Consider the following 55,684-nt stretch of genomic DNA (forward strand, 5'->3'; position numbering starts at 1 on the left):
CACCAATTTATTCCCCATAAGCAACCATATTAACATAACATACCCACCAACTAACCAAACACATTTTCTTAAAGATTCCCAGTAATCTTTCAAGATAATCTATCTTTTCAGTAATCCAATATTCTCAGTAATCTAACATTCCTGAACCAAACGCCCCCTCAGTAACGTTTTTTTCACTATCATTAGCAAACTTTGGGGACCAAAATGTTACTAAAATATAGAGAGAAAGACTTTGTCCACCCTAAGGTTTCAATAAACTTTCTAGGTCCTGTAATTTAAAACACTTGATTTACCCCTCTTGAATTTGATAAACTTGAACGTAATCCGTTAATTGGGACAGTTTTGATTGTTTGTAGACTAAAATACCTCTTATTTTGATATTTTCTCAGTTTTAAAAGCTTAGATTCTATCCCTAATTGTCTATGTTTTCTTAATGTTTGTTACAATCAGAGGGGGTATATTCCAATACTTAAACTGCAGGACATGTACTATAGTATACCTAAACTAGAGGGATAAAAATTAACTCCTAAAATATAAGATTAAAGTTATTTAAGGTAAACCTGAGGGACGAAATTGTTATTATACCTACATTTAACTCATAGAAGAAAGAAAAAGTCAAACTATTCAAGAAAATTAACAATTTAGTCCCTAAAGTTTGGGTTAAAAAGTTAGTCTATAGAATATGTTAGTAACATTTTGGGCCCTGTTATTAGCAAACCTCACTACCTCAGGGACCAACACGTTACCTGGACAAAATTTTTAAACTAAAATGTAATCATAGACCAAACCTCAGGGCTAAACATATGTTTATCAGAATCTCCATTCACAAGTCATTCATGGGTAATAAATTAGACCGAGGTTTGCGAGAGAGCCAGATGGTGCATTTACAGCCATGAGAGAAACCAATAAAATATTAATGTAGAAAAGTGAAATGAGACCCCATTTCAAGTGGGAAGAAGTTGGTGGCGGTCAAATTGTGGTAGGTGAAGTCTGAGAGTACTTACAAGAAGACGTAGCTGAGTTTGAGACTGAGAAGTGAATATACATTTACACTGCATTACATTGGTGAGAAGTGGCTGTGGCTAGCTGGGAGTGATCATGGAGGTGGTGGAGAACAAGCAAGTGATATTCAAAGGGTATATAGAGAGAGCACCAAAGGAGACAGACATGGAACTCAAGGTTAACAAAATTCAACTCAAGGCACCAAAAGGTTCTACAGCTTTTCTGGTCAAGAATTTGTATCTTTCTTGTGACCCTTACATGAGAGCCCTCATGCGTCAGGGCTCTGGCGGTCATCATCCTCCTTATGTCCCTGGTCAGGTAATTAATATTTAATTATATCTTCAAAGTCTTTTTTTCTTTTTTTTAAATGAATTGTGCAATGAGCTTATTTAATTAGTTGATGATGATGATGAATAGGTGATTCAAGGATTTGGTGTGTCAAAGGTTGTGGATTCTGATAACCCCGATTTCAAGCCTGGAGATATAATTTCTGGGTTTACTGGGTGGGAAGAATACAGCTTGCTTAAGAATCCTGAGCAGCTGAGCAAAATTCAACCTGATGATCAAATCCCTCTCTCTTATCATTTGGGTCTTCTTGGTACGGTAGTTTCCTGGTTTTAATCTTGAGTGTTCTGTTACATTTCTTATGATTTTTACAATGCTCACTGAGAATTTTCTTGTGTTGCATATAACGATATTATGAAGCTGACAATTAGGGTATGTTTAGTTAGTGGATTGGATGGGAATGGGAATCAAAATGGCCATGGAATCGGATTACATTGTTTGCTTGTAATAAGGAATGTTAACGGAATGAAATAAAATTGGTGGGTTTGGAAGAAAATACCATATAATAAGATTCAATGTTGTATCTTTGAAGGAATCTCAAATACTACGTAGATATCAGATCAGCCTTACCATAAGACAATAAGATTCAGTGTTTTTTATCTTTGAACTAATAAGATTAGTGGTTATTCAATATGCTGTACCGTTGATATGGTATTGTAACCGTTATATCATAAACTTTCTCTATATCTTTAAACACTATTTGTTAGGTTCTCTTTCTTTGTTTTTATTCATCAAAGTCATTGAACTTTGTAACTGAAGTATAGACTAATTCTGATACAGGGATGCCTGGTTTTACTGCTTATGTTGGATTTTATGAGGTTTGCGCCCCTAAAAAAGGTGAATATGTTTTTGTCTCTGCGGCTGCTGGAGCTGTTGGGCAGCTTGTTGGGCAGCTTGCTAAGTTGCATGGCTGCTATGTAGTTGGAAGTGCCGGAAGTAGCCAAAAGGTAAGTCTCTTAGGTACATTTGGGCTACTATGAGTAAGTTACCATGAAAAATGGTCTGATGAAAAAGTCTCGTTGAGGTGTTTTAGGTTGATCTTTTAAAGAATAAGCTTGGCTTTGATGAAGCTTTTAACTATAAGGAAGAACTGGACCTGGATGCAGCTTTGAAAAGGTCAGTAAAAAGATTTTGTAAACACACAAAAGATGAAGAACTCATTCTTGTTGTCACAGCTGATGAGGTTCGATCAATTTAAGAAATTGTGCATTCTTTAGGGAACTATCTGTTGATATTCATAAGTGTGAGATGTCAAGTGTGTTAAATTCAGCTCACTGGTTTAAAAGTAATTTGGTTGGATACATTGTTGTGATTTTCAGCACTATTTAAATAGAAGAAACTGTGTTTTCATAACACAATGTTCTAAATTTTTTCCAAAAAAATCTTGCTGTAGTCCCTGAAATGTGATTTCAGAGTTATTATCTTTAAGCAAAAAGAGGAAGAAAGGAATGCGAATTATTGGTTTATTTTGGGTGCTTTGCATTGAAAGTCAAGTAGTTGACAGTTTCTTCTAGGAGAATAAGTTCAAGTAGCAGAGTGGCTTTCCTTTAATCTTTTCTATGTAATGTTTCACTGTTGATTTTTCTTGCTATAGTTCACCATCTCTGCATATCTATTTAGAAGTAGTTCAAACTACTGCCATTGCTATCCTGACATTTTTCCTTCCGAAATAAAAAAAAATATCTTGTTTTAAAGGGGCTTGAGAATGAAATTTCTCTTAGAAAAGATGTACAACACTGATCTTGGAAGCTCTGCCTTGAATTCATGATGTTTTATGCAAGACGCAAATGAATATTATTCTTTGGTTGTGTTGGATTCCACTGATTAATCAATATATTTCTTCAAAATTCCTCCCCATATTGTGCTTCATTCCTGTAAGAAATAACTGCATAGACGACTTACTGACATATTTTCCCCTGTAAAAAACAGGTGCTTTCCACAAGGCATTGACATCTACTTTGATAATGTGGGTGGGGAAACACTTGACACGGCATTGATTAACATGAGGGTCCATGGCCGAGTTGCAGTTTGTGGGATGGTGTCTCTGCATACCTACGGTGATCCTCAAGGGATTCACAACCTGTTCAATCTCGTACCGAAGCGCATTACTATGAAAGGATTCTTGCAGAGTGATTACTTGCACTTATATCACCAGTTCCTGGAACATGTTATCAGCAATTACAAGCAAGGCAAGATCGTTTACATCGAAGACATGAATGAAGGTTTGGAAAGTGCTCCAGCTGCTTTTGCTGGATTATTTTCTGGCAAAAATGTGGGGAAGCAGGTTGTGTGTGTGGCCAGGGAATGATATTTCTCAATTAACATGGCTTGTAGCCATGTTGCGACAATTTTATTTTCGTCGCCAAAATGCATGTTTCGGATAATATTTAGAGCTTTTAGCTATTCATTCTACGGAAAAATGTTACATGGAATCCTCACCTGCTTTCTTTATCTTGTCTTCAAATCTTTTTTCAAGTTACTTGGTTGGCAAGAGATTAATATGTTTCCCTTCATCAACCAATATGTACTTCTAGCGTCATTGAATCGGGGTATTATCAATTACGGGTCATTTCTTTCAAAACTGGATATACAAATACCCATACAAAAGGTAACATAACAGATCTTAATCCTTAGAATAATACAATTGTAATCTTAACCCATCAAAAAAAGTTCAATATAATAAATTAAAGGATAAAATTTTATAATTCTCTTGAGTTAAAAGGTACTTTGTTGTTCTACAAAGTTCATTAAATTGGATTCAATTATTTCACATCGCTGGCAAATGAACCTGGATTCAATTTATAAGCTTTGTGTTCATCCAAAAGATTACAGAACATAAATCTCCTTTTTTAAGTCATGAGATTTCACACTTAGTAGTTGCTTGTCATGTCAGCTTAATTGCACCAAGTCAAATGGGAAATAAGGATGAAACAGTTATACATTATGTTTAAAGGAAAGTTGAGGTGACTTATAATAACTGATTCACATTCTAAATGTGTCAAAATAGTTAATCCACTATCTTGAAAAAGATAGCAGATTAATGATTGTTAATGGTAGCTGCAGTGCTGGAATGAAGGAGAAGATGGAAGAAGAAGCAAAAGAGAAGATGGTGAGTAATAAGCAGATAGTTTTGAAAGAGTATGTAAAAGGGTACCCAAAAGAGAGTGATTTTGTGTTGAAATCTTGTTTGAGTAGCTGCAGCCTTCCAACCGGATGCAGTGAAGAAGCTGTTCTTGTGAAGAACCTCTACCTGGCTTGTGATCCTTACATGCGCCACCGCATGTTGATGAATGTTTTTCATCCTGGCACAATCATTCATTCCTTCACCCCTGGTTCTGTAAGTTTTGACTGTACGAGGAAGTTTTATTAAAAAGAAAAAGAATGATACATTTAATCAGAGGATGTAATAAGCCTTATCACTCAAACACATTCCATGTTACATATTTCAGTTTGATCAAAGTATGTTAAACCCTCTTTAGTTTCATAAAATTCTGTGAAGAGACTCAATCAGCCTTGTTTTTCCTTCTTCTGTTGGCTTGGTATTTCAGGTTCTTGTGGGGTATGGTGTGGCTAAGATCATGGAGTCCACACATCCAGACTTCAAGGAAGGTGAGTTTGTTTGGGGATTTACTGGATGGGAAGAATACTCTATCAACACAAAAAGCCTAACCAAAATCAGATACACTGATGTGCCTTTGTCATACCATGCAGGCATTCTAGGTATGTTTAACTTTCTGATGCAGACAACATTATAAAGGGATTATTATTTGATTGATTTGATTAATAGACTCAAGTGAGTTTTGCAATTATCGGTATTCGTGATGATCAATGAGTTTTGTTTCTTCAATTTCTTAGGTATTCTCAGAATCAATAGGCTATTGAATTTATCCCTCTTATACACTGCATCACTTTCCTTTTATACCAGCTTATGCACTCTTTTAAGTCATTGCAAAGTGGATGTTGTATCTGTTCCTGTTTATCAAGTGATTGATATCATTTTCTTTAATTTCTGAATCAACTTATTCTACCACCGTGTCCTTTTTTCATCTTGTTATAGGGATGCCAGGGATCACTGCTTATTCTGGTTTCTTCAATATATGTTCTCCTAAGAAAGGAGAAACTGTCTATGTTTCTTCAGCATCCAGAGGAGTAGGCCAGCTTGTTGGGCAATTTGCTAAGATGGCAGGCTGTTATGTAGTTGGAAGTGCTAGCACTAAAGAGAAGGTAATGAATGCCTCTAGTTAGGCTTGGCATCAATGCAATGAATCAGCACATCTTACTAGTTAACCTGACATGACCAAAAAACTTCAGGTTGATCTTGCAAAGAGCAAATTTGGATTCGATGACGCCTTCAACTACAAAGAGGAGCTTGATTTAGGCGCAACCTTAAAAAGGTTAGCAAAGTGCATGTTCAGTTTCCAAAATCTTAGTGCAAACTTATTGAATATGTAATATGCAGAAGAATTTGCAAATTGATAAAACCCAGCGGGCGAATTCTCCATCTCCAAGGAAAACCAGTTTGATTTCCTATCAGAAAAACTCCCAATTCCACTTTTAGGGCTTTGACTCTCACATAAAATTCTTGTTTCGACAATTCAAAAGTATGAGAGGGTTTTTTACTAATGGATTGATCTTCAAAATCAGTCTATTATGAATTGTTTTCTCTATCAAAGCCTCAGATTTCTAAATTCTCATAGGCCCCTCTCGGAAATCCTTCCAAAGCTTGTTAAATAATTTTTATGGATTCTGTCATTTCACCCATTCGTTCTAGCACTCATTCGAGTCTAAACGCTTGTAGCATTGCCACAATATTATTTGAACTGAAAGAATGATTGAAACTTTCTCATATACTCCTGTGTTTGTGTTCTGTGACATAGGTACTTCCTTGAAAGCATCGACATTTACGTCGATAATGTTAGGTGGTAAAATGCTCAATGAAGTACTTCTACACAAGAAGCCTCATGGCAGGATTGCAGCTTGTGGAATGATTTCCCAGTACAATCTTGCTAAGGAAGAAGGTTTACACAACATGTTCAGCCTCATCACAAAGCGCTTCGCGATGAAAGGCTTTCTGGAAACAGATTTCAGACACTTGTACCCAGAATACCTTGAGTTCATCATCAGATATTTGGAGGAAGGGAAGCTAGTTTATGTGGAAGACATAGCTGAAGGCCTTAAAAAGACTGCAGCTGCTCTAGTTGGGATTTTCTACGGCCACAATGTTGGTAAACAAATCATTTGTCTCTTGTGAGTCCAATTGATTTGTTCTTCCCCCAATACTCCAAGTTAAATCCAGAGGATCCTTCTTTTAGCAGAACAATCAACATTGTGTTTATGTGATAAACTATGATGTAGCTAGGTAGAAATAAAGCAGTTGTATGCCTCCATTTGTATTGAATCAGATGTTATGATGTAGCTAGGTCCTGTTCTTAGTGCCAAAATCTTTACAATATTGTATAAAACATCAACCATATTACAAACCAATACATTAATATTCTCAATAGTGGAGATTTTAAAAGAGTAACCCATCTGTGAATATTAATTCTAATTCTCAAAATATGTCTCTGTTTAAGATAAAATGACTCTAAAATTAGCTGAAATATGTTAAGACTTGGTAGTTTAGCATGGTCTTAAACTGTTCAAGTCTAATATAATATTTGGATAGTTTAACTAACATTATAGTTTAAAGATCATTTTTTTTTTTTATTTTTTTTTTATTTTTTATGTTTCATTAAAAATATAATTGGTAAATCACCTGATTTTAGGCATATACATATAATTTTTGAGATATTCTGAATATGTAAAGAGTAGATATTTATAATAAGTTCTTCCTTCTAAGGATATTATTATCTCTCATCATCAACGAATGAGAGTTTGAACTTAGATTATACGTCAGGATCCATTCAACTAAATAGATGTAATTAGGTGACCGCTAAAAGCAAATCTGCGGACTAGAAGAGCGTATTAACAAAGCTTTAATCTTTCAAAAGATTGAAGACTAAACAGGCAAAATGTGAAAAGAGATGGTGGAAATATAGGGCACCACTAATAAATGACAAGGAGTGAAAGTTGGTGGGGGAAAGTGTGAACAAAGATGCAGACGGTTGAAGACAAAAGATGTGTGTAACTTAAGTGAAGGGGCAAGTGAGAGAGAAGCCAGTCAACACGCTAACTAATCAATCAAACGCCATTAAAAGAGGAAAGACTTTGGCTGCTTACTAGTCTGTTTTCAAGTCAACAGAGTCAATTCTGATGAATAAACTAAACCAAAATAAAGACACTGTTGCAGTAACTGTTAATTAATTTCTTATATTTAGATTATTTTAGTGAAGTTTTTCTTTGGCTTGACTTGGAAAGGAGAGAAAAGTATTGACAGATGAAATGAACACGAAAGCAGGAAAGTTTCAATCTTTCTTATGATATTTCCTGGAAATTTCTGGGTTTCATATCATAATAAATTAAACCCATTTCCTCTGTGAAGATATAGTGGAGGCTCCTTAGATTCCTCAATACTTCTTGTAATCTTGTTATCAGGTGTGTTTTTGCCAATTTTCTCATCTGGGTATGTCTCAATTTAGCTTTTTATTGATTGTAGAAATGAGATAAATTTTTAAGAATCTGAATTTCAGTTGTGTTTTATGCTCCAATTCTGTGAAAAAATCTCCATTATTCTTTGTTTTGGGCATTTGGGGGCTTATTCTGAGGATTTTAAAAAAAAAAAAAATTAGATGGCTTTTTTGAGGAGGGTTTTGATTATTGGGGTAGTGATTTTGTTTTGTTGTAGTGTAAGCCTAGCCACTGTGACTGATATTCAGTGCTTGAAATCCATTAAGAAATCTCTTGAAGACCCTTCTAATTACTTGGGTTCTTCGTGGAATTTTAATAATAATACTGAAGGTTTCATTTGTAAGTTTGCTGGTGTGGAGTGTTGGCACCCTGATGAGAACAAAGTTCTTAATATCAGGCTTTCAGATATGGGTCTGAGAGGCCAATTTCCTCGCGACATCATAAATTGTTCAAGCTTGACAGGCTTAGATCTTTCCAACAACAACCTATCTGGGCCTATTCCTCCCGACATTTCAGCCAGACTCAAGTATGTGACGTCCCTTGATCTTTCATCGAACAACTTTTCTGGTGAAATCCCTACTGGTTTAGCGAATTGTACTTACTTGAATGTGCTTAAGCTCAATAACAATAGGTTTACTGGCAAAATTCCAATGGAACTTGGCCAGCTTAATCGGATCAAGGAATTTAGTGTTGCCAACAATCTATTGACAGGGCCAGTTCCTTTCTTTCAAAGTGATTCTATCACTGCTGAGGCCTATGCCAACAATCAGGGACTTTGTGGAAAGCTTTTGAGTCCCTGCCCTGGTGCTCCAAAGAAGTCTCGTGTTGGTATTATTATTGGGGCTGGCATTGGTGGAATAACTATTACAGCTGTTATCGTGGGCATCGTTCTGTATTACTTGTTGCATGGAGTGGTTAAGAAGGAAGATGATCCTGAGGGTAACAGATGGGCGAAAGGCATCGAAGGCGCCAAGGGGATCAAGGCAAGTCATTTGGTTCAATGTTCTGTTTGTTGTTATGCTGAATCTGCTATAGTATTGATACTTAATGAAACTGCCTATTTATAAACAAAGAATATTGTTGTTTTCAGGTTTCAATGTTTAAGAATTCAGTTTCAAAAATGAGGTTGAGTGATCTTATGAAGGCCACCGACAGCTTTAGCAATAAGAACATCATTGGAACAGGAAGAACAGGAACAATGTATCTTGGTTTGCTTCCTGATGGTTGTTCCCTTATGGTCAAGAGGTTGCAGGACTCTAGGCACCTGGAGAAAGAATTTGTGTCCGAGATGAATATACTTGGCAGCATTGAGCATCGAAACTTGGTTCCCCTTCTGGGTTTTTGCATGGCGAAGAAGGAAAGACTTCTGGTGTACAAGTACATGGAAAACGGGACACTTCACGAAAAACTACATATGGTGGAACCTGAGGTCAAAAGCTTGGAATGGCACTTGAGGCTCAAAGTTGCTATTGGAGCAGCTAGAGGTTTGGCATGGCTTCATCATAGCTGTAACCCCCGTATACTGCATAGAAACATAAGCTCTAAATGCATTCTCTTGGACAGGGAGTTTGAACCCAAGTTATCTGATTTTGGCCTTGCCAGGCTTATGAATCCAGTCGACACTCATTTGAGTACTTTTGTCAATGGGGAGTTTGGAGATTTAGGTTATGTAGCTCCTGAGTATCCTCGGACACTTGTAGCTACCCCGAAGGGTGATGTCTACAGTTTTGGGGTCGTTCTCCTGGAGTTGATTACAGGTGAGAAACCAACCCATTTGGCTAATGCTCCTGAGAGCTTCAAAGGAAGTTTAGCGGAGTGGATTGAACATCTATCGGATAACTCTGCTGTGGAAACTGCCATCGACAAGTCCTTGGTGGGAAACGGTTTTGATGGTGAACTCAACCAATTTCTCAGAGTTGCTTGTAACTGTGTGTTGCCAACTCCAAAGAAGAGACCTACCATGTTTGAAGTGTACCAGCTTCTGAGAGCTATAGGCGAGAAATATCAGTTCACAGCTGACGACGACATTATGCAGCTATCAAATACCGATGATGCTGAATTTCAGGATGAGCTTATTGTTGCTCCAGATGCAAAGTAGTTGGACACTAGGAGAGGTAATTTTTATACATGGTATGTATTATTTTTTGGCCTCAAGAGAAGGCAATTTGAAGATTAGTGGTGTTTTTGGTTGTAATTATATACAATTTTCTGCAGCTCAAGCATCTTTAATAGCCTGTTATGTTTAGATCATCAATTGTACATATTCAACATAACTATATGATGATACAATATTATCCTGATTGTTCTATTATTATTATTATTATTTTGAAAATTCACTTAAACTTCAAGTTTTTAGTATGATGGTAATGCGACTTACTCGAGAAGTGGCAGAGCCATGCAAACCCGAGTACGTGACCCTTAAACAGGTGCCCTGTATGGGGAATGTGTAAAACGTTATTTGCCAGAAAGTAGCGTCTCTAGTCTCTACTACACGCTTAAGCTTGCGGACATTAAGTTTGTTTATATAGTTACAGAATCAGCAGAGGATTTTCCCTACACATTGTTTTTCCAGATTCCTGAGTATTATTTCAAATATTGAATTCATCTATCAACCATCTTGCGTGGATTAAATAAATCTATATAGAGAAAAAAATAGAATTAAAACTTTCGGGAGGACTGAAAACTGGGAAATTCCACGTATAAAATTGATACAGCACTAAAATGTTCTACATGCAAGTACAAATCAGCCTGGTGATAAATGTCTTTTCTCTGGGGAAAATCTTAAGTTTCATCAAGGACAACTACAATGTCTATCTGAACTTCCAAATGCACATTGATCTGCCCCTTATGAAACCCAATATGGGATCGGAAATTTTACTAAAATAGCTTTAGCCTTTATTTCTACACAAGGAAATACAAATCAAACCTTAGTTGAGAAAGTTGGTCGAGTTAGGCAGCTAATCAGTATCTATAGGTAGAGGATATCCACGAAGGGATGTGGAATCGACACCTGACTCTCGCACCAACGCCACCCTCCCAGTCCGAGCCACCTTCATGAAAGAAAAAGTTTCTCTAAATAATTGCAAATATCTGAACAGTAGCATTCACCAACAACTTTGATAAGTGAGAGTATAAAAGTTATTACAAGCCAAGAAGCTATACAGTGTCGACAAGCTTATTTTTGACATCCGACAATACCCTAAACAACCACTAACACAAACAATTTTAATTGTTAAGGATTGGGCTTATGTCTCAAAACCAGCTCTATCCTCGCTGTTTTGAGCCAATCCAATTTGGTATTTGGGAACAGAAAAAAAAAAAAAAAGATTTCAGAAATGGGTGGCTCAACCAATGTCCAGCAAAATTCAGACCATTAAAAGACAATTCAACATCTGCTCCAATAACAGCAAAATTCATTTAATGAAACTTAGCAGAAAATTTTGAATCAGGGAACAGACCTCACAAATCCCATAGGTCTCCAATAACCTCTGCAATGCAATGATCTTATTCAAATCTCCTGTCAACTGTTATAGCAAATAGCTAAAGCTTTAGTAAAGCAAGGAAGAAAAAAAAATTAAAATGAGGGTTCGTATGGGTTAGCAATGACAATTAACAGGCAATCACTAGCATAGAAATAAATCAAGAGCTCTGGAATATCAGGTAATACTAGTCCCTCCATTTGGAGCTGCAGTCTAATAATTTTACATGAAGTTTATTAACATCTCTAATCGTAAAACATTAATGAATAGTAAATTTCAAAATAAGAAAAAGATTTAAATTCTAAAAATAAATTACTTCTTAATATAACAACTGGTCCTAATTCTCTTCTAAACCATTGAGCAAAGCAGTATAACACTCAGCCATCCATCTTGCCGGATTTCCATAGCCACTAACGTAAAAGCACCTCACTGAATGCCTTAGCCCTAATCTTAAAAGAAAACTCGACCAACTCAATTAATATTTTATCTTTACACTTATAAATGTACAGATGAAGCGCTACATTATATCAAACCGCTTACGGCCTTATCATTTTTCAGGGAAGTGAAACAATGTTTGGGCAATGGAAGAATTTTACCTCAAGGGTAATTGTGTGATCAGACACATCAACTGCTCTGGCCCGGAATATTTTAGCAATATCAAGGACATCCCTCCTGGCAGCAGTGTTCACAGCAATTTTTATCAACATCAACTCTCGCTCGGCAAATGGCAAGTTAGTGATATCCCGAACCTGAAGAAACAACCACCATTCTTGTTCAGCTGTTGCTCATTCAGATTATATATATAAAATAGGAAATATATTAACAGCTAAGTTGAGGGCTGATTTGCTAGCTGGAGATTTAGGCAGCCCTGGAAGAGCTCATAAAGAGGATTGATTTGGTAGCTCTTCCTCCAATCTACCATATTAACATAAGAATCCAAAAGTATGTCAAATATTCTTGTAGTGACAAGATCGAAGTAGAAATGTGAGATAGAATTATATTAGATATAATTATTACAATGATGCCAATTATTTACTTGCCTGTAGAGGATTTTATTTCGCTGTTGCAATTTTATTTAATGTGGGATGACGTATCTTTTATAGTCCAGAGCATGGACCTATGATTTCATTGGAAGATTGATAGCTAGACGGATTGGGGATCATGCAGGCTGCAGCCATCTTTCTGTGAGAAATAATTACTCTTAAAATTCGTAGGAGGATGACAATCATTTAACAAGAGAATCTTCAAGTATTTTCTCTAGTAAGACTTTGTGTGGTGGGTGAATGATCCTTTCATTCCTTATTTTTCTCCTTTCAGAAATATTAGGGAGGCTAAGAGTATTAAAATAATCAAAGTTTGCCAACAGATTCTAGCTCACGGCCAGAAAGTAAATACAAGCACCACGATACAAAAGAGAAAACCAGCACATTTTTTTGCCTCCCATTTGGTGAGTAATGTACAAGAAAGACACAGAAAGAACTGAAATTATTTCTTCTCTTTCCTACAGCAACAAAGTTGTGGCAAAAACTCTTTACAACTACTAAATTGTCCAAGTGTGCCACGACTCACCTTTCTTTAATTATTGAAATGTTTAGCTTCACATTTTTATATGGAAGTGTGGAATATCCACTATCTGTGGATTTTATGGTTGGAAAGAAATTAAAGCTTCTTTGATGAAGCTCATATGAAGATTGTTTATGGAATAAATCTCACCTTCTTGAAAAATAATGTTTGTGTTTGTGTCTTGGTATGATTTGAAATCAAATTTAAGGGAGCTGAAATCGAGGAATGTTAGCTCTACCATATGCTGAAAAGAATTAGAATGCTTTTAGAAGATGTAAATTGAGTAATCCTTGCCCCATGAAGATCTATTAACTTGTGCAATTGCTGAACCAACTGGCCAATTGACTCATCAGTTCCTGGAACTACAGTTGTGATGCGAGAGAGACCCTCCATTTCAGCTGGCCCTACGGCTAGACTCTAAAAGAGAAGTGACCAAAAAAATCACCTCATCAATAAGTCATGCAATTTGGAAGAAGAACAGTAGGAGCAAAAACCAATACAAACCCGACCTGAATGTTATAACCTCTTCGAGATATAACCCCGGTGACTATGTTGAGAACTCCAGGAGTGTTGTTGACAAGCATAGTTAAAGTGTGTGACCGAAATCCACTTGACTGTATTGTAAAAATAATAGAATTAGAAATGCAGCACAAATGCGGAGGAATCATGTAATGGTATACCATCGGTGAGTCATGTGAATGGTGCTTTTTGAGGCATAAAAAAATTAATTATTTATGTTCAATCAAGACTAAATAGGAAAAACCACAATCAATAGGGTCTTGACAGAAAGGCATCTTACATCTTCATCATAGAGCACACCCCAATGAGCATCAAGAATCTTCATAGGATAGTCATCATAAGGCTCTACAGGATATACATCACCCTTCAAATAAGAAATGAGAGTTTACAGAATGTTCAAGAAGATATAGCAATTATCTATGGTGAAAAAATAACATATAGATACCAAAAAGAAGAGTTCCGAACAATCATGGATATCCAATAGAGCTTGAAAGATGAAAAATATGAACATAAAAAAGATTCAGAAATATATACCCCCAAAGATGTACTTGTATTCCCATTCAGTGATCCATTATTTTTTGGTACAACAGCACCATTTGGCACAGCACTTTCGAGATCTGGATATGAAGCTGCAGAAAAGTTCCAGAATGGAGCTGTCTCGCCCATCTTTTCCCGTCTCAAAGCAATCTGTACATGGAGAGGATAAAAAATTACCATGGATAAAGGTATTATAATAAGATAAAACTTCAATTGATGGTCACGGTAACACCAAAATAATATTGTAAATTTTCAATTTTAGATATTATTAACAGCAATTGTGCCATTTCAATACCAATTCATCAGGTGTGATGTAGGCCAAATGATCCCAGACGCTACCATTTTTTCTTTTAGCGCGTGGTCTATACAGTGGAAGACAGAAAATTGTTTAGAAGTTGGAATCATATCGGATTTCATGGGTAAACAAAACCCGATTGGTTGATTTATGGTGTTCTTGCTCCTTACTTCAATATAAGAAACTCTATGTATGTGATTATGACTTTTCTTTTTAAGAAATTGTAAACTATAGTAAAGAAAATTAATAAGGTACAGTGAACTAAATATCTAAGAAGAAATCAAAAAACACCAGGGAAGGGGTAACAAATCTATGAAAAATGGAAAGAAATGTTTCGTCTATGTTAATCTTCCCTTCCCTGGACCAAAGGAAAACAAGCCATCAAAATTTAGAGCAAAACCTCTTCCCAATTGAGATATATAAAGAAAAAAATAAAGAGTCCTGAAATCCCTTTGAAACTCAAGAGGAGGAGATACAAAAAGGCCAACTCTATTCCACAATCTGCCACTGATATCAAGTCTTTTCTTCACAAAATGCATGAGTGTTATTTATTGATGTAGAAGAGCTTTGGTTGCAACAAGCATGTTCTCTGAAATTTAAACTAATAATGCACAGCTTGGGCAAATTTGTACAATTTTTTGGATAAATTCATTTGTACATCTCAGGAAAGGATACAACAATATGGATATTATACCTTTCCAGTTCTTGCAAGTTCTTTTATTCCAAACTTTCTCAAGTTTCTCTGAACAGCAACCATCTTTCCAGGATCTCCAGTGACCTGATACATACAAAAGGACAGAAACTGACTCTAAGAGAATGATCTGAACAGAAAAACTGTTGAAATATATATTAAACTGTTGAAATATATATTAAACTTTCTCATCAAGTACTTAAGTTTGTAGTGTTCATAGGTAATGGCATAAATGACTAAGCATTTAAAGGAATAAAAAAGCCATCCCACTGCCAATTCCTGTTTCTACATCTCTAAGATCAAAAACAGTTTCGAAGTAAGAGCAACAAATGTAGGATGATGACTGAAGCATACAACCAGTACAAGAATCTGAGAGAAGTTACCTCAATGGTCAGAGAGTGTTCAGAGGTATCAACAACTTTTGCTCTGAAGATGTCGACTAACCACATGATCTAAAAATTAAGGTTCCAAAAAGAATCAGGTGCTTGGATGAGGAAAAGATTTTTTTAAGCAAAGTAAAAGGAATTTTCCCACTATCCATGAGATAGAAAATGATCACCAACTTATAGAACAAAAGAAACTTTTCTGCAACTGAAAAAATTGAATATAACAGGGTAAGAAACATTTGGTACTCCTTACAATTCAAACCTACTAAGACAAAGCAACAAGCTGCATATGCAAGACACAGGCTCACCCAGGTGAGACTCACCCTAAAGCAAACAACAGATTATAGTAAGGTTTAAGAAAATCAACCCTTTGATGATTTTGAAGTTTCCAAAATGGGCATAATCCATTGGATCAATTAATTTATGATTTAAATTATTCTTCAGAAGAGTCAATAAACATACTGCATTATTACCTCAGGACGGGTAGTTGGATCAGAATTAAGTTTTATAAGCATTAGTTCACGTTCGACTTGTGGCTCCCTTGAGATATCTTCCACCTGATAAAAGTCGAAGTTATTGAGAAAAATGGGGATTAGCAAAATAAACAAAAATGAGCATACCAAAACAACATGTAATGTGTTAGAAAAGTAATTAAAAAAAAAAAAAAAAAAATTCAGAGCCAATGCAGGTAAAACTTTGGAAGTTTCCTTTTCTACCAAGTTTCACTAAAAAATAAGATGCATTGTGAGCAATGTTTAGATGAACACCATAAAGGAAATTCATGAAAAGAAAAGGGTTAGCTTCAACCTTTGTGACATTCACAAGTTTGTTAAGTTGTTCCACTACTTGTCGCAAAACCCTCTCTGTTCCAGAGACAACTATGGTAAAGAGAGCCTTGTCCTCATTCAAACCCACTGCAAGGGACTCAATATTGTAACCCCGCCTAGCAAACACCCCAGCAATCCTGTTTATTATTCCACTCTCATCACCAACAAACAATGAAATTTTGTGGCGTTTCACCCTGAATTGAATCAAATGCGTGTTAAAAACTGAATTCAGCATAAGAAACATGCACCTAGAATAGAGTAAGAAAAAGAGAAGCTATAAGAGATTCTCTCCACCAATTTCTTCCTCTTAGAAAAATAATAAAATCACTGAGACCAGAACTAAAATTCAAAATTATGATATTCACCAACAATATATTCTCTCACACTTACCAATCATGGACCAATATAATGTAACTAGGATGCCAAACTCCAATTTTTGCCGAGAAAATAGTCTCATAACTTTAATATAAAACTCAAATTCCAATGAATATCAATCCATTTATTATAACTACAACCCCAATCAGTGAGGGAAAAAAAAAAAAAAAATACTAAACCATTGTAGAAAAACTAAAAAAAATACTAGTTTTACGAAGAGAAATACAAAGAGGAGCATACATAGATAAATCCTGCCCTTAAAAATAGGGAAAGAGAGAGAGAGAGATAATTATGAAGATTAAGAACAGGATTTATCTTTGTATGCCGTGAGCCCCTCTTTGTATTTTTCTTTGTAAGATTAGTAGTTCTCAAAAACTAAAATATATGCACAAAATAATCCCAAAAAAAATAAAAATAAAAAAATAAAATCTTCACATAGATGAGTAAGACAATGAAATTAAAACAAAGAAAACGAAATAAACAAACACAAGTAAAAATAAATAAAAAATCCAAGAGTTGAGAAAACAAGAACAAACAAAAGAGAAGCTAAGCTAAGCTAAACCACCATTAGAGAAGACAACAAAACCAGAGGAAATGAAGAAAAGACTGGACTTTGAGCTTGAGGCAGTGGAGACGGCAGCAGGAGTGTGAGAGAGAGGGAGAGCACTGTGGGTGGCGCTGGCGGTGACCAAATGGAGCTTCTTTGAAGGGACTTGAAGTGCTACACTAGCTGCAGAGTTTGTCCTCGTTCTCACAAATGGCAAAAGCTCAGAGCTTCTCTTTGAAAACCCAGCTCCGGAATGCGGTTTGGGATAGGGGGCCAGAGCAGCCGCCATGAGTTTCTGGTTTTTGGTTTTCGAGAAAAGAATGAAGAAATAGAGTTCACTTAAGTTGTCAGAGTCACACCCAAGAGCAGAGCACAATTTGAGACGGCCAGTCTCAAGAAGATCAGGAAGGACAGAAAGAATTTGAAAGAGGAAAAGTTGTGTGTGTAATAATCGTGCCTGTTCTCCTCATACATTCCATGATATAGGCTTTTACATACACGTAGATGTAAGACAAAATAAGCATCTAAGACAAAATAGGTTATGTCAGCCCAAAGGCAAAAGACCATATAATGAACCCTAACAATATTACGCTACTATTAAGTAGCAATACTAACAGTGCACTCTATGAACCTATGGAACCATAACAGAAGATTTTTATAAACAATAATACTGGGTTTACAATCTAATTTCACAGCTTTCGACATAACAGTTTGTAATTGATCAGCTCGCAAACAAGGGCGGATCCAGGTCACTTTTGGCCCACCCTCAATTTTATTTTAAAAAATACTAATATATATAATTTTTGGATTTTGGCTCACTCTAACAAAAATATTAATGGACAAAAATATTAATATATAATCAGTTTTTATTCTGGTCTACCCTAATAAAAATTTTTAGATTCACTCCTGCTCGCAAATGAATAGGCAGGACCCACAACAAGTAAACATGACCCATATTTGTGAGCATATATATATATATATATATGGAATAAGTTTATAGAGAATATTATTATAATTTGTCACAATTCTACAACATGATCTTAACATATTATGTCAGAATTTATAATTAAATTTACACTTTAGTGTTGCCTCAAATAGAAAAGAAATATATATAAGGGTTAGTGTGGGATCTGTGATGAGTCAAGAACGTGGTCTCCATTGAAAGAGACGAGAGGAGGAGACAAAGGGAGAGCATGTGATGACTGATGAGAAATAAAGAAGGGGGGATTGAAGACCATAAAATAGGAAGGATTCCCAAATTCAAATGAGTAGGTTTTTGGAACTTTAATTTCTTTCATTAATTTCTTCAATAATATTTTATTTTTGAATTCCAAAACAGATTTTATTACTTTGGAGCTAATAGACGAAGAAGAAGACATTGATGGGTGATGGCAACTCTGGAACTATCCATGTGAGTTTTGGTATAAGCGGTAATTTTGCCAACAAATTCATTCATTGCGATTTTGAATTCTACTGTGTGGGATCATGCCACTTAATGAAATGTTTTTTTACATTATATTTACGTATGTTTAATAAAATTTAATCGTTTAATTCTACCGTATAACAACAGTACGCAGAAAACTTTCTTACTTCATTAGTTCATGAATTCATGAACGAGTTTAGTTATTATCGACTAACTAAACTATATATATATATATATATTATTTTATTATATCTAAGGGGGATTATTGTTACTAAGTCTATAATTTCAAAATATTTAATAATTTCAAAAATTAGTTAATATGGACGGGCGTCCATAAAGATGGACGCCCGTCCATAAACTTTGGACGGGCCTCTATTGTTTTTTTTTTTAAACAAAACAATTTGGACGTACTCCACTTCTTCTTCTTCATGGCCTTCCATGGAGCATAGTCCTTACTTTAAACAGAAAGCATCCAAAGCAATCCACCTTCTCAGCTAAGTTACCTAACTGAACTTGAAACTTTGGCTTATTTTCTTTAACCTGGGTCTGACTGCTTGACTCACTAACCTTCAAGTCTTCCTCCATCAGATCATCCTCCAAGGACAAATCTGCAGAGAACTCATCAGGAATCCTCTATTGGAAAAGTTTCTCCCTTTTTCAGCTTCTTGTGGTGGTCTTTCCTAGCTTTACCTTCTGCTGGGTACTTCACCATCAGACCAATATTCTGTTCTTTCTCTGCTTCAGTCTGTATTTCCCTATTCATTGAACCCAAGACTAGACTAAGGGCAAAGAGAACTACCTTTGCTCCCTTCATCCAACTTATAGGATGGAACTCGGACTCCTAACTAAACTCTCTTCCGATTGTCCCGATTTCACTGCCTTGGTTCTTAACTGCCAACTCCTTCTTAAGCGCTTTCGGGAAAGGAAGGAGGCATTGGAGAGAAGTGGGCATGGTGGCCAAGATTCGGTAGTCAAAGTCATACCAGTCTGAAGGCAGGAACGGAGTCAGAGTCAGCTCTGGAATGAGGGCATGCAGAGAAGTGGGCATGCAGAGAACGTGGCATGCTTAGTGCTGGACGTGACGAGCAGGAATACGGCTGTTCTGGTTAATGCTGGACGTGACGAGCAGGAATACGGCTGTTCTGGTTACACCTTTGCCAAGCCCGGCTTAAGGGGTAGGCAGGTGAGGCGCCTGACTAGGGCCTCCCAAAAATAGAGGCCCAAATTTTTTATAGTTTTTTTTTAATATATTAAAAAATAAAAATAGTGTATGATTTTTTATGCAAGCCAGGAAAAAAAAAAAGATCCAAATTTATTATAAACTTTTTACATATATTCTCACTCAAAGTTTGACGAAATAACAAGTTTGTACCTCTAATTTTATATATTCTAATTTACACCCCTAAATTAACACATTGAATTCCTTTTAACAATAAAAGACTAAAATAGTCATTTACATGTCTCAAATTACTCTACCTCAATTCCATCCCAAAATTCGACATTTACATAAATCATCTCCACCCTTCTTTCGTTGCCAGCCGTTTGGAGCTGATTCCGATAAATTTTCTCACCAAAATTGACTGGAATCATCACTTTATCATATCCTAAGTGTTTTTCCAACTTTGATAGCCCTCGATTTGGCTGATTTTTTACAAATCTCATAACCCAACTCCACCACACACGACAACCATTTTTCGGCCTTTTCAGCATGTACCCGACGTTATTGGCCTTCCCCGACATCACCATCACCATCACCATCACCATTTTCCTCCCCCCAACCCTCTCACCAAAATCCCTATCATACCTCATCTGTTTACTCCGTCAATCACCAGCCACCGATATGTTTTGGATTGCGACTTCTTAAGCCTTTTGTGGCCAATCCGGGCATTGAAAATTACCTATTTCACCACCCATCGCTTCTCCAACCTCTGCTCTCCAAAACCCCCCACCAATCTGACCCCGTTAGCCTGCCAATCGCTGTCCACTTCTCCTAGTGATTTTGCATCTCAAAAGGCAAGAAAATAAATTTGAAATAATTTTTTTAATATATGCTTATATTATTAGAAGGTCCTAAAGTAACTCTTGCTTAGGGTCACAAATGTTCTTGAGACGGCTCTGACCTTTGCCTGTTAACCTCTATTTTAGAACTTGTATTCTCTTGCCTGGTCGATATGATGGTGGGTTTGGAAATCAAGCGGAAAAGAAATGTATGGAAATGGCTGTTGTTTGGGTTGTTGGGATTTTTGTTTTTTGGTTGATCCTTTGACAGCCAGTTGTTGTAACTGGTCTATTAATCCTGTATTTGCCTTTTGATGCTATTGTGTGGGATGTTTATTATCTTCCTCAGCAATTTTTATGGGGTGAGAGAAGAAGGTAAAAGCAATATTAAAACCACCAAATGAAACCAATATTAAAAGCAAAACTGAAGGTAACCAACCGGGGTGAGAGAAGAGAAGGACCCAGCCATTGCCGACGTAGTCATGGATCTTCATCTATCCTTGGGTGGTTTCGACATCAAGGTTGGGACAGGTATCTCCAATTGTAAGGCCTGGCATTTTCAACTCACTCTGTAACTTCAGCTTTCCTTTGAAGTGATCTGTTAAAAAGAGTTGACGACATGTTCCCACCCAAAAGAAAAAAGAGTTAATTCAGTATGGATGGCCGTCCATATTTAATGGACGCCCGTCCATACTTAATGGACGGGCGTCCATTCCTCATGGACGGCCGTCCATACTTAAGGGACACCCATCCATAATTTATGGACGGGCGTCCATATATTTTTTGTTTTTATTTGTAAACCAAATTCTGGACAAGGGTCCATTCTATACGGACGAGCGTCCTTTATTTGCGGATGCTCGTCCAAAATTAAGGGACGGGTGTCCATTAACATATGAACGCCCGTCCAATATGTATGGACGACCGTTCATAACCTATGAACGGTCGTCCCTAATTTTTTTTAATATTTTTTATTTCATTTACCAATGGACGGGACGCCCGTCCGTGGTAAATGGACGGCCGTCCATATGTTATGGACGGCCGTTCATTAGAAAAAAATTATTAACGTAAAACGTGTTGAATGATCTGAGTCACCAAACACGTAAGCCGGTACAAAATTTCGGTGTAAAAACACCGGTGTCTATAGCATTGTTGATTAGAATATCCCTAAAGATGACTAAGGGCTTAATCATATAAAAGTTAAATTAATTAATTTCGGCCACATGAAAGCATATCCTTTTTTATGCGGGACATCAGTAGACATAAATAAAATAAAACCTCTCTATAGTGATACTCTATATAGGAATAAACTTTACATAGTCATAAAAAATTCTAGTCTCAATTTGGGATAGTTATAAATAAGAATAAACTCTAGAGTGTAATAAGTTATAATTTTTTTAATTCCCGTCTTAAGAAAAGTTGCCTCTACATAGTAATAATTATCTGTATATTACCAAAAAATATATGTTATATTACATTAAAGATTTAAGACAAAATAAAATATTTATCTAAAGTTGTTTAGAACAATGATTTATATTTTAGAGTTGTTACTACATCTTTTACCTTGCTAGAACGTAATAACTTGCTAGCATGAACATCTTCTTATTGAAACCAAGATATTTTTAGCTTCTCAAGCATGTTTAGAGCTCCATGGCATGAAACTTTTTGTATTTCCCTACTATCATCTTTAGGATTATTTCCTCTATCTTCTTGTCTAACTATACCAATGATTTCTTCTTTGATTAAAATATACACAATTTGTTGTTCACTTAGATGATCGAGAAAGATATTAATATCCATTCGATTAGTGTAGTGAAATTGTCGAATCTAATCACTTAATTTTGCAATGACTCTTTTATTTTCTTGTCAAATCTGATCACTCAATTTTATAATGACTCTTTTATTTTCCTCGTCCACTTCATTTGTAACTTGCAATTCATCGAAATCAGGGGTCCTAATTTTGCAATGCTTAAAACCATTGACAATTCTTTGTGGCTTCACATCAATTGACTATGCATTAACTGTATTTATAGTTCCATCAATGACACTTATCTTTGCTGGTTCCAAAACACAGTCTTCTATCTATTTTAAAAGTAGGCAATTGAAGCATTAAATTGAAATCTTAATACTACTCCTAATACTGTATTACTAAAACATGAATTAAAAAATAAGAAATCAAAACTATAATTTTTGTAACTACACCTCCATTAAGTTATAACCTCCTTATAGTAATAAAATTAGTTAATCCCATCATTATGATTATAGAGAGGTTTTACTGTAATAGAATTTGGACCACATCGAAAAACCGGGTTGCATAAATTAATCATTTAACCATAGTACATTGTCATATAATGTAGGCATACCCCAATTCAAATTGGGTGTATAATTCATGTGTTGTGCGTTATTGGATAAAAGAGGGATTCATTTTCGTCCACATGGTTTCGGTATACGAATAATTAAATATAAGTTAGTATTTCTATGGCTCTGTTTGAATGAACTATTCTATGCCTTGTTGAATCACTTTAATGTCTGATTAGCGTATAAAATACCATAATTATCAAGTATAAGTCAATTTGGGCATGTTTCATGTTTTGTGTATTCTTGGATGAAGAATGAATTTCATTTTCGTTCATGTGGTTTTAGTATACTAAAATTTAAATATAAAACCGATATTTTTATAAATTCTAATTGAATAAATTATTCTCATCTCCTTGAATCACTTCAATGGTTGAGTTAGGGCATGAAGTAACCTAACTATCAAGTGTAGGTCAATTTGTGTGTGATTCATGTTTTGTATATTATTGGATAAAATAGGGAATTCTTTTTCTAACACGTGGTTTCAGTATACGGTATAAGAACAATTAAATGTAAGTTAGTATTTTTGTAATAAACTCTATTCGAGTAAACTATTCTCATCTTCTTGAATTTCAATGGTTTGATTCATGTTTTGTGTAACTTAACTATCAAGTGTAAGTATTGGAAGGAGGTTGAGGAAAGCTTGAAACCAATTCCTACAATGATGAATATAAGCGCAATTTAAATTCCTAGGGAGTTATACATTTAGGTATTGATAAGATCATTTACTATTTCTTGAAGCTGGATCTCTCCCCTGGATCAACCATATAGCCAAGAGAAACCATGAATCAGAATAGAAGAGCTTGCCCCACCTATGAGTAAATATTTCATAATAGCTTCATTAGATCCTACGTCTTTCTTGGTATATTCATATATTAGGTAAGAGCATAAACTGAAAAATCATATTTTCGTCCACGTGATTTCGTTATATTAACAATTAAGGATATTTATTTGAAGTACTCGTATTTCGATCTTTTAACTCAATATATCGTTAATTGACTTAGACATTATATTGAAATTATGAAAATACTATTGTAAAGAATAATGAGAAATGTATTATAAAAACAATAAAATGTAATATGTTAATGGTTCTAATTTACATTACTATTGTTTGTGTACACATTTTTCATTTTTTTTGAAGGATATTTTCATAATTTTAATAGAGTAAACAACATTTTCCCACCCTAGGTTTGGTGAATCTGCAAGTTCCCACCTTTGGTTAATTCATATCCTTAAATTACTAGATAACTGTTTAATCTAAAAGTTAAAAGGGTAAAATGGTCATTTCAAAATAACCCTTCACTTCTCAAATTCACCCCAACGAAAAATTTTAAAATAACCCTTGATTTTCAAATTCACCCCATAAACAATTTCAGGCCATTTCGACCTATTCTCGGTGCAGTCGACCTCTCCCGACACCACCATTACGATCCCCTCAACCCCACATTAAAGCCCTTAACCTCCCTGCTTGATTGAACCCCCTCAATTACCGGCCGCTACTCTTAGTTTCAATCAGTGTTTCATCCAAATTATGGTAGGTCTTGCACTGGAAACCGCCCCCAACACCACCAATAGCATCACCAGCTTCCCCCCCATCAAGACCCCCAACATCGCCAACCGCAATTGGCCATCGATGGCTGCCGCCTCTCCCTTAGGTTTTTGCATTTTGTCGCACATTTCCAGCCAAATTCTGGCACCTCGCCGAGGTGCAATCAGGTGGAAAGTTGGGGATTTTGATGAGGAGGATAAGGGGATGCTGATGGTGGTGTCGGAGAGATCCAATGGCACTAGAATCAGTCTGGATTCTTAGCTTGACCGGGATCCCTAGGGGTTATTTGAGAGAAATTTGAGATGTAAAGATTATTTTGAGAGAAAAGTAACGGTGCTAAATTAAGGGTGAGAATCTGCAATTTATGACACAGGGGTGGGAACTTTGCAAATTCGCCAAACCGTGGGTGGGAAAATGTTGTTTACTCATTTTAATATAATTTCACAAAGTCCTACTCTAGTAAGTTGTATTTTATGACACTATTTGAATTAGCCAATGCCAAAAGTACCCTCGTCTCTAGGGGTATGCTGAAATTTAGGGTAGAACCAAAGCCGATCCTAACATGGTAGGTTTTGGTTCTTAAGAATTAGAATCAAGCCTCCCCAATTCCGGTTCTGGTTCGGTTCGTAAATTGTAGGAATTGCGAATCGAAAACAGAACCTAGGTTTGGGTACCTTGTTAGGAACCGGTGTGGATCCGGGACTCAAAAATTTCATTAAAATATGGGAGCGTTGTAATTGTACATATAAAAAAAGAAATCTGATTTAGGGTTTGTTATTTTATAATTTTAGGAAAAATTTTAGAAAGTATATTCCCTCCGTCGACTACAGCTTGCTGTTTGTCAATCTTCAGTGCCATTCTCTCCCATTCGTCGGTCTCTAGTGCCATTCTCTCCTGTTATTCGAATCTCCGATGCCTCTTTGTTATTGGGCGTCGCAAGTCTTGTTCTCAGTTCTTCCTCCCTAATTCTATCGAGACTTTACTTTGCAATTCACCAGGTATGCCACGAATTCTTTTCGCTCTATATTTCTTTTTTAGTTTTTGATTTCTTGGCTAGATTTGTTGGCTTAATGATTGTGAATTTGTGAGAGAGAGATTTCACTATACTTTCGTATTCTATTTCCTGTTATCTTTGAATATTGTACATTGATTTGATTTCTTGAAAATAGAAAGAAACGGTTGGACTAAGTTTAGGAAAACCATGATTTAATTTCTTGTTTGTACTGTATTTTTTGGGTCATTGAATTTTAAGAATACATTCAAATTATAATTATTTATTTATTAACGTCGCAAATTTATGTTTTTGGGTAGTGAGTATTTAACAACAAATTAATTTTCATAGTGATTTGTAAACTTAGAACAACATTGATCATGCAACTCTATGGAGTAGTATTCATGGAGTTTTGACTGTAACACTTATGTTGGATTCGAGATATAAATTGGATATAGATTCGTATAAACTTAAGCCAAATTATAAGAAGGTATTTATAACCTTTATAATTTCATGATATAAATACAATAATTGGTCGTAATTGGTGGGTCACATGCCTTTATTTCTTTAATTAGAAAATTTGCACCTACTTACTTAACCAACAAATCAAATCAAGTGTATGAGTTCACATAGTTTTAAATTGATGCAATGAAAATTAATGACTATGTATGTGTGTGTGTGACTGACTTTTCTTGTTTTGGACTGCATTTTTTATACATGTATATCTAATTAGAAGTTGTGCAAGTTAATGTGTTGTGATTTAATTTCTCTTTCACATAAAGTTAATGGTGCATAATATCTTCATTTCTATGTTTACAGGAACAATGTCTTTAAATAGCGATGACAGTTTCGAGATGCCTTATATTCGTATAGAGGTGACATCAACTCTTTGGGGATTTACTAAGCCACTTATCAAGTCTTATATGTGGCAACATTTTCAAAAGATTGTTAATGAGATGTTGTTATGTTATTTATATTTAAAATGTTATGTAATTTTAAATTTGGGAACAACATTTGGTAAGTTGGAATATTTGTTATTTTTATTGTAGACTGTATTTGAATTTTTGTAAACAGATAGGGGCGTATTTGTAATTTTCAAGGGTGTTTTTATAATTTTTTAAACTAATATGGATCATTTAATTGTTTTGGTTCCATATTTCAGGAACAAGTTGGTTCTGGTTCCTTCAAAAAATCTAAGGTACCTGGATCTGATCACGCCTACTCATCTTGTTGAATCACTTCGATGGTTGAGTTAAAAGCCCCCAAACATGATGGTACTTTAGACTATTTAGAGTGTTACCTAGTGTTTTGAAATTCGGACTGGACCAGTCTGATTGAGAATCGACAGCCTCTCCGGTCTGGTTCAAGTTTTAGGAGGGTTTTTGTTAGATTTCAAATCTATAGGGACTAACTTGTAATTTTTAAGGGTGTTTTCAATATTTCAAATTTTAGGGACTAATTCAAATTTTTAGGGCATTTTTGCAATATCTTAAAGTTTTAGGAACTAACGAAAATTTTTAAAGATATTTTCAATATATTAAAATTTTAGGGACTAATTTTGAATTTTTTAAAAATATTTTTGTTGCTGATGTCACCTGTCCATCCGACCAATCAGACCAATTAACCCAAGAACCAAACCCTTGACCAAGTCAAGGCCTAGTTCGATTTTCAAAACCTTGGTGTCACGCATGTGAAAAGAATAAATATAAGTCATTGGATCTTTGAGTACCAAACCCTAAAATGTACCACTTGTCTTATTAACATTGTTTTAAAACTAGACCCCATAAGGCTATCGAGTTCCAAGTTGACCAATTCACCTGATTAAACTAACGACTTCTTGTGATCCAAAAAAGTTTAAAATCTTGCAAACACACCCCTAAAAAATAATCAATCCCTACAGGTTTAAAATCTAGCAAATACACCCCTACAATCTGTTTGGGTTTTGACTTTTCCGACCTAATTTTGAGTTATTATGACAACCAAAATTCAATCCGACATCATCACCTAAATCTCTGTCCTCCACCATACAAAACCTTTCTAACCTCGGAACTCGATAACCCCTCATTTGCCAATTGTGACTCGTATATACTGTCACGATTGGGTTGATTTTTCTAGCCCGACTGTGACTCGCATATTGGGTTGAATTTTCCGACCAAATTCTGGCTTATTCCCACGTCCAAAATTCAATCAACACCACCCGTTGAACTACCAACCTCTACTCTACAAAAACCCTCTAACCTCGATACTTGATAAACCTCTGTTCGCCAGCAATCAAATTAGAGATTTTGTGAATAGTGAAAAATGGTAACCCGAACTAAAGAGGTTGCCTCGTCCCAATTGGACCAGTCCGGTTCGGATTTTAAAACAGTGCTTATTAAATCACCTGGTTATCATTTTAAAAGCGTTTTTTTTTTTTTTTTTTTGGCAATAAAAAGATTTAGAAACCTGAATACATTTTGCAAACTCAAGTTCGAAACTAGAGCTCCCACCAAACTAAGAAGTGAAAAAAATGGCTTTTGATAATGCAGATGTAAGAACAAACCATAAACTTGACCGCTTGACTAATACTATGTAGGTATCATATTACAAATCTCAATACAATTTCCCATTGTTTTGTTCCATATTCCAAATTTAAGCTAATAAACATAAAATTTCCAATAGATAAGCATAAAACATACTGCTAAAGTCGACAAAAAATGGGGCGAAACGAAGAAACTAATGCCTAACCAAAGATACAAAGACTTCTTCCTATCTTCATTCGAGTGTTACAAGATCTTCCCACACACAGAGCTAATAGTATAATTATGGATGTACAAAAATTAATAAAATATCAAATGTACAGATGCAGTGGAAAATGAGTAAAGGCAGGTACAAAGAAACTCATCTCCGGAAGTGAATATTCATAACTGATGGCTGCATGAACAAAGTATGCTGAATGGAGAGCGCAAGCGGCAAAAATGGATGGAATAGGAATGAAGAAATCCTTTTTGTCCGACTATCTATAGTACCGGCTTCAGGACCTAAATAAAAACAGGAACGTCAATACCATACACTCAATCTAAAATCAAGCTAACCAATTAAAGTAGAGCAAATTCAAGCATGAACTCATAAAAGGATGTAAATAGAAGATAGGATATGAAATGAAGCAAAATGCATTGCTCTGAATTCGTTTAAATTGCATTGCAGTGAGGTAGAGTTATATACCTGGCTTAAGCTTAAATTTGAGGGTTTGTGGTTGCCTTCTGGAAATGAATTTAATGGGATGATCTGTCGATTGTCTGTGCCGATCAGCTGCAGAAATCAGCTGCAACAACATGACATAAGCATGGTTATAAATCATCAAAATCTGAGTATTGCATGGTTGCTCATAGTGTGAAAAATGCAATAGAATGACACAATTGCTGTAGCCAATATTTGCATAACATCACAAACCAAAACCTAAAAACACGTTTCAGATGGGACAATACAGGTCAAGTCAATCTTCAAAACAGACAGGCTTCTGACAAAAAAAAGAAGCAAATCTCAAATTGATACAGACAATAATCAGGCCCATTCCCATAAGCCTATGCTAACATAACTTTCAAACTGCTGTTCTCGACTACAAATAGAAATTTAGTATACCAGTTATAGTCGGTAACATAAGTATGAAAAAGATCTACTATCATAAAGTACGAACCATAAATAAGAGAAAAGGAATCAAACCTTCTCATCATAGCGAAAGAGAGATTGATCGAAATAGGGGGAAGGACTCTGTGACTGACAACTAAAAGGCAAAGAAGCCAGCATCTTCTTCACAAACTGTCATCAGTTGTTTAGACTGTCAGATAGAGAAGATGCAAACAGAGTGGGGGGAAAAAAAAAAAAAAAAAAAGAAAGAATAAGAAAGCATAAGTTAAAAAAGATAGAGAAACCTGAACCTGTGGAGAACTACCAGCTTTATTTTTCATGGACCTTAGTTGCTCAAGAGCATAAATGTTGTTTGAGTGAGATGATATGAAGTTCATATACAATGAATTTCTAGTTGTTGCGTGGAAATGATCACAAAACTGCTCAAACAAGAAGTAAAGCTCATCTGCTGAGTTCTACAGGAAGTAGCAAATCATATGCATGTCAGAAGACCAAAGAGGTTCACTAATAGTATAAGAAATTGAACTCAAGTTAAAAATAAATACCTGATAAAATGCAATGACCTCAGTTGTCTCCATATTATATACAACAAAAAATGCAGTATGGTGATCAGCATTTCGGGATACCTAAATATCACAAATGTCAGTCACCACATAATTCATAAAAAACACTCTGGTATTGAGGACAAAAATTATCCAGCTGAAAACACTGAACAAAAAAGAGTTTATAGATAAACACACAACAATAAACTTCATCTCATTTGTTTAGGCATATGTTTCTTAAAAGCTTGTAGAATTGCCATGTTGTATAAGAAGAATTTATCAGGTATTAGACTAAGACAAGAGAGAAGTCCATGAAGATTTATTACCCCTGTATTTACATTTTACAAGGGGGTTAAAAAAAATCCCTTTTTTAGGTTCAGTAAACTGACAAAAATGTGGATTTTTCAGGGTTCAAGTTAATGAAAATAATCTGTGAAGAGGTACAAGCTTGAAATTAAAGATCCAAAATAAAATCTCAACAATCAGTGAATTGGGTACCTTTCCACACACCCTCGTGGCTAAATACGTGTAAGAAATCTTGGCAGCATATTTTCTTCTTGAAACCGTAGGTAAAAGTGAGTATTTTTTAGTAGCATATGGTCATGAACACATAAACCAATGATTCCATGAACAACATATTGAGAATGACAATAAAACAGTTTAGACTGAATTTCAACAGAATGTAGCCTATTTAATAAACATTTGAAAGGAAGAATACATGAATCCACAATCCATAACTATAAACAAAGTATCAAGCAGTTTGAAAGGTAATCAGCAGGAAATTGCCAATAAAGGCATATATCATATAACCATATCATGTTGAAATCTGGATATGGCACAGTAGGAGTTTATAAAGTACATTGAATGAGGAAGCTCATTCCCTCAAGCCACTAGATTCTGGTAGTCCCCATATGTATCTATTCAGTACTTATCACATAGGTGTGGTTTTATAACATAGCTAGAAAGAGTAAATGACTCACCCCTGCATCTACACTACCAAACTTGATTAGCAGGTGATGTCGGTCCAGGAACTGTACCTGCCCAATAGTTGTGATTGAATAACTTGTTAGTTTTTATGTCTGCAGATGATCCCCAAAAAAACCTGTACAGTACTACGCCACGGAAAACATAGAAGGGATATGTAAGAGATATTCAAATTTCACGTAAAGGGAGAAATACCAATATGAATATGAGGATAAAATAAGAAGTTAACCAATACCTTCCAGATGATCAAGTCAACATAATCTTGAAAATGGAAGTAGAATTTCTTCTTAAGGCATTGGATCCTCTGGTCATAAAATATATATATATATATATATATAAAAAAAAAAAAAAAACTTATTAGATTAATAGTTTCACTAAAATAAAAATGTTTTAAAATTTCTTAAAAATCTACAAGTCAGATTAGATGAAAGTTACTGTAAACTTAAAAGCCTCACATACCATAAAAAGGTATCTATAAAAAAATCTCAAGACAGACTAGGTTCACAAGGAGAAAAACAAAATACGGCATAAAGTACTCACTAAAGCACACAAATCCCTCCACAGAAAAATACATGTGAAATGTCAGAACTAATAGAAGGTGTATTAGTCCACCTAGATCACTTCTCCAAAAACACAAGGAGGATTTTGTTCTGTTGATTTATTTTTCCTCCTCTTTACCAAGAAAAACAGTTCCCTTTTCTTATTTAAGAAAGAAAAAAGCATATGGGAGAAGCAAAGATTATATTTGGTGTTGAACTTAGGGGCTTGTCATATCATATGCTCTATCCCAAGTTGTATTGGGGAATTCATGGGGAAAGAACTGAAGGAGATTTGCCAAATAAATTTTCTTGTTCCCTTATATAGTAATTACTTGATACATACTCCAATGAAATAAGAATAAGACCCCATATATAACATAAAGTAAGAAGTTAAATGACCAACCGTTGTTTGATCTGTTTCTTCGTTCCATATTCCTCGGAATATAAATGAAAGCAATCGCTGTTTGATGCCACTCAAAAAGGGATTATCTTGATTGGGCTGGTCATGATTTGAACCATTCTCAATGTTATTCCCAGGCAGGTGATGTAACCTACTTCTGTCAGAAGTAGTCATATACTGCATACAGAAGCTAATTTGTTGGTCGATAGATCCACAAAAAGCAAACAATGAATGTCTGTATATATATATATATATATATATATCTATATATATTGTAAGATTATGGATAAATACATAACAATCATGAATAACTATCAATATGAATGCCATTATATTCATAACAACCCCTAAACTCTGAACATTAATTTCTGTAAACAGACTGAGTGCCATGTATAAAGATCTACTGATTCATAGAGTAAATATGTTGAAAAGTTGATGCTTCATATTTGATCCCATAATCAAGTGTACCCATTAGATACCTTAAAACTGTTTTAGCAACACCAAAATGAACTTGACTAAGTTCCAACATATATCGTGAAAGTAAACATGTAATAACTACTTCCTACTCAAATACTCATAAAAATATACATAATAAAATACATGTATAATAACCTAAATAGTTGGGTCCAAATTTTTCTTTTATTAAACAAATACATTCTTTATACAAAATTAGTATCATAAACAAAAACTATCAAAACTATGTAGACAGTGTAGCCATTCCTCCTTGCGTGCCGACGTCCATCCGACCGTGTCCTCACCTAAATCCTGCAAAAACATAAAAAGACAACGGGATGAGCACAAATAATGCTCAGTAAGTAAACCCTCTAGTCAGCTATCCCTGTAACTCTTTCTCTCTAAGTCTTTCCTTACAATTCTCATTTACTATCTCTTTTATACTTCTCTCTGTTTTCTCTTTCTGTTTCTCTTTCTTAGAACTCTTTTCTACTAACTCTCTTTAGTAAGTCACGATCCCATCTTACCGGGGGCACGGCCGGGACTCGCTCCCGCTCTCTGTGACTTATAATCGTTCTTAGCCGATCGGACTCGGTTATGCATGAATTCGGAACCCTTGGCCATGTGAGTATATAATCTCTCTCTCGAGTACTCTCGGGTATAGCCCTCATCTGCATGCACTCTGACGGGCTACACCACTTCTCTCTCTCATACTCATGCCGCTCTCTCAATGCGGCATACATGCGGGAATACTCTACCCATTACTCATGGGTTCCCCATTGAACAATCTACTCTATTCTCTTTTTCTCTCTTTTCTCTTAATAAAGCTCACACTCAAAGTTCTCTACTCTTTCTCTAACACATAATTAATGCATATGGATGATTCATGCTCATTAATGCACTCATGAAAAGCACAAATGCAATGTTGCATCAAAGACAGTCATTCTGCATAGGTCACACTCAAGAAGGCATAACTTGAGTTATACACATTGGACTATTTTTGTCTTGTTTTAAAGCTTAGAGACAGGGCTATAACTTTTATGTTTTGGTCTAAACCCAGTTCAATCTGTAAGATGTCCAAACATCACTCAGAAGATCACGGCTGTGACAGGGCAGTTTGGTAACATGTTTTCACTTAGGCATTTCATCAAGCAACTAATGTGCATACAAGAACTCTACTTTACTATAACTTTTCTTCTCTTCTTAAACATCCAAAATGGGAGGAAAACTCCCTCATATAGTCATGATTCCTGCCAAGGAAAACACTCCCAAAAATATTCATGCAAACTCCTCCAACTTCAACTCAATTTCAATCTCTCTTCACACATCAAACACTTCTCATAATTAAAGTGTATTCAACAACCACAAAGCAAATATTCATCTCAACTCAATTCTTAATAACATAACATACTTATACATAGATAAATCTCTACTCAATCTCTACTTAAAGGATTTCTCAAATCTCAACTTGGGTTGGATTTACTTACCTTATGGGTAATTGGCTTCTCTAGCACTTCTCCTTCCCTTTTGTATCTTGGCTTCTATCTACAACTTTAAACAAACAATAACAACATAAGACTTTAACAAATCATAAGCAAATTCTCATCTAAAGCAAGAATCCTTACCTTAAGATGCTTTAGATTAAATCTCTACTAAAAACTACCCCAAAAATCCTTACAAATTCTTGGAAGATTGAGTGGAGGATTGAGAGAAATTAGGGAATGAGAATGGCGGTGGAGATGGTGAAGAATGAAGGGCTTTCAACACAACTCTTTTTAGCTCAACTTATATACAATCATTCCCATTTTGCCCTTGCTCTTTTTTAGAAATTTCATCTATATCCCTTAGTCAATTACAATAATGCCCTTATTTTTATTACATTCTCCATGAAATTCTATCTCTTTTCGCTCCTCACTTTTTCAACTAATTTTGAGTGAAAATACCATTTTACCTCTTATGAAAGTTTAAGGGATTTACTTCACATTTTTCTCAAAATAACTTTAACAAAATTCAACTAAGGGCCAATCAACCAAAAATAACAACATGCAAGCTCAATTGAGAACAAATCAATAAACATTCAAGCAATGCAACAATAATTTAACTACATACCTTAAGTGAGGCATTACAAAGCCTGTAACAATGATACCTATTCTAGTGATAATAATATACAAAGACTACTAATTCAAACTTTTGTAATTAGTAGCATGTACTATCTTAGAGCATCAAACTCTTTATTCTTTAAATATAAATTAAAAAGTGAGTTTGACTCTCCATATTTAGAGAGTCAAATTTCAATCTCTATCTTAATTTTAAATAATAAATTATAAGTTTTTATGCATTTTATTTATGATTTATCTCTCCTATTAAGTTTCTTTCTTGAAAAAACATATTCTCTCTCCTAAAATTTAAAGAGTCTATTGGATTTGAATAAAAATTTTGTTCTCTTTATTTAAAAATCAATAAAGATGCTCTTTAAAATAAAGAGCATAATTAAAGATGTTCTTAGCACCATAATCTTTCTTCACCTTATCATTTGCACCAAAGGAGTAACCCTTGGTTTGCAACCTAGTAGATTAAACTTCTTGAGAATATTTTTCAGAATATTTCTTTTGAGAAATGAAAATCCAATTTTTCATTTGGGATACTTCAATTCACAAAAAATTGATGTAGTAGCCCAAAAGTCACTCATCTTATAAGAACTTATCATATTTTTTTTAACAATAAAATTACAGTTACAACTTTCTCATACAACTTTTTTATATAACCCTAAGATTGTAACTTGCGATTGGTCAGTTTGTATTTGAGCAAACGAGACCCACTACAAACTGACCAATCACGAGTTGCCAGATTAGGGCTGTATGAAAAGATTGTATGAAAAAGTTGTAAGTGCAGTGTTGTTTCTTTTTTAAATTGCAAAAGCATATTTTCATCATTGTTAGTAAAAATTAAGTCGTCAACATTCACTAAGACAACAAGAATGAGAGACTCTTTCTTCAAAGCAAAAAGTGAGGATTCATTCTTAACTTTAAAAACCTTTCATCAAAGTTTTTTATCAATTTCGGCATACCAAGTTCGAAGAACTTGAGTTTTCCTTAAACTGTACACTTTCTCTTTTTTTTTTCTCCTTCCACAAGAAAACCCTAGGGTTGCTCCACATACACCTGTCTTTTTGAAACTCCATTCATAAAGGCAAACTTTACATCAAGGTGAAAAAATTTCCATCTCTTTTATGTAGCAAAAGTAATCAAAGTTTTTATATTTTTCAAGCTTCCAATAGGAGCAAAAGTTTTCATAAAATCAATGCCTAGCTTTTGAGTGAATCCTCTGGCTATTGTTAAGATATAAGCTTAGGAGTAGTTTGGGTTAAAATGTAATATTGGAAAGTAGTTAGGACATTGTAAATTTTTGGGTTAAAGTGTCATAAATCAAAGTTTGCAAGACATGCAATGTTTTGTATCAACGACTTCATAAAAGAACCACGCGCGATATTCCAGTTAATTAATGAAAATCTCATATTTCTCTTCTCTTCAATTTCATGCTTGTTCTTAGTTTTCTTCTAATTGATTCTAGAAAAATCTTCTTGTGGTATCAGAGCCAATGACTAACGTCAAATCTGATTTTCCTTCATTTTCTCAACAACCAAACAGTTCAAAGAAAATGCAACATTTATCATCTTCATCAACTTGAGTTATGCTATCCACTAGTATTCAAGCTATTTGCATCGAAATTGATCAAAGACAATTATCAGTTATGGTGATGGCAAGTGTGTAGATGGTAAAATCTACGGTTGATTCGGAAGGGATGGATCCTGTGAAATTTGAGCCATTAACAATCTGATGGACTGGCACAAAGAGGAAAAGAGAATGTGAAGGCTTGGTAAACACCAGTGTGGTGTCTATCGTAGGCACTCCGATGCTCAAGTCAGCGAGGTTGAAGGTATTTTAGTGAGGGATGAGAGCGGGAAGAGTTATTAGAATAATGCGACAGTTCTTAAGAGCTAAGTGCTATGGGTTATTTCTAAATGAATAATGAGAGGGTTGGCCCCTATTTATATACTGAACCTAGGAGGTTGGTGTCCTAGTAGGATTCCAAGTCCTACTTGCTAAATGAGTCTCAATCAGGAAAGAAGTATTATCCCGTACCTTTATGAGATTAGACTTACCACTTTAAGTAAGATTCTGGATCTTAACTGAAATAAAAAGTAAATAGGATTTTGAATCCTATTTTGGGACTGTTGTGGGCTACTGGGCTGGAACCCAATATAGCTTAACTTATAGGATAGCCTTGTAAGTAATTGATCTACCATATGCAACAGAAAACAAAACTTCAATAGGTAAATCAATTACTTTTCTTTTCCTAGATCTAAGTATAGATTATACTGTTTACATATTTATAAACAAAAATCTCTATAAAGTAAATCCATTGGAGGATTAGAATACTTATGTACGTCTAGAGACTCCTTCAAATATTTCTGATTTTGGACAGGAACACTGTTCACGGTACTGCTCATTGTCTACTGTTCACGATTACTATTTACAGATATTGTTCACCATCTATTGTTCATGATTACTGTCTACCGTCTACTGTTCATATGATTTTTTGCCAATTGATCAAAAGTAGGATCGCACTCATGGAAGTCCACACAAAGATAATTCGTAGAACCTTTGATTATTTTTCTAGAACAATCAAAGGCTTCAAGAATCAAGAAAGAAGAACAAGAAAAGTTTCTTCTTGAGAGAAAGGGAGAGATTGGGTGGCTAGAGTTTTAATTGAATGAATAATTCCTTCCTTGTTTTAATTTTAAGTTGCACTTATATAGTGCAATAATTAAAACCCTATTACACTTCAGAATAGTCATGGGCTCCAACCCTAGTTCACCCTTGCAACCAAACACACCCTTTATGATATTTTAATTAATTGACAATAATAATTCATTTATGTATATATATACACACACAAAGATATATTTAAATATAATCTCGCTAATTTAATTTTAATATTAAAATTAAATACAGGCAACAACCTCAGCAAATTTAATTGTACTGTGAAATTACCTAAATACCCTTTCATCCTAAAAGACGAAAATACCATTCTCACAAATTGATTCTTAAATTATCTTCTAAGTGTGTGACCTATAAGCTTCTCATCATATCGACAGTATGTAGTATCGCGATTAACACTAATTAATCATCTCACTATACACAGAACAAGATTGGTCCTTAGTAAGGCATCATGGCCACCCGATAGGTTCGGATTCAGCAAAACCGTAGCTTGTCAATGGTTTGGTTACCATGCAATCAAATCTTTTCATCAACTGTTATCTTATCGAGACTAAGGTACAGAAATAGTGTCAACCTCAGATATCCTCAACAAGTTTGTATTCAATTACTGGACCAATGACAGGAATATTAAATTGGATTGAGCATCAACTCAATCCCACTATAGCCACAAATTTAGTGTTATTGTCATTTACTGAATTACCCAGTGAGATAACTTCTCTCATACCCATGATAACTTCTCCCATACCCAGGAGTAATAAATCCTTTGTCGATCCACATAGTCTTGATACACTTTTCAATACAGCCAATCACTACCGTATTGGTAGCTCTTAATAGAACTACGTTGGGCTAGTGTCAAACTACACCAATTGGTGCACAAGGCGCTCCGATGATCTCAAGTCTAAGGATCACATGCACCACCATCCATGAGAGGATTTATTCTATAGACATTGGGGTTACCATCCATATGGAATCCTCTGGTAGGTCTGTCCAATGAATTTGCCTCTAACAAACACCCATACGTTGCACCAGGTTATCGGTAAACAACCTAGACAAGTGAGATCAGTCACTGTCTTTCGACAAGGTCGTTCAACACTATGATAGTCTTACCGTATTATCTGTGTCCTTGGTCAAAATAATATTAGGGCTATGGACATTTCTAGAATAGCCATTATATGTGATCATAGGGTTCTCACTATCAAGATTTGAAACACTTGATACCCTCGTCACGATTCTACCATCCTAAGGACATATATCATTACATACACGATATATAAGAATATGCCTGGTTATTGATAAATAAATATTTATTACATAGTCAATATTACAATAATTGATTGGCTCTAGGGCACCTACTCTAACAATCCCAACTCATCTAGTGGTCATTTCACAAGATGGACTTAAGCATAGGCCCAACCAGAATTGGTTAAGGCACTTGGTTGTAGTATGCTTATTTCGTTATTGGATCTCATCAAGTCCAATACGATTTTTGGCCCATACAAATTGTTATTTGTTGTTAGAGCTCATGAGCTCGAAAATCATCTAGTTAGGTTAGATACTTAGATCCATGTCCTCCTTCTTTCATTAATGAAAAACTTGATGCTGATGTTAATTTTAGTGAAACAACTATGTTCAAGAAAGTCACAAACCTTAACTACACAATTGGGAAACGAGTTGACAAAGTTTCAGTTAAGTAGCTCTTAGCCTCAATTTTTGAATCTATGTTTGGCCATATCTCAAAATGTACTTCGGCTTTAGATATTTGGAGTGTGAATTTTTGTCTGAATCCAAGGAAAAAATGATGCATTTGAGGAATTTATTGCAGTCCATAACCAAAGAAAATCTAAGTGTGAGTGACTATATTTTGAAAATGAAAGAAATTGTAAGTCAATTATCTGCTAGTGGTCAATTTATATCTGATGAAGAATTGTTGTCATACATCCTAAATGGTTTACGATATGAGTTTGATGTTGTATTTAGTCTCTAGTCTAGAGTTGGTTCCATCTTTATTCAAGAAGCTTAATTTCTGTTACAAAAGTATGAACTTCGACTTGAGAAGCACAGTAGTCTAAATTCCTTGTTACCAATGGATTCTCTAGTAAGCTCAGCTCACAATGTCACCACTGTTATTCTAAATAACAGCCATATGTCTGGTAACTTTTCTGGTAATTCCTCTCATTTACCCTCACAAAACTTTCAAAGTTTCCCATCAAAATCACAAATTCCACACTTACATTTCACACCACAACATTATCATGATCCTTATCATTACGCTACATCTATTTTCCTTTACCACAAACTACTCTTGGTTTTCTATCTAGTGGAAGAGGAAGAGGTAAAAATTTTTGTAGAGGAAAGCCTATGCATCAAATATGTAATAAAGTTGGTCATGTAGCTTCGTAATGCTACCATCGATTTGACTTTTGAAAGTATTAAACATTACTGAGTTGTTAAAACTTAAGCAGAATGGGGTTTACTTGTTCATTTTATGCTTAATGAGTTGTTTAAAAGATAATCAACATAAGTAAATCATCCATGACATAAAATAAAGAATACAACTCATTTTTACATATTTCGGCAACTTGCCTACATCCATGGGACCAAGTCCAGAAGAAGCAAATCCACTATGAAATACTTATGTGTTCAAATACAAAGCTAAAGACAAGTATTAGTTGCAAAACACTCCTTGTTTAGTCAGTACTTCAATCTTCACTTTTTGGTTGAACATCAAGCCACCATAGCTAGCTTCACTCCACAAGACCATCTGGTCACCCTTGAGCTCCTCTCAAGGTTCAACGCTGAAAGAGCACTTCAACTTCAGCAGCTTGGACATGTCCAAGTAACAACCATGGAACCAATGTTCTAGAAAACAACTCAAACAAAAGAGAGTTAAGAAGGTAATTTAAGCCTACCAAAGCATAGAGAAACCTAGTCCAAAACAAAAGAACCTTAGCAAATATTCAAAGACAATACAGAGGTATATTTAGATTTCTCAAATTGAAACGCATTTGTAAAAACAATATATAGAAACAGGCACATAAAGCTTGGGGACAAAGTAGCCAACAAGTTACTTTTTGGTTTTGCCCTTTCAGGAAAGTTCAGACAAACTATGTTGTGGACAATGGAAAGGGCGAAATGAATATTTCAATACACCTAATGAACTAATGACAAGTGTACATGGACCACAGACAATATCTCAACAAATAATAAAATCGCATCAATGAATAAAGAACACAATATGTGTTGTGAAAAATATCTGGCAGATGAGTGTCATCACACAGCACATGACATTTATGAAAATAGAAATAACTGAGTGTAGTCACATTGACAAAGAGTCATGACACTGTAAATGAAATCGAAATGATTGTGCATGAATCAAAATGAAGTCCCCACACCAAGATAGTGTTACCACACTAAACTCATAAGTTGACAAAATACTTACAATTTTAATTATCAAGGAAATAATTTCAAGGAGCAACCTCAAACTTTCCGTCAAGGTTTCCCGTGAATCTTTAAGGTTCAAATGGTTTTGGATAATCTTCTGGTGCTTCATTTTTTAGGCTTTCCAAGCAGTCCTAACTTATTTGCACACTTGGATATTCTCCATGTCATTATCAAGATTCATAATAGAAAACTCAGTCTCAACTGCCAATTCTCAATCATCTTCTCAGTACAATCCATGGACTAGCACCACTTCACAAGTTTTATATCCTGCTCACACCATCAATCCATAATCATATTCACTTTAGGATTTAATCTGGTATATGGATTTTGGAGCCACTGATTATGTCTCACCTGACAAAAATCAACTTCAATCTTCAAACAACTATCATGGCTCAACTCAACTACAAGTTGGAAATGGTGTCTATCTATCTCTCCTACAAAGAATACTAGTTTTCTAGGTTCTTTAAGAAATATATCTATTCACTTGAAAAACGTTTTATGTGTATCCCAAGTCACTCGAAATTTGCTGAGTATTTATAAGATTACAATAGATGACAATGTTATTGTTGAATTTTCTTCTGATGGTTGTGTTGTTGAAGATAAAGTGTCCAATATCATCCTTCTATAAAGAACATATAATCTAGGCATGTACCAGCTGACTATTCCAACTCTAGTTACTATACATTCCTCTATTTCAAACCATGTCATTACCTTAAACACAGTTTTAGATTGCTCCAACAACTTCACTTTAGCTAAAGAACGGGTTCATATCTCCAAGAATAAAGCAACTACTTTAGTTTGTCACCCTAAGAAGCATGATATAGTAGTAGATAAAGATTTAGCAATTTCTTCTATTTGCAATGTTTCAAAGTTGTCTACTGAATGTAATAAAGATTTGATTAGTAAGTTGTGGCATATGAGATTAGGACATCCTAATGCTCTTGCCTTGAAGACTATCTTGCAATAGAGATTGCTCCAACAACTTTCAATTCAACTAAAGAACAAGTTGATCTCCAAGAATAAAGTAGCCACTTTAGTTTGTCATCCTGAGAAATATAATGCAGTAGTAGATAAAGATTTAGCAGTTTCTTCTGTTTGCAATGTTTCAGAGTAGTCTACTGAATGTAATAAAGATTTGTCTAGTAAGTTGTGGCATATGAAACTAGGACATCCTAATGCTCTTACCTTGAAGACTATCTTGCAACAAATGAATGTAAACTTGTCCCAAGTTAATTAAGACTTTGTGTGTTCAGCTTGTCAATTTGAAAAACTAAATCAATCTCCTTTCCCTTGTTCTAACTCTAAGGCTAATGCTCCTCTTGAACTTATCCATTCTGACTTGTGGGGACCAACTCTTGTCACCTCTACCGAAGATTTTAAATATTATGTGTACTTCGTAGATGATTACATCAGATTTGTGTGGATGTCTCCTCTCAAAGGAAAATCTAAAACAAAGGCATTCGTTCAAAAGTTTCATAGATTGGCTGAGACATAATTTGGTACAAAGATTAAGACTTTACAGTCAAATTAGGGAGGTGAATATATAAGTCTTGTTCCATACCTGAAACTCAAGGCATTCAATTTAGACATTGTTGTCCATATACTCATCAATAGAATGGAATAGTTGAGAGAAAACACAAACAAATTGTGGAGTTGGAATTGACCTGGCTAACTCAAGTTTCCATGCCTCTAAAACAATTGAGTTCAGGTTTTCAAACTATAGTGTTTTTGGTAAACCAATTGGCTTCCTCGGTTCTTGGTTTTCATTGTCCACATCAAGTATTATCTAACTCAACATTATTACAACTCTTTAAAAGTTTTCGGTTGTGTCTATTATCCTTATCTAATGCCTTATAACAAGCATAAATTTCGTTTCCATACTAACAAATGTGTGTTCATAAGATATAGTCTTTTTCATAAGTGGTCTAAACGTTTAAGTGAAGATGGAAAAGTTTCTATTGCGACTAGTGTTAAGTATGATGAGAATTCTTTTCCTTTCTCCACCAATGCTGATTTTTTAACAAACTATTTCTTTAATTCACATTTTGTTGGTTCTACTAATATTCCTCGTGTATATTTACAATAAGTTTGGAATTCTGATTTTGCAACAAGAAATCCTTCTTTGGCTATTCAATCAATTGCCTCTCCAATATCTTCAATATCCATACCTGTTGTTTCATCCATTCCTAAGACCTCCACATCTAGCTCTAACACGTCTAAATATCCTACTATTCCACTTGAAGTTGTTTTACCTATCCCTATATCTTCTTAGCTGCCATCATCTACCACTTCTCATCCAATGCTTACCAGGTCTACAACATCTTGTATTCCTAGTTACAACAAAGCCTATGTATCTAGTCTTCAAAATCTTACAAAACCTACCACTGTTACTCATCCAAACTGGTTAAAAGCCATGAAAGCTAAGTACATTGCTCTTATTCAGAACAATGCCTAGACATTATTACCCTATATTGCATACATGAATGTAATAAGAAACAAGTGGGTGTTTAGATTGACATATAATCCTATTGGAACTTTCCAGAAATACAAAGCTAGGTTTATTACCAAAGGATTTCAACAAATTGCAGGCCTTGATTATTTTGAGAACTTTAGTTTCGCAATTAAAACTGCTACAATCAGAGTGATTTTGGCTCTTGTTGTGACATGTAATTGGGAGATTTGTCAAATAGATGTAAATAATGCTTTTCTAAATAGTGAATTTAAGAAGAAGTATATATGTTTCAGCCTGAACGTTTTATTGATTTCACAAATTCTGGCTATGTTTGCAAACTGAAGAAAGCTTTGTATGGTCTTAAACAAGCTCCTCGAGCTTGGTATGAAAAATTGAAGGCATCTTCGATTAATTGGGGTTTTGTCAACTGAAAATCAAACTCTAACTTGTTTATTTTTAACACAAATGACAAAATTCTTTATGTGTTGATCCATATAGATGATATTCTACTAACTCTTGATAGTAAGTTAGTTTAGAAACTGGTTCAATATCCCAATGCTCGATTCTCTTTGAAAGATTTAAGCTCTCTTCATTATTTTCTAGGATTGGAAGCTTATAGAGACAGCAATAGTATAAATCTTAGTCAAACAAAATGTACAATTGATCTTTTGACAAAAACAAATATATTGGAAGCTCATAGTTGCAACACACCTATGGCCTTGGGTACGAAGTTATACTTTGAAGACAAACCAGTTTTATAGCAACCTACAGTTTACAGAAGTATAGTGAGTGCTCTTCAATATATTACAATAACTAGGCCGAATATTGACAAGGGCTTCACAAGCATATGAAATCGTGCAAGTAAAACAATTGAGGAAGCAGATGTCGAACCCTAGAGTACATTAACCAAGTGCCGAACTAACCTATCTTATTACTATTTGATTAATTAGAATTTTGAAGAATAACTTAATTAAAATTAAAACAAACTAAAAACTAAACAAAATCAAAATTTTGAATAACATTTTGATTGTGAAACAATATGACTAAACCTAGAGCACATATTTCACACCAATTTACTCCTATGCATTAATAATTATTGCTAACATCATTGAGTTTTTTCTAAAAACCAAACTCCCTAGAATTCTAATAACTCTCACTCAAATAATTATCGGATTAACCTTTTATTACCAACCCAAGATATCTCATTTAATTAAGTATTGTGCTAATGTTTATGTAGTAAATTAGTAATTACTAATGTTTAAAACATAATATCATAACTCATAATCAATTAAGTAATCATTAAATTATGTAATGTTATATTAATTATATGATCATACTATAATAGTATAATGTAATGTTATAATGAATTAAGTAATCATACTATAAATCTATAATTTAATATTATAATTAATTAAATTTCAAATCATTTGATTAATATACTAATGTTTATAATGGAATGTTATAATTGATTAAGTAATCATATTATAAATATATAAGGTAATGTTATAATTAATTAAATTTTTAATCGTTTAATTAAGTAATGTAATAATATAGTAAATTAGTAAATTACTAATGTTTATAATGTAATGTTATAAATTCATAACTAATTATGTAATTATGTAATCATTTAAAATTCTTAAGTTATTAATTTTTATTAGGTTTAACTTAAGAATAAAAATCTTTGTAATCTTAGATTTTGTTTTAAACCTAATTATAAATACACTTTTTCTTGTAATGAATAATAACAATCATAAGACAAATTATATAGTAAACAGAGAAGTGAGACAGTATTACAATAATATTGACTCAGCTAGACGTAACCTATTAATTAAATGAACCAGGTAAAATCACGCATATTTTTCTTTCTTTTACTATTTGTAATTTGTGTGTTTGTTCTCTATTTCGTTCAATGGCCAAATCAGTAGGGGTACAAGTACACGGTGGTGAAGAATCAATTCGGATTTTAAGAAGAAAAAAATGTTTGATGAAATGATGATTTGAATTCTATGGCTTGGCTATATATATATGTTGTTTATGAAAGGCTGGTTGATTATAATGATGCTTCAGTGAAAGGTGAATTTATTAATTTTATGTTTATGTTCAAAAATTTAAAGGTATAAAATGTTATATTCATGTTAATTACTAAAAATACATTTAGTACAATTTTACTTAGTTGAAATTTACTCCTTCCATTAGCATTTTTGTGAGTAGTTTCAAAATTAGTTTGGGGGAGAATAATAGCGTTTGAATTTTTGAGGTTTTTTTTTTTAAAACACTCAAAAGATAATATCCTGAAGATTGAGGGAAATACTTCCAGCAATCAAAGCTGTTACTTCCTCAGACCAAGAACTGAAACAACTACCTGTTAAGAGATTGGTTATCTCTCAGTGGTCAAATTTGCTTCAGAAGGTACAAAAAATGAAAATGACAATGTTTTTTTCAACAATTACTGGCATTAATTATAATTCACCATTGATTATTCATGAATTTGGTCACTAGACCTTTAGCTTCTTCTGGCAGTGGGTTCCTGCCAGAAATCCGTTAAACAGAACAAGTGACCTCTCAGGCTGTGAAAAGGAGTTCATGAGATGCTCCTCTAATTGTAGCAAACGTAAAATATCGCCGTATACTTGCGTCCATCCAGCAACCTGGATGAAAGTAGGCCAAAAAAATTGTGGATGTTGGTTTCAACTTTGAGTATTTAACAGTGTGATTCATGTTGAATCATATGGTTGTGCAAATTGACTAACCTGTCTTCCTCTCAACCAAGCTCTATAAGGCACAGTTGTTTTCAGTCCAATCCTTTGCCAATCATTCACTAATTTCCGGGTTCCGATTAATGGGATAACTGAATCCTGATCCCCACTGAAGAAATTTAAAGTTTTATGTTACTACCACAAGGATCTTACATATATTATTATATGTGTCGGAAAATAAATTATGAAAAATTTATGAAAATTGTTCTTGCTGCACCGTAACCAAGACCCTGATGCCAGATTTGGCGAGTGTTCCCAGAATATGAATGGTAGGTACTTCAGATTTTGCACATCATATTTGATCACACTGTTGATAAGATAAATCTAAATCAGTAAAAAAGCTAATTGAATCATCTTTGCTTTCCTGCAGCATATATAGTCTGGAAATTTTAAATGACATCATGAAAGTCCTGAAATTATAAAATGTGTTTGAGAAAAAAAAAAAAACAATTGCAGTATACAATTACTAAGCCTACCATCCTAAGTCACTGCAATATTGATGTGACTAAAATATTTGCAATGCTTACTTAAATAAACCTTACTCGCTACAAAAGTCCATTCGGTAACTCAACAAGCTGAGCACGCAAAGCTGCCTGTACATCTTTTCGGTTCAAGTATTTATCTGTTCATCTTCCACACAACATCTAATTTTTCTGCTTGCGCTGTAATTTAGAATTCATATTGTTACCCAAACATCAATAAGTATTTAAAGCAGAGTTTCAAAGATATTGATAGTTGTGGAATAAAAGAAATGTTAACTAGAGTGAGTTCAGATTCACCATTTTATTCAGAAGCTGAGACTGTGCAGAAATTGGCGATAAACAAACGTCGATAGTATATCATAAGCATTATAGATCTGGGACTTCTCTTGAAATCTCTTATAACTTCAGAACAAACAGTGGTAAGAGTTCCATTTTGCATCTTCTACTAATTTGAGAGTAGTTACACACTGAAGTGACATTTCAAAAGTAGAATCTGATATCAGTCCATGAGACCAAATGTACACAGCCTTGAGTTCATCAGTATCAAAACCAAGGGATTCCCTATCTGCAAAATCAAATGTTTGAGCTTATTTTCTTAATCGATTAAATGCAAATAAAAAATTTATTCCTCTTTCAAAACTTTTCTTCATACGCTATTCCCTTGAAATTGGACTTCATGTGGATTGAATTACGAGTCGTGCTAGTTGTGGGACATAGGGCTAATAAGAAAACGAAGTATCTGAAACTTTTCCTTTCTAACTAAACTTTTATAGTCAATTCAGTAACAAAAGAAAGAAAAAATGTACTAAATGCGTTCAAATTAGGCAAAACTCTCCCCAGTGATGAAAAAATCTCTATTTCTGTACTCTGGGAATTTCTTGAACCAATTTTCCAGGAAGGCAAGATTATCTCGTGCTAAAAATAATTGTAAATTGTAATGCTATCAGGGCAAAATATCACAGAAACAAAGAAAATTTTCAAATTTCTGTGTATGGATTGAGCAAAACAAAATGTTTAAAGAAAAGAGAAACCTGTGATCTCATCGTTGATAAATGAGTAGAAAGATTTATTTGCTGAATAGGAGAAGCCAACCCGGCATGGATTTCAGGTATACATATTTTGCCTGAACAAAAAAGAGGAAACTCATGTAAGTAATTAAGTTAAAACTATTCCACTCGTGTTTACTTGTTAAATGTTTAGCACCTCTGTTCCAACTATATTCATTTTTGAGCAACACGTCTCCATGGCCTAAAAGGACCATGCTCCACGAAAGTCCAGCTCCAATGGAGAACAACCAGCCCTACAAAACCCAGAATTTTTTTATTAAGCCATTTAGTTAAAATTGTTCCCTTTGTGATGAGAATCATCAATGGAAATTTACCTCCATTAACCAAAGAGCAAGTGGCTTTGAAGCTGGGCTGTTTCTGCTTCAACAAAGTAGTAAAAAAGAGCTCTCTTTTGCTTTCATCTATGGTTAGTATCCTGAATATTGCTGAAAAGTGACCTGAGTGGACCAGGCAAACTGGTGATTTTATCAGCCCCAGGGCCGGCTTTGTTGTCAAAAAAAGAGTTGCACAGATTGAGAAGAGAGTATCCATGCAGAGGCCGCATTATGATATGCAGCTTGAGTTTAGGGGTTCTTGAGAGATTCAATGAAAATTTTAGAAGGTATGGCTTTTGTTAATACAAAATGTGATTATAAAGGTGTTGTGGCATTATCCACGGCACTCGTGAGTCAATCATTGCCATTTTGATCTTTGAATATGATTTCCAATGGGCCCAGAATAGAGAGAGAAAATTTACAGCTCAGTGTCACAGATAACAAATGATTCTTTTCAAGTTCTCAATACAGCATGGTGACTTGGATTAAGGTGTAAACTGAGCTTTGATTATCAATTTGATTCACTACATGCCAAGCTTCTGAATATTAAATAATCTTGAAGAATGTACTTAGAAATTTAGCTACATATTACAGCTAAGTAGCAACTTTCTTTCGTTTTAAAATGTCTTTATTATTCAGAAGAAATTACTTTTACTTTTTCGAAGTTTTGAAAACACTGAGCGGAAGCCAATGAGCAATGGCTTTATCTGTGACTTAAAGTAAAACATCTATAGAAAAAGGGTTCCTCTGTGACAAGGTTCAATGAGATTCGGAACCAATTGCAATAATATCAGCAGGTTCTTGATTATCATATACTAAATACCAAGGATATTTATATGGAAGAGTATTTTCATACATAACTTGACAAAGATTAGTCATTTCAGTCTGTTTAGTCAACATTGCAGCTTGTGGCAGAGGTTTTCCACGCAACACACCGAAGATATGTTTGATAGGAGTAAAGTTTGGTGCAAATAACTTTCCACGTAAAAGTCCAAAAACATAGCACCGATCACTGTACTGGACTCCAGTGGGTGGTGACCACAAATCACATGTCTTTACGCCGAATGTTCACACACCTTCCTAAGGAGCAAAAAATGTAATGGATAATATTTAAATGATATAAATCGCAGATAGTATAAGTAAATAAAGAGTTGTAATATGAAGAGAAAGACATGATTGAGGTCTCGTCAAGTGAGATTCACGGCATTGATTATGAGTAATGTGCTGGAAGATAAGCATGGTGACTATGATTACGAAATTGTGTCGGAATGACTAGTTTGACTCAAACACTTCTTACTTACTTGTCCCTCGAGATGGCCTTGGAGAACTCCAATCTTGGATCTTAGTTGATGAAGAAGTTGCCGTGAGAGAGTCTTAGTAAGTGATGTGCAAGTTTATCCATGGTGGAGATTACATTAAACACTTTTTTTTTTATTTGATGATGTGGTATCTAAGTCAGTTTACGTACACTTCAACTAATTTTAGGACTCAGAAACTACTGATTAAGTAAGACTTCTGGTAATTATTCTCAGAACAATCGAAGAGTGACTCGAACTCATAACCTTTAAATAATACATCCAAGAATTTTTATTAAATTACTCGGCCACCCAAGAGTTCTTATCATTAAACACTTGATCTTTTACAAACTGGAAGCCAATGCAATAGTTTTATGGGTGAATGGAACATCGAACACAGGATTGGGCAGAAAGGTATGGGATACCATATGTGATTGTGGTGGGGTTTGTAAATTGATCCCAAGCTCATGTAGAATATTTTATCCCAATTCAATTATGCAGCGGAAGCACAAATGGCACCATATTCGCTCATCCTTGTTTATGGCCCAACCCCTACCACAACCACTATCAAACAGATAAGTATAGTGAGAATTATCGCTTACCTAGTACACGTAATAAACCACAAATTCAGGTAAGCACTAAGCACACTCAAATAGACCAGAAATAGAAAACAAAAATGATAGAGTCACGGAGGTTGCGTATCGAATCTATGCACTGAATGACGTGACAACATCCTAACCGTTGATTAATATTAACTGATAATAAATAACGGTCAGAATTTTGTCACGTCATTCGGTGTACAGATTCAGTGCGCAACCTTCGGTAACTGTAGCATTACTCATAGTAAAAAGTATCCGCACCTCCATGATGATTATGCATCAACGTGACAAATCAAATTAGAAACATGCATTCATTCAACATTTTTAATTATTTCATATTACAATGAGGAAAAAAAATGTTAAGGGGCAGAAAAATTATTTTAATATTTATAAGCTTGAAACTTAATTAATTTTAACAATTATTTACCAACACTTTTATTGTCCTAACTAATTATAATCAAGCTAAAAATTAAGTGATTAACTATTAAGCTACAGCAATCCAACCGCACTCTATGAAGCTCTAATTTTTTTATAGCTATAGAAACCAAATATTACATAAAAATGTCGGAGTTGAGTTGTTAGCTGACCTCCTTCCGATATTTAAGTTAATATTTGAGTGACTTGTTTTATGTAGAAAATCGGAGTATAGTGTAATATAATAGAAATTGAGTGCGTTGACCACATGGTTCCCATTCTATTCTCTATATATAGTCGTGGTGTAAAATAAGGAGGGATTTTTAGACTGTATGTTACATTTTTAATGGCTTCAAATTCCAAATGTTGGCTGGTTACAATATGATTGGATGTAGTGTAGCTTTCCATTCTTAATGTCATGGTGACTGAACTTGATAGTTACGAAGGTTGAAGAGTATAAATACATTATGATATATTATAGAGATGGTGAGTAGTAGGGGTCTTTGGTTCTGGGTACCCTGTATTTTTTTAAAAAACGGAATTGAACTGACAGTTCCTTGTAATTTGGAACCAGAACCAAAACCGACTATTCTAGTTCCTAAGTACCCAAGACCAGAACCGACTATTCCAGTTCTAAGTACCCAGAACCGAACTATAACAATGGTTCGGTTCTGGTTCTAGGTACCCTATAAAATTACAATGACCCCCTAAAGTTTTTAAAATGGCAAAAAACTCTTAAAACTTACAAATACTCCCCCACTGGCACTTTATATAAAAATAATTAAAACATTATAAATTCAAAATTCAAAATTAGAAACTCCATTACTTTGTAAAGATATATTCTCAAAAGTCAACCAACTTACTTTAAATGTTATGAAAATAAATATAAATGTACTTACATTACTTTTTCTACGAAAGTTTTTATTAACCCCCCTACTCTTTAATTTTATTTATATTAATCTCAGTTCCCGATTCCTGTTCCAGTTCTAACTATAGGAATCAGAACCAGAATCGCCACAATAAAGATTCTAAAAATTAAACCAGAACCTGTCCGTTGACAGCCGGTTTCGGTAGGAATCGGAACCAAATCCTGAATACCCGTCGGTTCCGGTTCCAACCAGTTTTTTTGAACACCCTGGTGAGCAGTAACATGGGTGCTGGCTATTGGAGGATTGGATCATCATGATTTAAGTCTTGCTTTTGTAGATTATGACCCATGAGATGCTTTGCCTTTTGGGCCTTTATCACATCTTTAGGCCACGCTTTGTCCCATTTTGACCACTCTTTTTGAAATATTCTTGTTGAGCAAAAGTATATAATCTAATTTAATAATCTATTTGTTGATACATGATTTAACACCAATGATTGTATGTGCAAAATACTAAAGCATTATTCAAACTGAAAATGACAAATTCCATATTATTTTCATATTTTACATTCATTTCATCATCAAAAGGATGTGATACTTTATAGAATTACCAGTTACATATTTCAACTTGGTAAAGGATTTGTGAACATATGAATGGTGTATATACAAACTATTTTTTACAATATTTATTCAACTTTTTCCAATAAAATTTTAATTTAAATCACCTAATAAAAATTTGTACATAAACATCGCTAACATGATTCTAGTGAAAAAGAAAAAACAGGATTATGTAACTTGCAATTCAAATCGAGCCAACCAAGTAGAATTCAAGAGGAAACTTTGGGCTTCAACGGCCACTGGAGCCCGACCCGTAACTCTTACCTCTCTTTCCCTTGCTTCTCCATTTCAATCTGCTCTCTCGTCGTCACCGCCGTTTGTCAAATTCGAATCAAGGTACGAGGTTTTTCATTTCCACCGTTGCGATTTTTTATCATCATAACAAGGTTAAAACGCGTGATTGTATATGTATTGGCAAAGTTTTTTTGAGGACAGCATTTTGCTTGATTAAATGTCCATAGAAATTATTTCTCCGTTTGCATAGGTTTTTGTGGTTTAGTATTTGATGCTTTGTGGGTTTCCTATTTTTTACGTGCAAATGTGTTGAAACTCTTATGGGATTGTGGTTCAATTCAATAATTTTATTTGTGAATAGTTTAGGGTTTTGTGGCTTTTAGTATTTGATGCTTTGTGGGTTTCCTATTTTTTACGTGCAAATGTGTTAGAAACTATCTATGGGATTGTGGTTCAATTCAATAATTTTAATTTTGTGAATACTTTCTGGTGATTGCTAGAATTTGAAACTTTTGTGATTTGTGCAAATGGGTTGAAATTCTGAAGAAAGTTTTCTATTATTTTTTCCTGTTTTTTCTATGCTGTTCTTTGTATCAATTTCTGCTCGTGTGTTTTGGAATCTTATCATTATGAGAATCTTCTAGTTTTTATTCAATTGACATGTTTTAATCCACTTGGTGAGTGAGAATACATACTAAAAGATACTGTGTATTCATCTGAATTTGTGTTTTTTTTTCCATTTCTCATGGCGCTGTGAGTTGTTGAACACATTGTTGTATGTGTAATTTAGTTATATTTTAAGTTTCATTTTGTGAGGTGGGTCAATTTGCGCTAATGTTTTCAGAAAGCATAATTTTTTGTTGTACCTAGCTATGGATCAGAGGCTGCACGAACTGCCCGAGAATCCCTTGATGCGTACATGTCCAACCTTCTTGATACGGGGCTTGATCGTCACACCCTCTCAATTCTCATTGCCCTTTGTGACTTGGGTCGAACCCTGAGGCTCTGGCTGCTGTGGTTAAGGAACTCCGACGAGAACCCCTCCCTCATCCACGATGCCTACTGCTCCATCATAGTAACTTAAATGGGTTTGTGGTATTATCTAATAACTTTAAATAGTGAGAAGGAACTATTGTCATGGTTGCAGTCTATCCTGCTTGTACAGTTTCTACAACCCTTGATTTTGTCTGCATCACACGTGTTCTATTCGTTGTGTCTTTGTTAATCTGTGTTATTGTATTTCCTATTTTGAGTTTTGTTTAGTTTTTGGCTATGAATGAAGCTTGGTTTGCTGTTTAATTTTTTATGCAATTTTTGCGGTGTGATGTTGCATCATTTTGGAACTGTCTGGATTAGATGATGAAATATTTTACATCAACTATGAACATTCGTACAGTTGACTGTTAAGAATATAGTACTCATAGTGCACTTGATTTATTGGTAACTGATTCTCCTATAGTCTATGACTAAAAACATGTTTTACAGATATCAATAACTAAACTGTGTTTATGCTAGCATGAGTGAAATCCGAAGAATCATCATAATCACAATACTAAACATTATTTGACTTTGTGTTGAAATTAAAATGTCAATTATGGACTTCTGTTAAATAATAAGTTAACTCATTTAACTGCAGAAAAGCAACCAATGGATCACTTGGAAACCTGTAGAAATAAATTTTTGGGATCACGCGATTTCATTTGTATGAGATCTATACTGCTCTCTTTAGAATGAATTTTAGTCAATAAGCTCTAGCCATTTACTGTTGTAGTATCTGTTGGATGCTCAAATTTCATGGTTTAAGAGCTGGTTGGTGGCGTCTGTGTTGGTATTTAATTCCATCAAGATGAAAGAAGATACTCAAAGCCAGATTAGATGCTTCTAGGTAAGGGAAATCTCCTGGCATATTAATTTCTTCACATTGGAGATCGGATTAGGAGGACTTTTTCTTGTTTCTCTTTTCGCTTGATTTGATTAACTAGGATCAGCAATGTTGCCTATCATAGTCCTCCAATGCGAAAATAATCTAACTTTCCAATAAAGTACAGTCTCTGAAAATTGAAGCCATAATTATTTTAGTGCTGCTTATGTTACTACAAATTGGTGGTCAAAACTTATTGGTGTTTAGTAAACATGGAATCAGGTTATTCTAGATCCCAGGAATCTTGAGTACTTGCCTTGTGTGTGCATAGATTTGGGCATAGACATATATAGTCCGAGCTTCTTGATTGTTGTGGAATCATTACTGGAAGCTGAAGAAGCTGCTTTAACAATAATGTGTAATAAGAGTATTTCTGTCTCATTTCTTTCCATGTATTAGTCTATCTTTTACAGAAGGATAAACATTTAGAAATATAAAATTTTCAGATGCTTTCTCTAAATTATGATTTGGATGATAGAGATTTTCTCCAAGAATGATGGTCTGATTGTGATTTAGCTGCTCTGATATGTTGGACTGAGTTATGCTGTTAATCCTGTAGTCAAAACTATTGCTCTCTGCTTGACCCTTTTTGAGTGGTATTTTCTTTGGTATCCAGCCTTTGTTAAACTATTGATATATATTATATATATATATATGATGCAAAATAACAACATGTAAATCGAAGGAGTGGCAATTTTTATCTGTGGTGCCGCAAAGATGTCATTCTAGTGAGTGTAGCACAAAGCTAGAAGAATGGACTGCCACTTATGGACCCTGAGTTGCTTCACCAAAGAATCCCAGCTTATGAATCATACAACTATTTATTGGGTTATATGTTTCATGTTAAGATTACAATAGGGGTATATGTTTCATGTTAAGATACAATCTTCAAAATAAACTCGAGATTTAGAATTTAGGGTTTAGGGCTTAGCAGTGTGCCTTATTCAAACAATATGGGGCTACAACCTCTTGTGCATGGGGGATATACTCTTAGTTCAAACATAGAATTAGTTGATATCATGCATTAACACAACCCATAAAGATCTTATATGGTGGGCGATAACTGTTCTCTAGAAAGCATATTTGCCATGTTACTAGTTCTGCAAACTACGATATTTCAATTTATGGTGCGGGACTAACATATTAGGTAAAAATTATGTTACTATTCATTTAAATATCTCATTTTTTTTGCCAATATGAAACTGTTTATTTATAAAATTAATGAAACTTAGGACAATTTTTGTGGTTTTATATTAAGCATATATTATGCTTATTTATGACAAACCAATTTAAATTGTTACAATAACCAACTTTCATAATGTGTCTTCCAAATTGTTATATATAGTTTCAATAATTATATGTATTTTGATTATACTCTTGAGTTTTTCAAGTTGAAAAACCTTATACCAAATCTACTTATTTGGACTTATATATCTTTAGTTGATTACTCCAGTTTTTAAGATGTCTTCGTCTGTGCTCTATGGTGGTGTTTTCTACTTTATAAAAGTATTGAAAATAAGATTAATTTAATTATGAGTATTCAGAACATAAAAACACGTTTATGAATTCTTTTTCTTTCAAATAAGCGTGCAACATTCGCTCTGTTTATAATTTTTTCAATTAAAAAATGAAATTTGTAAACTAACGACATTTGCACAAATTACAAGTTGATAAAATGAAAATAGGAGAATGAGACGGAAATGAAACCGGTTGTAGGGTTACAAAATTTTGACACTGAGGAGGGGTTCGGGGATTGTTTAATTTTAATACATTAGGGTACGTTTGGATCATATAATATTTTATTATAGAAAGATATTATATTAATAGAAAGATACATCACATTAAAGATTACTAAAATGTTTAGGAATTGTGTTGGTGATTTGAATAAATTGGTTAATATGTTATATTTATTGTTTGGTTGGGAGAAAATAGGTGAGTATGTTATATAGATTACTGAATGTCCTCCTTTTAAATATTATATAATATTATTTTTTGAACTATTCTTTAACCCCCTATATTTGAAATTTTGCTAAAATACCCCAGTAATATAAAACTTTAATTATAACAAAATAACCCCCATCACCCCAAGTCACTGTTAGTAGCCAGCTACCATCGTGGTAGTCGATAGAATGGCGCACGACTGGTCGTATATGATCGAACATGCACCGACAAAGTCATTTCTGACTATGGATCACAGATCGTGCGGCGTTTCACGGCCAAAGATGTGATTGTGAAACAGCCATAGAAAGACCTGAGTAGCGCAGACCAGCCAAATCTGTTGGTCGTACGCCATCAGACAAATAAAGCCGGTAGTGGTCTTGGGTGACTAGGGATATTTTGTTAACTTTTGAACTTTTTATGGCTGGGCTGTTTAGCTAAATTCTCAAATGTATGGGGGCTAGAATGGTATTTGATAGACATTTGAGGGCATTGTGTCCGAAATAGTATTTA

The 55,684-nt window shown here is 34.5% G+C and overlaps 4 protein-coding genes and 2 pseudogenes across 4 annotated transcripts; 3 read left to right on the plus strand and 3 right to left on the minus strand.

Moving 5' to 3' along the window:
• The first annotated feature begins 963 nt into the window (after positions 1-963).
• On the plus strand, positions 964-3,864 carry LOC116146561 (2-alkenal reductase (NADP(+)-dependent)-like). Its single transcript, XM_031431984.1, has 5 exons — positions 964-1,320; positions 1,420-1,600; positions 2,128-2,294; positions 2,381-2,463; positions 3,277-3,864. Exons 1-5 carry the CDS (start codon positions 1,099-1,101, stop codon positions 3,653-3,655), a joined length of 1,032 nt encoding a protein of 343 aa, XP_031287844.1. The 5' UTR covers positions 964-1,098; the 3' UTR covers positions 3,656-3,864.
• A 553-nt stretch (positions 3,865-4,417) lies between these two features.
• LOC116146579 lies at positions 4,418-6,598 on the plus strand (annotated as a pseudogene).
• Positions 6,599-7,637: 1,039 nt separating this feature from the next.
• On the plus strand, positions 7,638-10,221 carry LOC116146539 (probably inactive leucine-rich repeat receptor-like protein kinase At5g48380). The gene is made up of 2 exons (XM_031431951.1): positions 7,638-8,897; positions 9,005-10,221. The coding sequence occupies exons 1-2, from the start codon at positions 8,076-8,078 to the stop codon at positions 10,010-10,012; spliced, it is 1,830 nt and encodes a 609-aa protein (XP_031287811.1). The 5' UTR covers positions 7,638-8,075; the 3' UTR covers positions 10,013-10,221.
• Positions 10,222-10,588: 367 nt separating this feature from the next.
• On the minus strand, positions 10,589-17,483 carry LOC116146542 (acetolactate synthase small subunit 1, chloroplastic-like). The gene is made up of 12 exons (XM_031431954.1): positions 17,199-17,483; positions 16,192-16,405; positions 15,858-15,941; positions 15,382-15,450; positions 15,002-15,085; positions 14,010-14,162; positions 13,756-13,839; positions 13,466-13,570; positions 13,251-13,373; positions 11,990-12,142; positions 11,373-11,438; positions 10,589-10,964 (listed from the first exon to the last, which is right to left on the minus strand). Exons 1-12 carry the CDS (start codon positions 17,420-17,422, stop codon positions 10,872-10,874), a joined length of 1,452 nt encoding a protein of 483 aa, XP_031287814.1. The 5' UTR covers positions 17,423-17,483; the 3' UTR covers positions 10,589-10,871.
• A 10,593-nt stretch (positions 17,484-28,076) lies between these two features.
• Positions 28,077-31,712, minus strand: LOC116146562 (light-mediated development protein DET1-like). Its single transcript, XM_031431985.1, has 8 exons — positions 31,542-31,712; positions 30,835-30,903; positions 30,596-30,652; positions 29,619-29,699; positions 29,358-29,528; positions 29,149-29,244; positions 28,651-28,750; positions 28,077-28,466 (listed from the first exon to the last, which is right to left on the minus strand). Exons 1-8 carry the CDS (start codon positions 31,710-31,712, stop codon positions 28,327-28,329), a joined length of 885 nt encoding a protein of 294 aa, XP_031287845.1. The 3' UTR covers positions 28,077-28,326.
• A 13,448-nt stretch (positions 31,713-45,160) lies between these two features.
• On the minus strand, positions 45,161-47,652 carry LOC116146580 (annotated as a pseudogene).
• Positions 47,653-55,684: the final 8,032 nt, after the last annotated feature.

The sequence above is a fragment of the Pistacia vera genome, unplaced genomic scaffold, assembly GCF_008641045.1.
Source record: "Pistacia vera cultivar Batoury unplaced genomic scaffold, PisVer_v2 Contig479, whole genome shotgun sequence".
Lineage (NCBI taxonomy): Eukaryota > Viridiplantae > Streptophyta > Magnoliopsida > Sapindales > Anacardiaceae > Pistacia > Pistacia vera.

Coding starts and splice junctions, on each gene's coding strand:
- LOC116146561 (XM_031431984.1), top strand. CDS start 1,099: ATGGAGGTGGTGGAGAACAAGCAAGTGATATTCAAAGGGTATATAGAG. Junction 1,321..1,419: donor CTCCTTATGTCCCTGGTCAG/GTAATTAATATT, acceptor GATGATGAATAG/GTGATTCAAGGATTTGGTGT. Junction 2,464..3,276: donor CTGGATGCAGCTTTGAAAAG/GTCAGTAAAAAG, acceptor TGTAAAAAACAG/GTGCTTTCCACAAGGCATTG.
- LOC116146562 (XM_031431985.1), bottom strand. CDS start 31,712: ATGACTACTTCTGACAGAAGTAGGTTACATCACCTGCCTGGGAATAAC. Junction 29,700..30,595: donor TTGGTAGTGTAGATGCAGGG/GTGAGTCATTTA, acceptor TGTGATATTTAG/GTATCCCGAAATGCTGATCA. Junction 28,751..29,148: donor TCTTTCGCTATGATGAGAAG/GTTTGATTCCTT, acceptor ATGTTGTTGCAG/CTGATTTCTGCAGCTGATCG.
- LOC116146542 (XM_031431954.1), bottom strand. CDS start 17,422: ATGGCGGCTGCTCTGGCCCCCTATCCCAAACCGCATTCCGGAGCTGGG. Junction 13,374..13,465: donor GAAGAGGTTATAACATTCAG/GTCGGGTTTGTA, acceptor CTTCTCTTTTAG/AGTCTAGCCGTAGGGCCAGC. Junction 12,143..13,250: donor AGTTAATAGATCTTCATGGG/GCAAGGATTACT, acceptor TTGTTTCTTCAG/GTTCGGGATATCACTAACTT.
- LOC116146539 (XM_031431951.1), top strand. CDS start 8,076: ATGGCTTTTTTGAGGAGGGTTTTGATTATTGGGGTAGTGATTTTGTTT. Junction 8,898..9,004: donor AAGGCGCCAAGGGGATCAAG/GCAAGTCATTTG, acceptor TGTTGTTTTCAG/GTTTCAATGTTTAAGAATTC.